This window comes from Salvia splendens, chromosome 1 (assembly GCF_004379255.2).
Source record: "Salvia splendens isolate huo1 chromosome 1, SspV2, whole genome shotgun sequence".
NCBI lineage: Eukaryota > Viridiplantae > Streptophyta > Magnoliopsida > Lamiales > Lamiaceae > Salvia > Salvia splendens.
In genome coordinates, this window is record NC_056032.1 from 32,910,957 (window position 1) to 32,983,045 (window position 72,089).

The 72,089-nt window shown below is 37.7% G+C and overlaps 2 protein-coding genes across 3 annotated transcripts; both read right to left on the reverse strand.

Annotated features, from left to right (window-relative positions):
* Nucleotides 1–22,673: 22,673 nt before the first annotated feature.
* On the reverse strand, nucleotides 22,674–24,986 carry LOC121803238 (protein CHROMOSOME TRANSMISSION FIDELITY 7-like). The gene is made up of 6 exons (XM_042202925.1): nucleotides 24,788–24,986; nucleotides 24,296–24,533; nucleotides 24,110–24,199; nucleotides 23,961–24,029; nucleotides 23,403–23,740; nucleotides 22,674–23,082 (listed from the first exon to the last, which is right to left on the reverse strand). Exons 1-6 carry the CDS (start codon nucleotides 24,955–24,957, stop codon nucleotides 22,944–22,946), a joined length of 1,044 nt encoding a protein of 347 aa, XP_042058859.1. The 5' UTR covers nucleotides 24,958–24,986; the 3' UTR covers nucleotides 22,674–22,943.
* Nucleotides 24,987–32,307: 7,321 nt separating this feature from the next.
* Nucleotides 32,308–42,564, reverse strand: LOC121747513. 2 transcript variants are annotated; one of them, XM_042141567.1, is made up of 19 exons: nucleotides 42,418–42,564; nucleotides 42,029–42,108; nucleotides 41,731–41,926; nucleotides 41,301–41,470; nucleotides 40,976–41,125; nucleotides 38,568–38,708; nucleotides 37,845–37,905; nucleotides 37,340–37,656; nucleotides 36,843–36,974; nucleotides 36,505–36,612; nucleotides 36,305–36,391; nucleotides 35,064–35,186; nucleotides 34,824–34,944; nucleotides 34,627–34,749; nucleotides 34,143–34,277; nucleotides 33,855–33,994; nucleotides 33,564–33,704; nucleotides 33,145–33,438; nucleotides 32,308–33,033 (listed from the first exon to the last, which is right to left on the reverse strand). In XM_042141567.1, the coding sequence occupies exons 2-19, from the start codon at nucleotides 42,089–42,091 to the stop codon at nucleotides 32,941–32,943; spliced, it is 2,595 nt and encodes an 864-aa protein (XP_041997501.1). In that variant the 5' UTR covers nucleotides 42,092–42,108; nucleotides 42,418–42,564; the 3' UTR covers nucleotides 32,308–32,940. The 2 variants fall into 2 exon arrangements, with proteins under 2 accessions (XP_041997501.1, XP_041997508.1); XM_042141574.1 differs by having other exon boundaries at nucleotides 42,029–42,115; nucleotides 42,418–42,554.
* Between the last annotated feature and the right edge of the window lie 29,525 nt (nucleotides 42,565–72,089).

The window sequence follows — 72,089 nt, forward strand, 5'->3', positions numbered from 1 at the left end:
TTTCAGAATAATATAGGAACTTGTGATAAACTTTGTTCAACTACTCTTCTACACTATTCCATCCAACTATTATTGTAATCTTTGAATTATAGAGCCGGTTAGGTATCATTGATTCATGACCTTAATTACTTAATTTGTTAAAGCCATCACTAATATTCAATAAATGATCTTGAATAGTATTTACTAAAATGATGTGAACACTGATATTGGAAGTAGACTGCAATATTATATCAGAAGTTTGTTTGGTACAAACCCATCCCACATCGAATGAGTGAGGAAAGTTGGAAGCAGTATATAAGCGTTGTCCAATTCCAATTAGTTTGAGGCCTTTAGGAAGTGATCCAAAAACAAATCCTTGTGGATTTGACTCAAAGTTTACAATATCAAATTAATGTGTAATCGACGATCCTAACAAAGACTGATTCTTGAAGGGGCCGAAGGCTACTGATTATTGAAGGGGCCGAAGGCTGAAGACCGTGGTGTGAATGGAGTTCTATATAGTTTTCATCCACTTGTATATACGCCTCCTTCATTTTAGAGATAAATTTTGATACTATAATTTTGGAAAACCTCATTCGAGAGAGAGTTCCTCCACATTGTTGGATGAACTATATATTATCTTCAGAATTGTATGGCAATAGTTATGATTATATTGTATATCAGTCGCTTTGTAGAAATATGTTCCTAGTTAGTAGTATTAGTTAGGAATCGAGCTTTGTAGATGGTTTTCCATGATAAGAGTTACAAGAGTTGTCATTATCTTTGTAGTAAAGGAATCTTTGGTTCCATTGAAGATTATATATTCAAACATTTCTTATTCTTCCTTGTCTTCTATAATTTCTATACTTGTTTTAATTTTTTATTGGCCTGAATTTCATATTCTTTGTGTTGTTGGGCTAAGTCTTGGGCTATCTATGTCGTACAAGGATTCACTCACATAATTTGGCACATTTTCTCTTCACAAAATACTGTAATCTATGGGCCGTAATTCTCTACAATAAATATCGATACTTTCAATCTACGGCATGGGCATTGGAGTAATGAACTTATTTTCTTTAATCTAATTTAATTAATTCATAATCTAAGTATAATTAATTAATTAAAATACCATATTTCAATGTATTCTATAAACCTTTCATATACTTATTTTTCAGTTTTTTATATCTTTGTAATCTACGTATACTTATTTTTCAATTTTCTGTATAATATCATTTTATCGATTACAGCCTTTCTATATTTTTTTATCGTTTACAACCCAATTATATAGGTGATACAGTTACAATTTGGTGAATATGAAGTTCTGGTCGATGCATACTGTGGCAAGACTTTTAGTGTAATTAGGACTTAGGAGTCACAAAATTCAGGTGGATATTCGTAATTATACCATCTCCATCAATATTCATCAAAACTCAAACCCATTTTCCAGTATATATCTTCCAATAGTTCGACCTATAGTGTCATTGTCATTAAGGGATTGATCATCAAACTTTCGATCTTGTTCTTTGGTTGTTTTGTTGTCCGAGCCGAGTAGAGTAAGTTGCTGCTTTCATGGTGGCGAGTCACTATTACCTGTGGCTTGAGCAGCGGCGGACCCAGGTGGGGTCGCTGTTGGGAAATAAACACAGGCAATCACGAATATGAAAGAGAATGAACACAAGAAATTGTTGACCCAGTTCGATACAATGTGTATCTACGTCTGGGGGCGATGCCAAGCCAGGGATTTCACTATACAATTTCAGAATAAGCATAATTTAACAATGAGAGAGCACCTCTATTTATAAGAAACTAGATAGCCCTAATTCTAGTCAAACTAGGAAACATATATCACAAGGAAAAAATACTTCAAGGAAACAAATCCTAAACATGGTAGGAGATAAATTTGGCTCCATAATTAACAATCTCCCACTTGGAGACTAACAACTCCTAAACAACCATTTCCTCGTGATCTCATCCCTTCATCCGCTTAGCATCGCCTAACCTTCTCTTCAAGTTCCAAGGCCAAGCTATGCATAACTTCAATTTCTCTAAGGTCACCACCTTAGCAAACATGTCTGCAGGATTCTCACTTCCAAGTATCTTCACAAGTTGCAGGATTTTCATCTCCACTAGGTGTCGGAGGTAATGATACTTCAACTCCACATGCTTTGTCCTAGAATGAAACGCTGGATTCTTCGCCAAGAAAATAACACTCTGACTATCACTGTAGAGTATGCTACTCTTGTTCTCCTTCCCAAGTTCATCTAAGAAACTCTGCAACCACACCATCTCCTTGCTTGCCTCTGTCGCAGCTACATATTCAGCCTCCGTAGTAGACAAAGCAACGGTCTTCCGCAACTTAGAAGTCCATGAAATAGCAGTACCACCATAAGTACATACATACCCGGTTGTGCTTCTTCTCCCATCAAGATCATTGGACGCCAAGTCTGCATCCACATAACCTGCCAGCTCGACATTCTTGCCATTGAAACATAAGACACTTTCTGTAGTACCTCTCAAGTATCGAAGGATCCATTTAACTGCTTCCCAATGTTGCTTGCCCGGATCACCCATGAACCGGGTCACTACTCCCACTGCTTGTGCAATATCAGGCCTCGTACACACCATTGCATACATAATACTGCCAATTGCTGAAGCATAAGGAATTTTCTTCATTTCAGCACGTTCTTCTTTTGTACTCGGCGACTCCTTCTTCGACAGCTTAAAGTGACTGCCTAAAGGCACACTTACTGGCTTCAAATTATCCATGTTGAATCTTTCCAAAACCTTACCAATGTAAGCAGCTTGCGAAAGATACAATTTTCCTGCCGCCTTGTCACGCTCGATTCTCATGCCCAAAATTTGATTAGCCTCTCCAAGATCTTTCATGGAGAATCGTTCAGACAATTGCTTTTTCAACTTATCCATCTCCTTTTGATCACCTCCTGCGATCAACATATCATCAACATATAATAACAGGATAAGATAGCTCTTGTCAAACCTCTTGTAGTAACAACAATGGTCAGCGTAGCATCTTTTATAGCCAATCTCCATCATGAATCCATCAAACTTCTTGTACCACTGCTTTGGAGCTTGCTTTAAACCATACAAGCTCTTCTTCAACTTGTACACAAGATTTTCCATTCCTTTTACTACGAATCCTTCAGGCTGTGTCATGTACAACTCATCCTCCAAATCACCATGAAGGAATGCCGTCTTTACATCCATCTGATGTAACAATAGATTTTCTGCAACTCACAACAGGAGTGAACACATCTGTATAATCAATACCGTATCGTTGCTCAAATCCCTTGACAACCAGCCTAGCCTTGTAGCGCTTGCTACCATCAACTTCACATTTGATTCGATAGACCCACTTGCAATGCAATGCCTTTTTCCCTTTAGGAAGTTCCACAAGCTCCCATGTGCCATTCAGGAGAAGAGAGGCAAACTCATCATCCATGGCAATTTTCCACCTTCGTTTATCAGGGCCTTCTCCTGCCTCTGCATAACACTCGGGCTCGCCACCATCAGTAAGTAACAAATAGAAATTAGAGGGCGAGTACCTATCAGGTGCACGTCGCTCTCTAGTCGATTTAGGCAGCGGAATAGTCGGTGGTGGAGTGCTTGGTTCTTCTTCAAGCACCTCTTCAGCATTCTGACTCTCTTTGCTCCCACTCGAGTTTGAGATGTCTAGCTCGACCACTTGTGGCTCAGAACTGCTGGGACTCGACGCCTCCAATCTATCCTTGTACAATACTTGTTCATTGAAAATGACATCTCTACTGCGAATAACCTTACGGTTCTGCTCATCCCAGAGTCTATAACCGAACTCATCGCCTCCATAACCAATGAACGTACACTTAATAGATTTAGCATCCAACTTACTTCTCTCAACGGAACTAACATGAGCATAAGCAACACAACCAAAGATGCGTAGGAAAGATAGATTTACCTCTTTTCCTGTCCAAACCTCCTCGGGTATCCGAAACTCCAAGGGAACTGATGGACCTCTATTAATTAGGAATGCAGCTGTGTTGACTGCATCTGCCCAAAAACTCTTTGGCAATCCACTTTTCAATCTCATGCATCTTGCTCGCTCGTTCAACGTTCTGTTCATGCGCTCTGCAATTCCATTCTGCTGTGGAGTTCCTTTCACAGTTTTCTCCATGCGGATTCCATTCTCGGCGCAGTACTCCTTGAACTTTGCAAGTTCGTATTCTCCTCCATTATCGGATCTTAGACACTTCACCTTCAGCCCGGTTTCAGTTTTAACAAGGGCTTTCCACTTCCTAAAAGCGTCAAACGCATCAGATTTACTCTTCAGAAAATAAACCCATAGCTTTCGAGTAGAGTCGTCGATGAAAGTCATATAATATTCAGAGCCTCCTAGGGACTTCACAGGTGCTGGTCCCCATAGATCCGTGTGGACCATCTCCAACTTCCGTGTCTTCAATTTTCTGCCTCCTCTTGAGAAACTCACCCTTTTCTGTTTCCCAAACACGCAATCCTCGCACAGGCCAACTTCAATAGTTTTCATGCCAGACAGTAAACCTCTTGAGCACATTATCTTCATCCCTTTCTCGCTCATGTGGCCAAGACGACAGTGCCACAAATTTGCATTATTTGTCTCACTTGCAATATCAATGCAATCTTTGGAGTTAGTTGTGGTATACAACGTACCCTCCTTCTTACCTCGAGCTACTATCATAGCTCCATTGGTAATCTTCCAATTGTTGCAGCCAAACGTCACGGTGTACCCTTCTGCATCAAGCTGCCCAATCGAAATCAAACTTCTCTGCAATCCAGGAATGTGTCTGACTCCATTCAGTTTTATCACGGATCCATTGGACGTCACTACCTTCACGTTTCCCTTTCCCACGATATCTAAGGGCTCGTCATCAGCCAGATGTACCTTCCCAAAATCGGCAGAAACGTAATCTTCCATTATCTCCACATTGCTACAAGAGTGGAACGACGCTCCAGAATCCAATACCCACGATTCCATCGGACTACTGACACTCAAGACCAACGCCTCGCCATCGTCATCAGACATGGTAGCGTTTGTTGTCTTCTTGTTCTTCTGATCCTTATTCTTATACTTCTTCGGTGCCTCACACTAATTTCTAAAATGCCCAAACTCATCACAATTCCAGCATTTAACTTTATCCAAATCCTTCTTGGATTGGCTCCTTCCTCTGGAATATGATCTTCCACGATTTTGCTTTCCCTTCGATCTTCTTCTCTGTTCTGTATTCAGTGTTGATCCCGAAGTAGAAGATCCTGATTCTCTCCGGCAAACTTCCTCACCAATCATCAGATTTCTTACTCTGTCAACTGTTAGGTTTGTCTCTGCAGCAGTAACTGCTGTCATTGTGCCAGCCCAACTCTCAGGCAGAGACGATAGCAAAATCAGGGCACGAATTTCATTATCGAATTTTATATCAACCGAGTTCAGTTGCCAAGTAATAATGTTGAACTCGTTGAGATGTTGTTGCACCAGCTTTCCCTCTTGCATTCTAAAATCAAACAATCGTCTAATCAGATGTACCTTGTTTGCCGTTGATGGTTTATGATACATGTCCTCCAAGATCTTCATCATCTCCTTTGTCGACTTTGCTGCAGTCGTGTGATAAGCCACATCCTTGGACAACGATAGCCTAATCGCGCTAATCGCTTTTCTATCCAGTAGCTCCCACTCCTCCTGTTCCAACTTTTCGGGTTTGGTTTTTAAAGGCTTCCAGAGATCTTTACCGTACAGGTAATCCTCAATCTGCATCATCCAAAATCCGAAATCAGATCCGTCGAACTTCTCTACAGCAATTTTCTCGTCGATCCTCATTGTGATTTCTGCCTCTTAAACCCTAGGCTCTGATACCAGTTGTTGGGAAATAAACACAGGCAATCACGAATATGAAAGAGAATGAACACAAGAAATTGTTGACCCAGTTCGATACAATGTGTATCTACGTCTGGGGGCGATGCCAAGCCAGGGATTTCACTATATAATTTCAGAATAAGCATAATTTAACAATGAGGGAGCACCTCTATTTATAAGCAACTAGAGAGCCCTAATTCTAGTCAAACTAGGAAACATATATCAAAAGGAAAAAATACTTCAAGGAAACAAATCCTAAACATGGTAGGAGATAAATTGGGCTCCATAATTAACAGTCGCGTGGGGTCGACCGACCCCACCGGCGGTCCACTGAGTGCTGCCGGAATACTTCATTTTCGACCTTTGACCCAGCCCAGCTCCGTCTCCGACCCCACGGCAGCTTCAAATCCACCCGAAACCTTCTGCCTATTTTCTAAAAATAAGAGGAGAGATGAGAGGTATAGAGAGGGGTTGCAGAAAACTGATGTTGGAAGGATGACAGAGACGATCTAAAATGTTAAATGATTGAAATAATTTGGGCCTATTTTGTGCAAATAAGTTGGGCCAACTAAAATGCTAGTGGGCAACTAATTAAATAGACTGGCTCATTGTGGATTTATTAAGTATTAACTATTTTTATTATTTTCGTTAAAGTTTCATTATATTTATATTTTATTTTTAATATTTTAAAACTATTACTATTAAAATGTTTGGTGCTAACAATTTTAAAATCGCTGTTTTACACTTTTACATACGGATATTCTGAAAAATTAACTATCCCTCACAGAAAAAGGACTATTTAAAATATATTCCCTCCGTCCGTGAAATGTTGTCCAGTTTTGCCATTTTGGTCCGTCCGTGAAAAATTGTCGACTTTGCTTTTATTCTACTTTTGGTAAATGGACTCCACTTTCCACTAAACTTTTACGTTCGCATTCTATTATGGAGTAAAACTTATATATAAATGTGGGATTCTCATTCCACTAATTTTTTCAACTCATTTTTCTTCACATTTCTTAAAACTGGTGCCGAGTCAAACTTGAACAATATTTCATGGACGGAGGGAGTAATATTTTTAAATAATTATTTAAATATTATATTTATTATTAAATATTTAACAATATCCGACCCCACTAGCTTCATTTTCTAGATCCGCCATTGGGCTTGAGCCGGGTTTGGTGTTCAGTCCGCAGGTTTTTTCCTGGCCTTCTCGCAACAGGAGAAGCGAAGCCTATTTTATTTACGAAATGTGAATCAGGCTGCACAGAAGAGAGTAAACTTGGACAACAAAACAACCAAAGAACAAGATCGAAAGTTTGACGATCAATCCCTTAATGACAATGACACGATAGGTCGAACTATTGGAGGAAAAATGAAGAATCAGTCTACTACTGAAGGTCAAAAGACAACTACTCTTCAACTCTACACAAGCTCTGAAGGCTAATAAAAAGCTCTGAAGGCTAATAAAGAGCATGACAATAGCTCACCAGATGAGAAAATCAAAGTGAGAAGGGCCCCGCCTTTGGCAGCTGCGGAATCTGCTATTGGGTTAGCCATTTTCGTTATTACTTTCCGAGTCCGAGGGACTATTGCTGTAGAATCTATTAATAGCATTCAAGGTTAAACATGACTCCTAGAGAGTTACCAAAATACGAATTTCTCCTTTCATTTTCTTCTTTCTTTTTCTTGATTGGAACAATAATTTTATTCCAATCATTTACACCAAACTCAAACCAAAAGAATATTTTATATGCACTTAATTACTTTTCATACTTTTTCAATCTTAATTTAACATATTAAGTATTAACCCCAAAACACTTTTTCAGTAATTTATAGTATAAATTGATAATTTAATAATATTTATATATTAACACATACTTTAAATTACCCCAGTTAGAGCATCTCCAAGGGGAGAGGTAAATGGAGGGGTAAAGTCATATAACTACCATATTTACCTTTTCTCCATGAAAAATCATTTTCCAAGGGGAGAGGTATTTGAGAAGGTATTATACATTTTCCTATTTTGAAGAGGTATCTTTACCTCTCCATCAATGAAGAGGTAAAATTTTATAACTACCACATTTACCTTTTTTCATGAAAAACCATTCTCCAAAGGAGAAGGTATTTGAGAAGGTATAACACTTTATGTTTTTTTAATGTATTTTGTACTATTATTTTATATTTAAAAAATCATTTACCTTTCTATATACCTTTTTACTTTGGAGTATGTTTATTTTTGAAATGGTATATTTTACTTTTTGAGGAGGTATATAGATTATATACCTCTTTTATTTACCCTTCCTTATTGAAGATGCTCTTACTAAATGTTTAATAATTTAATTATTAAACTATCAAACGTTTAAATAGTCCATCTTATAATAGGATTAAAACCAATTATACTAGCTCAATTTTAAAGGCCCACTTTAATCAATTCAATAAACAAGACAAATTTTAAAGGCCCAATCGACGATGTAGGCAAGCTATTTATTTTAATTCTCTCATGCCATTTTAAAAATACAACGCAGAGTTGGGTTGGAACTTGGAAAGCAATTTTTCAAAGAGGGAACATCATTTTAGGTACACGAACTTTGTCAAAGTATCATTTTAGGTCCGTGAACTTTGAAAATATCATTTTAGGTACACGAACTTTGAGTTAGTACCATTTGAGGTTCTTTTTACTATTTCCATGTTTTTTTGGACGAAAATACCCTCAATACAATTCATTTATTCCTAATACAATTCATTTATACTCATTTTTCCTACTAAATGTTATTTTTTTGGCACCATTATTTTTTTCTTTTCGCTCTTCTCACAATATATTTATAAATGTTATTCATTCATGAAGTATACTCAGTTATTTAATTGATCTCTATTTGTCAAATTTATATATTACAGTAAAAATTAATTAAGAACATCAATCATGCAATTAATATACAAAATGTTTTACAGAAAGGTATGCATAATTACGTTATGTGAGGTAGTAATTATGAAAATATAAGTACAATATTATACAGCAGTTTATTGCGTGGGAATTACAGAAAAAGGAGTTTGTGACAAGTATGGAGTTTATGGATTAATATTACAGCAATTTATTGCGTGGAATTGCAGCAATTTATTTATATAAGCAGAAGATTCGTACACCGAAATATGTAGAAATTACACCATGAATTGACATATAGATTAATTTTGGTATTATCGAATTGTGATGAAGAAAATATACGGATTGTGAGGAAAAATGAGTATAAATGAATTGTATTAGGAATAAATGAATTGTATTAGGAATAAATGAATTGTATTAGGAATAAATGAATTGTATTGAGGGTATTTACGTCCAAAAAAAATGGAAATAGTAAAAAGAACCTCAAATGATACTAACTCAAAGTTCGTGTACCTAAAATGATATTTTCAAAGTTCACGGACCTAAAATGATACTTTGGCAAAGTTCGTGTACCTAAAATGATGTTCCCTCTTTTTCAAAAAGGTTATGCATTTGTGAATGGTGTATACCAAATATGGGTCTGCATTGTTAAAAAATGCAAAAAAAATTGCATTTTGTGTTGCGATTTGTGGGAACGATTAGAGATGATTCTCTACCCAAAAATGAGTTCTGGTTAGAGATACTCTTAGATTTTCCTTAACCATTTACGTCAAATTCAAACTCTTTTTTTGTATATGTCATACCAATTTTTTTTTACTCAAATCATTTACACCAAATTTAAATTTAACACCATCTTTTAGTACTACATGTCTCACAAAATTTTGGCATTAGAGTGATGTTCCGTAGAAAAATGTAAAATGGATTTGGATTTGGATTATGATTGAAAAAGTTTTTAACAAAAAATGAGATTTGATGTATGAGTGAAGATAGCCCTACGAGTTAGTATATAATCTGGAGGTAGGTACTATACTGAGGTGGAATTTAGATTAATACAACTAAATAGATTTTTTCCACCATTCTATAATATGTATTCCTTCCCGTCAAAACCTGACACGTTTTGACATTTCGAATGGTCCACCATTGAAATACATTTTCCATTTTTAGTAATCGAACCACATATTACTTCACTAACTAATTAGACTCACATTCTATTATTAAATTAATATATAAAAATGAAATTTATACTCCACTAACTTTTTTACTCATTCTCTTTATAAAGTTAAATAATTTATTAAAATTTATGCCAAGTCACAATTTATCAAAGATAACCGTGGTTACATTTAAATTTTAATCTAAGGACCTGTTTGGTTATTATGATTGGGTCGGTTTATAATTTTTATGTGGACTAAACATATTGTTTGGTTACTGTTGATTATTATATGGTGGCCCGTTTTTATTAGCAAAGCCCGCACTATTCATCTTGTTCTCAGCAGATAAGTATCACCATTTGTTGGGCCGTTTATTATCTTGCATTGAAGATTGTGTCACATAAACTCATTTTTGGAACAAAATACCCTTCCTCATCTCGTCATTTTGGATTCCAGCCATCGAAGTCAAAACCTTCTACTCACAGCACATTGCAAGCTGGTTGCAGAAGATAAATCTGCTTAGTGCCAATCGACTGCATTTCTCCAACGAGCACCGATTCGTGTATAACAAAGTAAGTTCGCATATTTTAATCTCCTTTCAGCAAATATGCGAACGTATTTATGGATCTTGGAGGAGTAATTTTTAGATCTATTTTCTAAAAATTATTTCTTCTGTAGGTCTTTTAATTTACAATTTGACAACTATATAGGATTTCGACTCAGGCTAACCTGATTTCATATGTTTTTTTGGATAGATCCCCAATTTTATTTTGGTTAGGCTAACCTGATTTCATATGTTTTTTGGATAGATCCCCAATTTTATTTTGGTTAATGGGTACAAGAACAAACTTGTAGAGTTGCTTACCGTGGTGACAGTGGAAAACGGCGCGAGAATGATGTAAAAAGATGGGGGAGTCGCGGTAGAGATGCCCACCGGTTCCGATTCCGGCGGTTAACCGCCGAACCGAAACCGGCAATTCCGGTTCCGAACCGGAACCGTCGCAATTCGGGTCGCGGTCCGGCTCAGGTTCAAGATATTTCGAACCGGAACCGTCACCAAACAGGCGGTTAACCGGCGGAACCGCCGGTTCAGGCGCGTATATCAAGGCATCGGGGATGGGGCCGACGGCGGTAGCTTTTCAGCTGCAAAACCGACCGGTTTCGGTGGTTTTTTGGCGGTTAACCGTGAAAACCGGCTGTTAACCGCCGGTTCAGTGGTTTCCGGTGGCGGCGCAAGACACGAGGGGACAAGGCGCAGCTTTTGCAGACGGTTTTGTCCCGGAAACCGGCGGTTTTGTCCCGGGAACTGGCGGTTTCGGCGGTTTTCCGCCAAAACCGCCGGTTTTCCAAAAATTCAATTTTTTTTTTTCAAATTTCAAATTCGAATTCTTCCATTTCCCCCCCCCCCTTTATTTATAAATACCCCCCTCTATCCTCATTTACATTCACCTCACTCTTGTGTTAATAAGAGTTTCTCTCTTCAATCTCCCAATTCTCTCTCTTTGTCTCCATTTTCTCATTTGTGCTATTGTGCTTCCATTTAATTACGCAAGTGCTACTCTTATTACGCATTGTTATACACTTATACTTGTTCCCGTAGTTCTATAAGTTGTCTTTCTTTCTCAATTGCTAAAACAAAAAAAATATATATTATTCCATATTTCTACATTTCTACATAGCAATATGTCTTCATCCAGAGAAGGTCGTGTTGATAAGGGAAAGGGAAAGTCCAAGAGGCCATCTCGGAGATCCGTTATTGATGAAATTTCTCAAATGAACATGGATGCGTGGCAGGTTAATATTTATTATCTACTAATTTAATTAATTTTGAATTACATTACATTATTGTTTATTTGAAATTTACAATACAAATATTATTTTGTAGACTCGAGAAGAGCAAGATGTGGCACATGCTATTGCTCTCTCTCGCTCTCAATCCCAAGGCGATGCTTATGTCGGTACCGGTAGTGGTGCTCCCGGTTGCGGTGCCTATTCTCAACAAATTCCAACCCCTGTGAATGTTGATGAAGACGACGATGATGATGATGACGATGACGAGGGGGAGGAGGTAGAAGAGGTTCAAGAAATGCCACCCCCACCACCACCAAGGAGTCGCCGTGGACGTAGTCGTGGTCGTGGACACCCTCCTCAACCTCCTAGACCAGCTGAAAGGTCTTTAACCTCAAACATCATGGTGAAACATTTCAAGAAGGTACAAGATAGTAACGATCCTGACACTTATAATGTGTATTGCAATTATTGCGAAAACGTATACACATTCCGAAGGGGTGGAGGATACGGTACATTTACCCGTCACATGGAGAAAGCGCATCCGGTCGAGTTTGGTATCGCTCCAACCCAAACTCAACTCAACTTTCAACATGGAGTCGGGACCGGGAGTGGGACGGGTTCATCCCAAACATCAGGTATGTGTAGCAATACTCTTTTGAAATATGATCACAAAAATGCTCTTAATGTGATGTCTAGATTTGCCGTTATGAAACATTTTCCATTCAATGCTTTTGATAACGATGCTTTTGAGTCGAGTATGCGGCAAGTTTATAATGCCGCTGCAAGAAAATTGAGTCGAACTTCAGTGACTCGAGCCGTTGTTCGACAATGCATGGAAAAGAAGGGGCAATTAGGTACGTTTATTATTAACTTAGGGCATAAAGTTTCTATTTGTTCTGATGTGTGGACTGATTGTTTTTGCAAAAATTCGTATATGGGCATCACTGTGCATTTCGTTGATCACAGTTGGACTTTAAACAAACGTTTGATTGCATGTCGGGAATTTCCCGCACCACACACTGCACAAGCAATTGCTCAATTGATCATTCAAGTTTTGAATGAATTTCAATTGATCAATAAAATTTTTTCCATTGGTTTTGACAATGCTAGCGCTAACACTGCTAGCATAGATGAACTAATCAGTGCATGTTCTCCTGTTATTGATGGCAAATATTTTCATGTGCGATGTATTGCCCATATTTTGAATTTGTGTGTTCAAGATGCGATCGATTTGTGGCAAAAGTATGTTGATCCTATTAGAACTGCTGTGAAGTTGATTCATAACAAAGCTCCTATTGGTAGAGCTTGGAAGAGATATTGTCATAGTAAGCAATGCAGGTACACCAACTTTCGTTTGGATGTTTCAACTCGTTGGAACTCGACGTATGATATGTTGGAGTCGACTTTGAACCACATTGAGTATTTATGTGATTTTTTTAGAAGTTGTCCTCATGTTCCTTCTGATTTGGTTTTGATACCCGCTTGTTGGGACCACAGCATGGATTTGTTTCGATTATTCCGCGCTTTCAAAAATGCCACTGTTGAGTTATCCGGTGTTTATTATCCTATTTCTGTGCGCGTTTTGGAGCATTGCATGTATGTGGCAATTGGTTTTAAAACATGTGTGAAAAATACTCAATTCATTGAGTTGAGGGCAATTTTGTTTTATATGGTTGAAAAGTGGTTAAAATATTTTGTCCGTATTCCAAATGTGTTTTTGATTGCAAAATGCTTGGATCCAAAGTGGAAGTTGCATGGTGTTTATAAAATTTTAGACATGTACTATGGTTGTTTGCACAATTTGGATTTTTCTCAACTCCGCGAAATGGGCTTGACAAGAGGAGAATGCTTCGAACTAAGTATTCCGGATGTTGATGAAATCAAACTAAGGTTAGATAGTGCACTCCGTGCTCTCTATGCGGAATATGAAATGCGCTATAACACCGCTCACCAGGTACGTGCTCCTCCTAGTCCTTCCACATTTGATTTTGGTGGTGGGGAGTTTAGCAATGTCATGATTGACCCAGACGTAGTATCACAATTGCAAGATCTATACGGTACTACAACCAATAGGACTAGAGCGACTAGTGAGTTAGATATATATTTGGAATCGCGCTCTATTTTTCAAGATGCATGTCCTCCTACTCAACAAATTGACGTCCTTAATTGGTGGGGAACACATGACAAAGAGTTTCCGATACTATCCATCATGTCTAAGGAGATTTTCGCCGTTCCCGCTTCCACCGTCGCCGTTGAGCAAGCTTTTAGTGTCGGCGGTTATGTCCTAGACGACAAAAGGAGCAATCTCTCCGCCAAGAAGATGGAAGCCACTATGCTACTTGATGATTGGGCAAAGGCGGACATGAGAGCACAAGAGCCGGATTTCGACTTCCGTGTAGAGAGGGATGGTGAAGAATTTTCCTCCGATGGCAATGACGAGGTCAGAAGCGAGAGCACTCAACAATAGCAATGACGGGGGGCGGTGAACGGCGAGCACGGCCAACCAAATAGGTAAGCAAGGTAAGAGAACTACGTGGGCTTTGATTCCTCAATAAAATTGTGGATACGTAGGCAACTCAACTTAAATTTGAAAAGTTTAACTTTGAAAGTTTAAGTTGAGCTCAAGCCCCTTTTTAATTTCCCCCCCCCCCCATTTCATGTTTTTTTTATTTACGTTCACGAGTCCGACGACACTTGTAAATTATATTACATTGTTGTATGTTGTATACTTGTAGTTGTAGTTGTAGATGTATATGTATTGTAAATTGTAATGTATCGTTGTCCGTTACAACTCAAACTCAATAAAATTGATATCATTTTCTCCTTATTCGTCGTATTTCTATTTGAATTATACATTGTCTTGTACTCTTGTTCCAAATTGTTGTATAAATCCAAATTTCAAATTAAAAAAAAAAATCGAACCGCGAAACCGCCGGTTCCGAACCGGAACCGCCTAAACCGCCGGAAAAACCGGCGGTTCCGAACCGGAACCGGAACCGCCGGTTTTCGAACCGGAACCGTGAAATAGCCTCACGGTCCGGTTCCTGTTCCGTCTTCGACCAAATCGGAACCGGCGGTTCCGAACCGGAACCGTCCGGTTCCGAACCGTGGGCAACACTAAGTCGCGGTATTAATGTTTCTGCAATTTTGAAATAAGAAGAAAACCCCTAGGGGCATATGAGTCATCACAGCTTAAGTATCTATTGAACTAAAAGAAACCAAACATCTGAATAAGCATGGATTAAATATGTACTATATTTTACAACCAAACAACTGTAAATGGTAAGAATCATGCTTCTCCAAATTATAAACCAAATTGAAGCCCGAACCTATTAAAAACCCATCATAATAACCAAACGACTCCTAAATATACGTTACATGTAGCTCTTATATACAATGTGTTTTCAATGGGACCAAAAAATAATTCCACTTATATTTGAATATAAAAGCAAAGAAATTTTTCGAAATGTTAAGTCTTAATTTCACGATTCAAGAATTAAAAAACGAGTAAATCTTTAGAGCATCCACAACCGTGCTCTTGCCAGCGGCACGGTTGTGGGCCCGGGCGGTACTATTCATGCCTACTCTCTGGCAAGAACACAACACCCACAGCTGTGCTCTTCCGCAAGGACGAGCACAATTAATTTAAAATTCAATTAAACAAAAACATTTCCATAATACTAAAATTCATTAAAAAACCTAAATAATATTACAAATGACAAATAAAATAAAAACGACATAATTAAAATCCTAAAAATTAAAAATTACATAATTAAACTCCTAAAAATTAAAAATTACATAATTAAAATCCTAAAAATTGAGATTGAGAGAGTTGTTTAGTATAGTGTCATTTTTTGTGTTTGAAATGAGAGTATTTATAGATGAAAGTATGAATTTTGGGGTAAAAATAATGAAAAAAATGAATTAAAAGTGTGGAAAAAATGGATATATTTTATTAGGAAGTGAGACAATATTTTTTTTTATTAATTTTGAATTTTTCAGATTTTTTCGATTTTTTTAAAAAAATAATAATAAATGATAAATCAACGGGCCAATCAGAAGCTGCCACGTCACGCCTCGTGCTCTTGCCGTTGGCACGGACGTGCTCTATGCATAGAGCAGCGCCCTGCCAGCGGCAAGAGCGCAATGGTGGCGGAGCTGCTGGCAAGGACGGACGGTGAGCTGCTGCTCACTGTTGGGAATGCTCTTAGACTCAAAACGAATTTCATTTATACATGGAAATTCGTGGTAAAGATCCCACAATCGAGTAGAACTACTATGTTGGATAGAATTGTCAAAGAAAAATATCCATCATATTGACATGACTCGTGGGGCCATTTATTAAAACATTTCCCAGAAAGCGCAAATCAATATAGAATTTCCAACTTTCTAGTAACTCACTCACTCACTCCGGCTCAATAATCAATATTAGTATTTTAATTATTTTTTAAAATTCGAAAAAGTGAAAATAATTGGGGGAAAACGATTCAAAAAACAAAAGGAATAAGAGTTGAACAGCAATTTCTACCAACATCCGCCAAAAGTATGGCACCAAAACGAGGGCAATGTACAGAATCCTCCTCCCTACACTACTACTTCCTCTGTTTTCTAGTAGTAATACTTTCTACAAACTCAAAACATGAGAATTAAAACCCTAATTAATCCGAGACTAAATTCCAATTCTCGGCAAAAACATCCAACCTCTCGTGAAGTTGACGAAACAATCAACAAACTCTGGCACAATTCCTTCAAACATTTCTTGAATATAAACCACTCCGTATTATGCCCAATTGAACCACAAAAATTCTTAATTCCATTTAAACCACTTCACCCAATTCCATCAGACCCGTCTCTGAATCTGATCCTAAAACGTAAATAAAAAGAAAAACTAAATCGTGTAGTATCAGAGAACATGCCTCAAGGAGCCGGATTATTCGGCCGACAAATCGGCCCCAACGGCGCGGGTAGCCAGGTTATTACGGCGTCGTTTGCGCAGGGATGAAACGAAGGCGTTTTCCCATTCTTCTCCGCGTTCACACACTCCTCACAATACACTTTTCCAGTTTCAGTTTTCGTCATCATCATTGCCGAAGGATGATGGAAAGCATACCAATCATCATAATTAGGGCCGAGATCCATACCCGTCCCCGGGGGAGAGTTCTGACCCGAACTCCGGAAATAAGCAGCGTCCAAATTCCCCCTCGCCATTGCCATTTCATAATTCACTCTCTCAGACTGCAACCGGTCGTGAAACGGAACCTGCTGATTTCTCCGGAGCAATATCAGATTTTCCGGCGCCAAATGCATCGCCGGCCGGGGAAACTCGCTCCCCGGCAGTAAGTCGGCGAGATCGAGCCCGGTCATCGCCTTCTCCCTCCGATTCCTCGACTTCCTAGACCTCTTCAGCACGACCAGGAAGCAGCACTCCTTCTGACGGCAGATTAGAGCGAAGTTGACTTTCCCCGTGATCGGAATCCGGCGGCGGTCCTCCGAGAACGGCGACTTAGGGTTCTTCCTCCGGTCGACGAGGTAGATGGAGATTTGGTTGGGGGAAATCCCGATCTTCTGGCTTAGCATGAGTTGAAACGGCTTGTACTCGAGCGTCGGATCGACTCTGACCTCTCCGATGTTCATCTCCCGCTCGCCATCGAAAAACACCACCGGAAACGCCGGCCCACCGCCGCCTTCCACCATATCGTCAACCTAAATTTAAAAAAAAAGGAGAAGAATTTTGATCGAGAAATGTGGATATGGAGGTTATATATAAAGGGGGTGGGACGCCAAGGGTATTAAAATATGGCGGTGGGGGTATTTTGGGAATAGAGAAAGGAGAAACGCAGAGTTCGTGCAGTAGCTTCGAAAGAACGAGTACCGGAAATTCCTTGGCCTCCAAGCAATAAGTCTATTCAAATTTCTCATTTTAAAACTTTTTTTTATTTTTGTTATACTCTGTTTTATCGCAACTCTGTTGTAAGCATATGTTGATGGACGATTATGCCCCCAGCCTTCTTAATTTTTCAGACGAAAGTGGATTGGTAGTTTGGTACCCTTACCATGTCTCATAAGCCATCCACAACGCTGTCTCTTATCCGTCTCATCTCTTAACTATTCATGGCCCCACTGTACTTTTCACTCCATCTTTTAACTTAGAGACATAACATGCAACCTCCATCTATTATCCGTCTCTTAACCATCTCATCACTTAACAATTCATTCAATTTTATTTTTTATTTTTATTTCCAACAAATTCAATTAATAAAAACATACTTCATTAAATAAAATAAAATTATAACTTAAAATTCTTAAAAAATTTAAAAAAACATAATTAAAAATCCTAAAAAATGAAAAATACATAATTTAATTTCTTCCGCTCACTCTCTCTAAATTCAAAATCTCAAAGCTCAAAGAAGCAGACGAAAGATCATGTGCGTCTACCGGTTGCCAAATTTTGCCTAAATGTGCTCCATTAAATCATCTTAGAGTTGGGCGTGGGCGGTAGAATCACGTGTCCTTGCCCGAATAGACAACCGATCTTGTATAGACGGATGCACTCCACTGCGAGGCGGACTACTTGCGGTAGAGCTTCCCGGGGTTTCTGGGTCGAACCAATTTCCCGACTCAGGTCCTTCGTCGGCGACAATCATGTTGTGCAAGATTATGCACGTATACATGATGTCGACCATACTCTCCATAAACCACGTACGAGTCAGGGCTTTGATAATATTGAAGCGTGCTTGGAGAACCCCGAACCCCCTCTCCACATCCTTTCGAGCATCGTCCTGCTTCTGCGCAAAAAGAGCCTGTTTTTCGTTCACCGGCCTGTTGAACGTCTTCACGAAGGTTGGCCACTTCGGGTAGATGCCGTCGGCAAGATAGTACCCCATTTTATACCGCCGGTTGTTAGCGATGAAGTTGATGGCCGGCGCTTTACCATCCAAAACTTCGGCGAAGAGGTTGGATTGGGTGAGCACGTTGACATCGTTGTTCGACCCGGGGACCCCGAAGTACGCATGCCAAATCCATAGTCAGTAGTCGGCAACGGCCTCGAGTATAACGGTGGGGTGGGTGCCTTTGTGGCCGCTCGTGTATGACCCCCTCCTTGCCACATGGCAATTCTTCCATTGCCAATGCATGCAATCGACGCTGTCAAGCATCCCGGGGAATCCGTGCACTTCTTCATGAAGGTGGAGCAGAAACTGACAATCTGTCGTGCTTGGCTTCCGGAGAAATTCGTCGGTGAAGGCTACCCGGACACCTTTGCAGAATTGCATCAAGCACATTCTCCCAGTGCTTTCTCCAATGTGGAGGTATTCGTCGAACAAATCCGTCGTTTGTCCAGTCGCAAGCTGACGGATTATTGCCGTACATTTCTGCAACGTCGTGTGGCTGGGACGGCCAACGGCGTCGAACCCTTCTTGGAAGAACTCTTCCCGGGCTGCCAATGTATTTGCGATGTGGAGAAATAGCGGTTTCCGCATGCGGAAACGGCAACGGAAGTAGGTGTCTCCCCATACCGGGTTATCACAGAAGTAGTCGCGTACTAACCTTGCGGCGGCTTCCTCCCGGTTACGATGGATGTAAGTCCGGGATCGTCTTTGGGGCGGCGCGACTTCCTTCGCCTCCCTACGTCGATCTTCTTCATGTGATTCTTCCATTATTCGATGCATTTGCTCAAATGGATCCATGAATGAATTAACTTTGGTAGAAGAATAAAAGAGATTAATTGAGATGAAAATTGGAGAGGAAATGGAGATGATTTGAGAAGAATAGATGTGTGTTTGTGTGTGCAATGAGGATGAAATAGGAGTATTTATAGAGTAAAAAAATAAAAAAAAGGAAAATGACCGTTTTTAATTTTTATATAAAATTCAATTTTTTTTTAAAAAATGATTTATTGCGTCAGCGTGACGAAGCACACTCGCGGGCCGGCGAATGGGTGTCAAGCATGGCGCCGGAGCGCGCCACCTCCAGCGAGGGACGGGCGTCTCGACGGGCTAGGGACGAGACGGGGACGAGACGGGACGCTGCAACGCATCCCGCGCCCGTCTCGTCTCGGAGGGATGAGATAAGGGACGCCGCGAGACGCGTTGCGGGTGCACTAAAGTTGTCTTTGGTGTTCCATATTTCCAAATCCACACTATAGTTTCATTTTGTTTGCTATAGTTTCATTAAAATTATTTCATTGTTGGTTTATGGATTCGGTAGTTTTGGATATGATGTCTCCAGACTATAATTTTTACGTCATGAATAATGAAATTTAAAGAGAAAATGTATTTCTCTATTATTTAGTTTTGATTTTGTATAAAATAGTGTATATTCAAGAATATTTAGGCAGATAAACCATTTTATTTCAATAAAGAAATCAAAGATTCAGTCCTCTAATTCAGAAAAATTAAATGATAACTTAATAGCAAAATGAAAGTGAATTCATCTATAATGATAGTATAACAGAAAGAATCAAATAAATTCTCATTTTGAGACTCATATCTAAATATAAAAAAATTTGTTCTTCCTATAGTATTCTCAATTTCTCATTTTCACACGAGAACCAGTAGCCATAAAAAACATTTTTGATTGGGGTAGAAGATCATAGGGTAACTAAACAAAGGGTAACTTTACTCTAATTTTATATAGCTCCACAAACAGTAAAATGAAAAACCAATTGAAAAAATATTGCACAGGCGATAAGGCCCATTCTTTAGTAATAATGCAGAGATATATTTAGTTCCGATACTTCAAATAAAAGGAGCCTCGGAAAGTTTTTTTAAAAACTTAAATGCTCACTTAGTATTAAAGAAAAAAAAATATCACCTGTTTCAACAGACAACATATTTGACTGGGGTAAAAGTAAAATCGATGCACATTTGGGTAAGGCCTTTTAGTACAAACCATCCATTATCCATACATGGAATTGCATCCAAAATGAAGCTCAATTTCATCTTAGCTTAGCCTAAGAGCACCCGCAACGCGGGCCGTGGGCGTTCCGCGTTTCGTTCCTCCGGAACGAAACCGTAGCGGAACGCGTTGCGGCGCTACGTTTCGTCACGGTTCCGTGCCCATGCCGTCCCGGGTGCCGTTGGCACGAGACGCGGCACGGTCTGTGCCGCCACGCGCTTCGGCGACGTGGCTCTCCCCGCGACGTGCGCGACGCCCACTCGCTGCCCCGCGAGTGGGCGTCGTCACGGTGACGCAATAATTCGATTTTTTTTTAAAAATAATCAAATTTAAAAAAAAATACTTTTATTTATAAAAATTGTTTTTATAATTAAAAACAATTTTTACAAATAAATGAATACAAAAAATTCGTAATATCCCATATAAATTTGATGGACTTGCGAATTTATGAAACCATTCTTGGTTGTTTCTCTTTTATAGAGACAACCTTGAATGTTTTATGTTCCACTTTCGATGTGGGACAAACTCATTCTTGGTTGTTTCTCTTTTATAGATACAACCTTGAATGTTTTATGTTCCACTTTCGATGTGGGACAAACTCATTATTGGTTGTTTCTCTTTTATAGAGACATCCTTGAATGTTTTATGTTTCACTTTCGATGTGAGATAAAATCATTCTTGGTGGTTTCTCTTTTATAGAGACATTCTTGAATGTTTTATGTTTCACTTTCGATGTGGGACAAACTCATTCTTGGTTGTTTCTCTTTTATAGATACAACCTTGAATGTTTTTATGTTTCACTTTCGATGTGGGACAAACTCATTCTTGGTTGTTTCTCTTTTATAGATACAACCTTGAATGTTTTATGTTCCACTTTCGATGTGGGATAAAATCATTCTTGGTTGTTTCTCTTTTATAGAGACATCCTTGAATGTTTTATGTTTCACTTTCGATGTGGGACAAACTCATTCTTGGTTGTTTCTCTTTTATAGATACAACCTTGAATGTTTTATGTTCCACTTTCGATGTGGGATAAAAACATTCTTGGTGGTTTCTCTTTTATAGATACAACCTTGAATGTTTTTATGTTTCACTTTCGCTGTGGGACAAACTCATTCTTGGTTGTTTCTCTTTTATAGATACAACCTTGAATGTTTTATGTTCCACTTTCGATGTGGGATAAAATCATCCTTGGTTGTTTCTCTTTTATAGAGACATCCTTGAATGATTTTGTCCCACATCGAAAGTGAAACATAAAACATTTAAGGATGTCTCTATAAAATTGTATTTTAAATTATGTCATTTTTTTAGGATTTTAATTATGTCTTTTTTTATTTTTTTGAATTTTAAGTTGTATTTATATTTTATGTTGTAATGTTATTTTAATTTTAATGAAGTGTGTTTGTTTTAATTGAATTGGATTGGAAATAAAAATAAAAAATGAAATTGAATGAATAGTAATTTAAGGAACGGTTAAGGAACGGATAAGAAACGGAGGGTTGCAGATTCCGTTCCTTAGTTAAGGAATGGAGTAAAAAAGTACAGTGGGACCCTCAAATAGTGGTTTAAGGAACGAGATAGGAACGGTATAGGAACAGCGTTGTGGATGGCCTAATGGTCATAACTGGAGAATGAATTTTCACTGTATAATTAATCCTGATATTTCAAATAAACGGAGAGCTCGAAAAGATTTTATTAAAATTAAATGCCCATTTATGAAAGAAAAAAAATTATCACTCGTGATACATTATAAATATACCACTACATACATTATGAATATTAGGTGCATGAAATTAGCAACATTGAAACTACAATGTAGACACAATCATAAACAAAACAAAACACTCTGCCTACAAGCTTATTGGATATTGATTTTAATTCAGATCTTAAACCCTCACATATTTGTTAATTGTAATATTCTATAGGCTTTAAATTTGCTCATTAATTTCTTTGGAAATTACTTTAGCTACAAAAAACAGGATATTAACATGGAATCTTCCTTGACTGCATTAAACATCCAAATAGTGTTCAATTCGAGAATAAATCAGTTAAAGAATTAGTGATCAACACAGGGCAAAGTAACAAGTCAGAGGTCAAAGGAATTTATTTCTTCATTTCATTATGAAATTATCAAGCCATTACCTGATCAAACACGACAAACTATTTCAAACAGATTTTATCTAACTATCATAAAGTTGAAACTAAGATATTTCTACATTCAAAGAATGAAGAATCTATATACCTTGTTCAGTAAAAACTGAAAAATAGGACCATATAACAAAAATTGGGAAGGAAAACTTAAAAGGAAAGTAGCAAGACTAGATTTGGAAGAAGCATTTAATTGGATCATAACTTAAAAAGAAAATTTAAATAACCTTTAGTCCATATTAGCGGTCGTGTAGACCAAAAAAGAATTTGTTCTTGTGTAGCTGGACATCAAAGCTTTCCCAAGTGTGGTTGGTTGAGAAAATGCTAAATCTGTATGGTTGAGAACCATGCTTGTGCAGAAACTATTCCTGTAACAAAAGAAAATTCTATATCAAATTATGGTTCTTGAGAATCAAGAGCAAAGGTTCGGCTGATGCAGTACAAGTGAAAGTGAACTGGTTTAATTTAAATGTGAACTCATTTCCAAGACTTTAAAAAATTAGATGGCTAGGTGCCTAAAGGATATTTGATCCAACACCTTGAAGATCTGGTGTAAAAAGCAGAACATCACCCTTACATTTGATTATATAACTTGTTTTCATCGATACAAACCTGATAATAATGTTATTTTTCTAATTAACTAATCTAATGAACAAAAGCAAGAGAACTGAATGAACAACAAATTTACCTTGCTGCATCAAGCAAACTTCTAGCTATGTTCTTCCTTCTGTTAGAAGGAGAGACCCAAATGGCTCTAATACCGCAAAGAGCTGGTACAGCCTCGTTCTTGCACAAAACCATTCCATCATGAGTTCCTTCGTCTGGATGTTTGAAACGTTCCTTTTTTATGACTTCCCTCTGTAGACTAACAACACCAAATTGAAGGGTGGAAGAGGTCCTCTTTTTTTCCTTGACAGGAAAGTGACTTTTTTCACCCAGTGAGCTTGAGAGTAACTTGTAGGCCTTAACTATTGGCTCGGCAACTAGACATCCACATACTCTTTGCAATGAAATAAATAGATATACCTGTTATCATACAAAATGCATATATTTCATGCTACTTGCAAACTAGATGCCAAGAAGTTATCTTGCATTACATATGATGCTTGAGATTCTAGTTTTCAAGGAGAAGAAAATTGATAAACAAATTAACAAAAGATCCATCACTGTTCTTGATGCTTACGCAATTACTAATTCTTAATATCATGAAGAATTAAGCATTGGAGAGTATAGTATACTTGAATACCTTACTCTGCTTATTTAGTATCCACCCCTCTCCAAGCTCTGTTTCCATCATCCTCACAACATCTTCAACCTGCATTCATACCAAATCAACCACTAGAGCTCCAAAAAATGAGGAGTAAATCAAACATAAGCTCTTTATCCATCCAGTACCTTTTTGAACTGAGACGGAGGATCACCATCTTGCACCAAGATTATGCGCCCCTTGTCAAGTTCATCTATAACTCTTTCATTGCGCCAACCCTTTATTTATAAACCACAATCACAGAAGACTAAAATATACTAGCATTCATTTAACTACCAAGCAGCATATGAAAAGAAAACACAAATTACAACTACCTTAAAAGGTAACCCATGGGTGTAGTTCTTGTGAAATGTTCTGTGGACCTTTTCATCTTCTTCATCACCAGCAGCATACTGGAAACTACACACTTTACATGTATGCAATAGAAAATCTGACTGTCCAACTTTTAAGAACATCTGTGCATAATTCCTCTTCTTATTTAGAACTTGGCTACTCTTGCCTTGCTTCAATTTGGTATGCTTGTCCTCAAGTTCTTGTCCTTTTGATGTTTCTCTGCAGATAAATCGTTTTAAATCATAGTGGTCATTTGCTAACATCTTCTATCTAAGAGTTGAAAGAAAATTTCCTTCCCCAAAAAAAACCTAAAACAGAGAACAGATATGCTAGAACTGCAAGAGTGCAAAAGCTCATTGAAACCCCCAATTCCCTCAATTTAAACCCTTAAAAGGTTAACACCCACATAGATTAATCGAATGTATCTAAACGAGATAAATTCAAGTGATATGCACACAAACGACGAGAATTACCCTTCTAGACGACCAGAATGCGAGCGTTTACAGGAGATATCGGATTCTGTTTCGGCGGTTGATTTTCCGGCAACGGCGTCACATAAATCAACGGAAAATGGAGATGACTCCGGAGATTCCGGTGGGTAAGAAGGCGACGGCCTGAAGAAAGCGTTGATCTTTGGCTGCATCTCCGTCGATTTAGTTTAGCTTCTTCAATTTGTTTCGATGTTAGTGTTGCAGAGCCGGTGACTATAAAGCATTAAACACAGAATTTCGTTTCGCGCCAAAATCTTTTTATACTTTTTCGCTTTATTAATATTAGAGTATAGTACTATTTTGATACTAAATATATGACCGATTTATGATTTTGATCAAAAACATTTATTTTTCAAAAATCGAATCCAAAACATATGAAAATGATGTCGAATAGGTCCTTTTTGACGGTATCCACCAACGGTGACGGTCAACCGTCATTTAGGCCAATTTTGACCCGATTAGACTTAATATGAGGTTATTAGTAGCTTAATATTATGTTAATTATTTTGCTTAGGGTCTGTTTGATAGCATAGAATAGCCCTAAAAACACCCATTTTCTGGTCAAACTCCAGTGTTTGATGACAATTGAAGATTTTCGCATAGGCCCATGAAGAGGCGCGTGGCCCGCCCAAGCGCATGAAACTATTCTTGTGTACATCAGTTAATTTATCGGGGCTTTCTCACCCGATTAGTTTCTTACTTTGAAAGCTGTGTCTAGAAAATAAAAATCTACCACTACTGCACCTCCATCAATTTACTCATTTGCAAATCATTTTTCAAAGTTTCTTCACCAGATAGTTTGAAATCGAGGTGGGAGATGTTGTTGGTCGTTGGATAAGGTCCTCGAATGTATTTCTGATTCCTTCTAGAAGACAGCCTCCCGTCGAAGCAGCATATGATGTATTGGGGTGTTGATATCGTTCAAGTTCACTGATTTATAAGCCATTGAATTGGGATATTTCTTATAAAAAAATTGATAGATATCATAAAGGGAGCCCATGGCAAAAGAAATCACAAGCCCTCAATAGAAGCTTTGTCTCCTTGCACCTTTGATGATAATTGCTTCTCGGTGAGAGGTGAAAAAAGGAATGGCGGCTGATGCAAAAAATTGAAAAGTCTGGTTGTTAGGTCTTGGTGGGGGCAAAAATAGAAAATCACCATTGATTTTAGGGGTAGAAATGTTAATTAACTTTTAATACAATATCAATAAACACGTGTCAAGCATTGGGAAATGTCCAGCAATTCTGAGGTTTATCAGACTTAAAAGTATAAATTCATTTTCTCTTGTTTTCTTGGTCAAAATCTTATTTTATTTCTTAACATAGTTTGACCGACATTTTCCTCACGAGAGTATCAAACACGTCCTAAATAATTTAATTTTTAATATTTTGAATATGAAAAGAAACTCTTTAACTCTCTCTCTCTCTCTTGCTAAAATGAATCGTCACTCTCTCTCTTCTATCTTCTCTCTTGTCACTCTCGTCACTCTCCTAAGAAGAACAAGAACCCTAGTTTAGGATTTCGACCAAGAACAGCCCGATTCCGACCGATTATTGTTGGTTTCCATGAGTTGGAAGTCGCCCTACCCTAGCTCCCGTTCCATCGAAGGTCTCGGCGACGTTAAAAAAGCATATGCGAGGAAGAGGAAGTTCAAACATGGACACCCGCCTGACACCGAAGATGGTCCGTCGGCTGATTCGTCGAAGCAAAACAAACAAGGGTCTTCGTCGGCATCGGGATTTGTGGGTTCTAACCCTAGCTCTCACGACGAAGAAGAAACAAGGCAGACATTGAACCCTAGTTCTTCAGACGGTGACCATCGAGCTTCCCCAGAAAGCGACCCTGATTTTGAGAGGAGGAAGAAGTCTCGATATCCCCCTCCCCGTCTGTGTCCGTCGAAGCCGCCGCACCATCTACTTCATCCTACTGAATCGAGACGGCCTCCGCATCCGCCTCCTCCACCTGAAGATCGAGTTCCTGAATTTCATTCAGAAGGTAAAGTTGTTTGAAATTTGTTTGACTTTGTTGGGGTAAAGTTTAAAATATGTAACGGATTTCATGTTTGTTTACTAGGGTTTGCATTTATTGGTTGTGGTGTATTGAATGTGGTGTTGTATTTATTAAGTTGTCCCATTGAATAGGATTTGGGTATATGCCAATGATTTAGAGAATTTTTAGGGTTTGGTGTTATGCGAAAAGGGTTTATTTGTCTGGATTCAATTGTGACTTGTAAAGGGTGTTAAAGGGTGTTATGTGGACTGGGTGTTGGGGAACTAGACGACATGAGACCATTTTTGTTGTCTGTAAATGTTTAGGACTAAGCTGATATGTTTAGCATATATATGGGACCAATATGTTATCTTATATTGTTTAGCTATGATGACTGATATCATTATACACGTATTCATTCAGATGGGACCTTCGTTACAAGATTGCATTACAATGGTGTCCTTGAGGAAGGGTTTGGGAAGAATTATGTCAATGGTGAGCTTCAGTATGTTCACAGTTGCGATCCAGACAGATGATCCAAACTCGAGGTTTATGATGTCTTAGAAAAGCTGGGGCTTGATGTGACTGGGTTAGAGTACTATTATCGGATTCCAAGGATGAGCTTCAAGGATGGAATTGTGCGGCTTTTTGACAACAAGTCTGCAATCGAGATGATAGAGCTAGGGGTCAGTGTTGGGGTGATAGATGTGTATGTAATTCACCCAGGGGGTGTGGTGATTGATAGTGTTAAGGAGCCTGTTACCGAGGTGTTAACAACGGAAAAAATTTCAAGTCCAGTTTGAGAGTGTAGAGGTGGTTTAACCGCACATGAAAATGATGAAAGTGAAGAGGATGGTAATGCTAAGGGGTCTGGTGATGTTGATGCTGGTGGGTCTGGTGATGGTGGTGATGGGGGATCTGATGATGGTGATGATGAGGGATTTGATGAAGGTGAGGGTCAGGGATCTGATGAAGGGGAGGGTCAGGGAGCTTGTGAAGGTAAGGGTGAGGGTGAGGGAGTTGGTAGAGATGATTGGTTAGTACAGAGTTCAGCCAGTGATTACGAGATGGATATAGACAGTGAGAAGGAGTCAAAAGAAGAGAGAGTTGTGGCTGTGAAATGTAAGGGGAATGGGAAGGGGAAGGGAAAGGGGAGGGGAACTGGAAAGGGGAAGGGAAAGGCTAAGGGTGTTGGAAAGGGAAAAGGGAAAGCTGATGCGAAGGGAAAAACAAAGGGAAAGGCTAAGGGAAAAGGGAAGGCTGATGTTGATGTTGATGGTGACAACACGGGGCAGCCTACATTTGTAGACAGTGACTACGATCTATGTGATAAGGAAGAGGACAACATCATGACGGCTCAAGTTGAGGGATGGAAGAATGTGATGAATTCCATGAGAGTCCTTAGTGATTTAGATGATGGTGGGTAAAGTAACAATTTTCGCAGTGACTCACCTAGCTCGGGTGCAAGTGAGGATGACTTGGCGGGTGCAAGCCTGGTACGGATATAAATGATCCAAGGTTGGAAGTAGGGTTGCGGTTCAATTCCAAGGAAGATTTTGCAGAACTAATTCGTCATCAAGGTGTCAAGTTGGGTAAGAAGTTGAGGCTCAAGAAGAATGACAAAATTCATTGTTTTGCTTGTTGCAATTCCCTAGGATGGCGGTTGCTCAGTTTGTGGAGAAGGTGCAATTTGAGTTGAAGATAACCATTTCTGTGGGAAAGGCGAAGCGTGCAATGGCACGTGCGAGGAGGCTGATCGAGGATGATACAATCAAGTAGTACAAGAGGCTGCATGATTATAGGGCAGAGATTTTGAGGGAAAATCCAGGGAGCACCGTTGTCCTAGCAACTAGGCTCATGTCGGATGGGAACGACAAGTTCAATGGAATCTACATAGCTTATGAAACTTGTAAGACTTCCTTCAAGCAGCACTGCATGCGCATCATATGGTTGCCACCTCAAAGGACAAGGGAAGGGCATACTACTCACTGCCATTGGATTAGACCCGAACGATCAGATCTTTCCCATCGCATATAGTGTTGTAGCCATTGAGAACACTGATACTTGGAGCTAGTTTTTGAATTTCTTGGTAAAGGATTTGGACATCAAGGATTCGAGCAAGTGGACATTCATCTCCGATAGACAGAAGGTACAGAATTAAATTGTAAAGTAATCAGTTAACTATTAGCTAATGTTATTTCTTCGTCATGGGCAGGGCCTGATCAATGCCGTCCGAAGCTGCTGCTATAATGCCGAACACCGCTTTTGTGTGTGGCATATGCACAACAACTTCAAAAAGGTTTTCCCGTCCCCGACGCTAAAAGATAAGATATGGGAAGCAGCTCGTGCAACAAACGTATATGCCTTCAACAAGGTCATGGATTAGTTGAAAGAGCTGAACACGGTTGCGCACACGTGGCTGACCTCGCACACAACCAAGGAGAGTTGGAGCCGAGCTTTCTTTGGTTTTGAGGCCAATTGTGACATTCTAGTCAACAACATTTCAGAATGTTACAACAGAGTCCTCTTGTTTGCACGGGAGAAGCCTTTGTATGGCATGCTAGAATGCATTCGCATGTATTTGATGGACATGTTCACCTTCCAACGGAAGATGGCTGCAAAGTTGGAGGATTGTGTCGGGCCCAAGATACGGAAGAAGCTTGAGAAGATAAAATAAAAGATTGGAGATTGTATGGTGAGAGAGGCTGGTGAATGGGTGTATCAGGTGAACACCAAATTCAATGAGCAGTTCGTGGTCGATATACGGGATCGGACTTGCAGCTATAGGCATTGGATGTTGACCGGGTTACCAAGCCAACACGCTATTGCTGCTATTGAGATGACAGGCGAGGATGTGGACTCATTTGTAGCTAAATGGTACTCAACGGAGACGTTGCAATTGGTGTATGCGCCCGTCATCTACCCGGTACATGGACCAGATATGTGGCCGAGGACTCCCCATCCCGATATCGTTCCACCAGACCTTACACGATTGCTCGGACGTCCGAAGGGAGCAAGGCAAAAAACGGCTGAAGAACTAGCTGGAAGAAGTAAAGTCAAAGCAAAGGCAGCAAAGACAGCCCGTCGACTTGTCACAGCCCGGGATGAGGAGGATGGACGCCAGAGAATGTCGAGGAAGGGGCTGATGTTGGAGTACAAGTATCGGCTTTTGTGGTGAAAAAGGACACAACAAAAGGAGATGTCCTCAAGGCATTCAATTGGGCAAACTGAAAGGTATAACTTCTTTTTTGAACTATTTTCATTCAATTGTAAACCATAATCATTGACACTTCTTTTCTAAACTATTTGTAGGGCCAACGGTTAGGAAGGAGCGTAATCGTGATGAAGAACAACCGACTTGTACGTTGTGCCGCCAACCCGGCCACAATAGGGAAAGTTGTTCAAGTGTGTTTGATGTTGGCATGCTGCTTTAAAAATCGTTTGTCATGTTGTGTAACAAATACAATGAATACTTGGTGATTTTTGGGGTTGTATAGTTTTTTGGCATTGATGGTGTTAATATTGATGCAGTGCCTTATGACAATATTTTTTTGTGGATGTAATTCGACACCGGCTGTGGTTGTGTTTGAGTTTTGTTGGTGGTAAGATAGATGCAGTACCTTATAACAATGTCTTTTTGATCGTGTAAATGTTCATGACCAATTCGAAGTAGAAAATGAATATGAAAGACCACTTTGTATTGTATTTTGTTGTCCATTTATTGGTTCAATTTGATGTCAGTTTATTGACATTGACATAGTCAACGAAGAAATATTCTCATACGAAGAAGCAATCACATAATGTATGAAACCAACATCAACTCCAATTTTTTTTGCTTGTAAGTCTGCATTGGGTGTGGTTAAATGTTCAAGACCAAGTGGAAGTAAATAATTTATATGGACTACTTTGCCTTGCATTTTAGGGTTCTCCAATTACTTGAATCAGTTTGATTTCTGCTGATTTTCTAGGAAGAATAAGAAGGATTCCCTTCAAAATTCAAATAGGAACAAAAAATTAGGGTTTTCAAACACTCCATCATCAAATTACTTGAACATACACAAAAGTGTTACAACAACAACAAAACAAAAAACAAAGCTCAAAGCATTCACTAATTTCTGAAAAGGGGGAAGAAATTTGAATGAAATTAAGTGTTGGAAAGAGAAATTATATTACCCAAATTTCCTCATTTTCATTTAACATTTTCAGGATTTTAATTTAACAATCTGAAAATTTTAAAAAAAATTAATTAACTACAGTAATTAAAATCAGCTAATCGGGTCAAAATTGGCCTAAATGACGGTTGACTGTCACAGTTGACGGAAACCGTCAAAAAGGACCTATTCGGCATTTTCATATGTTTTGGATTCGATTTTAAAAAATTGAATGTTTTGGACCAAAATCATAAATCGGCCATATGTTTAGGACCAAAATAGTACTTTACTCTTAATACTAGTGCTAGGATAAAATAAGAATAAATTCTTTTGTACTTTTTCTGTTTTTCACTCAACTCGATCGAAACCGAATTCACCGATGAATCGAAAACTGAACTAAACCGAAATGGTATGAAATTTCAAAAAACCAAAAAATCTAAACAGTATAAACATCAAAGTAATTAAGTTTTCAAGTTTATGGAAATATTATTCAATAGTTTTTGGGAGGTTGCATTTACTTCTTTTAGTAAATCTCAATGAGTGAAAACGAGAGGGAGGGCGACGGCGGGCTGAAGTTGGAGACGATTCAGATTTCAGAGATATAGAGAATGGAGAGGGGAGGGAGCTAGGCCGTCTGAAATATTATTCTTTTAGAGTTGGATCGATTTGAATTTTCAGTTTTTGAATTTTTTTCACTCACTCCTATTGCAACTGCCCATGTCATAGGGTTGCTCACTTTTCCATTTTAGTGAGGGGAGTTCTTTGAATTTACTCCCTCCATAGTCCATGCCTCACTAAGTATGACAATACTTTTCGGCACGGATTTTAAGAATTTAAAGAAAATGAAATTTCATTAGTCAAGTGGAGAAAATAAAGTAATAAAGAGAAAAAAAAAGTGAAAGAGAAAGCGCCAAGATTGGAAATGACCCATTTAACTTGGAGCATCCTAAAAAATAATATGAATCACTTAACAAGAGACAAAAATAGTACACTGATGCTCACTTTCCCATTTTAGTAGATTTTTTTATTTATTATCCTATTTTATTTTTATTATTACTATTTTTGTTAGTATATTTATTAAGTTAGTTCACTCATTTTATTATAAAATTATAAAAATATACCCAAAAACATGACTCATATTCTACTAACTTTTTTCACTTATATTTCTTTGCAATTCTTAATAAGCACAATCATATGATTATATTAACCTTATTTGTATATTAAAGAAACTTTTAAAGATTTTTTGGGATAAATTTGTAATATGTATTTAAACATGAGTAAAATATCATATTCAATACTTGTCAAAATAAACACTAAAATCGCCATCTTTAACACCAGTTGACTAATATAAACAAAACATCATAAGTTTAATTATAGTGTATTACCACCTTCAAATAATCGATTCGGTACTTTGATCGTAATGCCTGCTCTTTAAACTGGGTAATCTACGAATAAAAAATGGTTACAAATGACAAAAGTGTAACCATCACTTAATAGCAGCCGAGCAAAATTTTCCTAAGCTTAAACTATAAGTTGAGACACTCTGTTGTCACACTGTGACACAAACTAGTTCGGGTTAAGAAAAAAAAATTAATGGCTCTATCTAAATCAAGATATGCACATTACTGGCTAATACATAATAGAGGAGAAGGTGATCTGCTAAACAATGAAAAGTATCCGAGACGTCAACTATGCGATTTGCATTCAACGATGCCTCAGTCCTTGAAGTATGGATGCTTGGTTGCACATGTAGTTGGGCGGCCTGCAGGCTGAGGGCTTTTATCGGGCATATCTTCCCCTTGTTGATTGAGAATTCAGGGAGAGAACAACAAGAAAAATTTAACCGAGAAACATTCACGGCAGAAACCAGCTCCTCCTTCACGACATTCATTCTACTGTAAATAAACAACAATTGGAGGAACGAGGCTTGGATAATTTAGTCGAAAGATAGGAAAGATGGTACTTTCTCACTTCTCCAGAGTTACAGCTATACTGCTACTCACTGTTGGTGATTGCTCTCAACTGATTGTATGCCCTCTCAATGTTATACCTTTCCTCCAAAGTCATGTTTGGCCCTTCACCACAAGTCTATTCACAAGTAAATAGAGACTTTATTGTGGTGTCATAAATAATTTAGGGCTTTGGATTGGAAAAGAAAGTATATTAAAATTGAACTGTAAATTGAAGCAACATTCGTACCAGTAAGTTGAGCATATTCTGTATCACACTTGCCATCTCAGTCTTGCACGATGGAAGAATCTGACGGACCTTGACATCTTCATACATGAGAAGGAGTACTGAGGCAATGCTACATATTGTATTCGAACGATCAACTGAGGAACTAGCCTCAGATACCCAAGATCCCATCACATTTAACACAAGACTTAATAACCTTTTGCTCCCATAAATTAGATAATAGCAAGGTAGTAAGTAATATTGTCTTCTTTTTACACTGATCACAGACATTGAATCTTCATCATTGTACCGAACATTCTGCACCGAAGAGACATAATTGAACTTATACATGAGAGAAGTAACTAAATAAATTGATGATGTTGAAACTAGCTGGAAAAATATACTAACTTTAAAACAAATTTTTTTTTAAGAAAAATGCTTACAGATAACACAGAAGTCATGTATTGTGGAAGAACATGGCTCATGCTCACAACACTCAGATCCGAAAGTCTTGACGGCTTTGAGTCAAGTGCGAGAAGCAATCTGACAAAGGCGCACTTATTGTCCAAAGGTATATCCGAACACTGATAAATAATAATCGAATATAAAAAGTTATTTTCACCACTTAGTTCAAGAGATAAAAGAGATAATCTAAGAACTAAGTTAATATGATCCAAGGAGGGAGTTCGAAGAAAACAATCAATATGGGAAGTAACCAAAAAGGATTAACATACAATCTGATCGACAATTATCTTCTCCAGCATCTGCAAGACAAGATTATCATCACCAATCTGTGACAAAGATGAACAGACAACACTAGTAACATTCTTAAATGTCTTCCAGTGTGATTTCCCATCACTCACAGCGACTGGATCTGTAATAATGACATATAAGTAACATAAGAAGCATATACAACAATTTAGACAAAGAAAAATAATTTATACTTTTCCCTGCAATATACTCCCAGAATATTTCAACAGAATTTCACATCCCGAAATGCTACTCCCAGAAAAATTAGTTACCTGGATAAACTTGAAACCGTGAGAGTAAAGTGACATGGATACTTATATAGTCTGCTACCAGGATATGCCCAGCTCTAAAGGAAGATTGCAGAACTTCAAAGATACGGGAAATGAATAACGGCTCAAGAACATTGCCTGAGTATGAGACAAAGCAAATCTACACATTAATTATACTCTTCAACAGTCACAGTCCCAACTTCTATAGATATATTCTTCTTTTCTAAAATTCAGAGACAGCGTCAATATCACTTCGATGTCCTTAAGATAAATAAAGCAACAAAAAATTTTCCTTCATTTTTAACAGGATCAGCAAACAAATCTACTCCTATTAACTTGCTGTGAGATGGTTATCGGCATTGTTCCACCTCAACCACTTTATTCAACTTATCCTCCTTAAAAGAGGAGGACTAGAGGAGAACAAGCGGGAGAGTATTAACAGCATAAAATGTGAAACAGTTACAGAATGAAGTTCAAAAATACTTACATAAGCAACATGAAACAAGTGACTGCAGAAGCAGAGAGTCCATGTAAGAGAAGTAATAAAGGCAACAAATGGCAAGCTCCTTAATATCCCCTGCATGCCTTATGAAGGGACCAAAGCATTTGTCTACAAAACAGAGCATTACAGTCAGCACATGGAGAAGGATAAAGAAAGTATGAAGAATGGGTAGATGTATATACCATTTTCAACTAGTTTGCAAAAGAAATCTTTAAATCTAAACTGCAAAGTATCAAACTCTCGTGAGAATGGAGAGTCAAGTGGAGCACATTGCCCTACATACAAAAGAAGTCGTAACACAGCCTGCGGAAAGAACAATTACTGATAAAGGATTCTGGTACTGATAATAATTATATAGCTCATCAGTAGAAGTATTCAGGAGAAAAATATTAAAGCATTACATTTACATGCCAGGAAACTACCTTTGTACATGCAGGACTTTTGTCATCTAACAAAATCAGCACTGACGGAAGATCCTGTATCCAACTGATCTGATAGGATAACAAAGAAGGATCACTCTCATCAAGGTTAAGTGAGCTCCTTCCCTGTAGCACCAATGCATTTAGGCTCATATTTTTCTAGAATATATTATACTTTGTTAATAATACTTCACAGTGAAAGTATATAATAACAAAACAAAATAGCAGTATTAAAATTAGTATACCATTTTGACACACAAGAGTACTATTAGAATATAAGAGTATTATACTTTGTTAATAATACTTCATCACAAAGTGAAAGTACTGTATAATAACAAAACAAAATATACTAGTATTAAAATTAGTGTACCATTTTTGACACACATCAAGGTAAAGTGAGCTCCTCCCTGTTGCACCAATACATTTTAGCTCATATTTTTCTAGGATATATTATACTCCAGTACTTTGTTAATAATAATTCATCACAAAGTGAAAGTATATAATAACAAAACAAAACAAAATAGTATTAAAATTAGTATACCATTTTGACACACATGAGTATCATTTATTTACACTTCATAGCAATCTAACATCAAGGTCTTCAAAATTAGACAGGTGAACTTTGGCTGTTTTATTATACTCTCTCCGTAGCGAATAGGAGTCCCGTTTTTCCATTTTCGTCCGTCCGCGAATAGGAGTCTCGGTTCACTTTTACATTAAATGGCAATAGGGTCCCACATTCCACTAACTCATTCCACTAACATTTCATTTAAAACTAATATATACAAGTGGGACCCATATTCCAATAACTTTTTTCCACCCACTTTTCTTAACCCTTCTTAAAACCCCTGCCACCAAGAAATGGGACTCCTAATCGCGGACGGAGGGAGTACTATATATCTATTTGCTTTAGGTGCAGAGTGTTGATTGTCACTGGATATTAGGACTTAGAAATCTTCATAGCAATTTAACATCAGGAGTTAACAGATATGCAAACAAACAAATTATATCAGATATACAAACAAACAAGTATATATATTTCTGGATAGGATATGATGCTCGAAAATTATATCAGATTAGAAATCTTAATAACATGCAATCACAATATTGTTAACAGATATACAAAGAAACAAATAAATTAAATTAATTCTAGATGAATGTACATTCTTAAAAACCTCAGCAAAAGCATGTGATGATAAATGAGCAAGCATTTAACAGATAAATAGATAGAATTAACATCTTACAAGAGCAAGCATTTCTTCAATTGCAATAATGCAGGCTAATTTCATGGGAGACTCTGGACTGGAGTTCTTGAAAACCTCAGTAAAAGCCTGTGATGATAAATGAGGTTCAAAACTCGAGAATAGGTAATATAAAATTATAAAATAATAAAACCTCTGCCTTAACATAAAATAGCATATATGAATATCTAACCATAACAAACCTGAAGGATACGAGGCCTCCAGCTACCAGAGATTTGCATTACTAATTTTGGTATGTATGGTATAAGTGGAACCAAGTCTTTCTCATGGACAATCTTACCCAATTGCATCTGCACAAATATTTTAATTATCGGGTAGGAAATAAAGCTAGAAACCGTTTAAAAAATCAAACACAGACAATAGTTTATACAAACAGCCGTTCTGCAAGTTGTCAGAAACTAACATTAAAGAAACAAAAGTGATGATCAAATAAACCAGATTCTAACATTACTTGGTTTTCAGGATTACCAGGTAGAGTTTAATTTATATGCAAGAGCAAATAATAGGAGTCAAAGCAAACCTTTGTAGCCATTGAGCTTTCAATGAATTCCAAAAACTTATCCAACAAAACCGAGGGAGACTGGTCCCAGTTTTTCAACTGCAAAAATATTTGGGTAATTGTTGTATTCAGCATTGATATTCGTCGATAATCCTGCATGGCACCAAATAAAACAAAATGAAAGGCTTATCTCGTTAGAGATTGAGAAACATCATTTATTGGTAATTCAACCACTAAAAGGAAAGTAGGTGATCATATTCAATTCAATTATCAGATAGATGTAGGAATAAACAATAAACTGATGAAACAAAGTAATGCAGCAAAAGAGTAAAGATTTGGCAGACAATTGGTATTGAGTTGCCACACCAACTTGGGCCAACATGTTGAATTATTGCGAGCCAGCCTAAAAAGCTTTCATCTTCAAACACATCTTGCATGAACAATTTTATCCTGAAGAAAACCACATCTGACTCGGGGAAAATCTGAAACCACTAGTTTACTACAAGGAATAAGGTTACCTTTCTCGTAAGATGAACTAGGTTGAGAGGATAGGCATCCCATAACTTCTTTAATATCATCGGTGGTAGTAACTTATTGCATGCAGTCAAACCAGGCTTCCCGCAAAATGGAATAATCTTTGTATCCGATTCACTTTCACAAATCCCACCAACCAAAACTTTGACTATGATTTCTATACTCTGAAGTAAAAACTGCATACACTCACATGATTGCTGATCTAGTTGGGAGGTGCTATGCATCAAGGGTATGAAATCATGGAAACAAGCCACTAAAATAGGCAAAATATCCTTTAATTGCCTGGTAAAATCCACAAGGCCTGCCAAATATGGAAATAAATTAAGTACTGAATAGCTTTTTCTTCAAACTAAGATCTAATGTATATTGCCAATATAAGAGACCTTAAGTTAGATTAACACCTATACTTCTTTTAGCAGATGTATCAAACTAATAAGCTTAAAAGATAAAAAGTGAACCTGCTGGAAGCAAAATGTTTCTGAAACTCACCAATAGGTTCTATTGCACTCTCAGGCTCAAAAGCATGAAGAATTACAGGATCTGCAATATCCTGCAAGGATTGATCAAGATTAGCTATATAAAATACAACCGAGAAAGAAAAAAAATCCACACCGGCTAGCAGACAAAAATAATGAATATAGTTAATAGTTCAAAATATAGCCAAAAATGCTCTAAGGTGGTGGACTTTATAAATAGAGGCTACAATGATATACTATATAATACTCCTATAATATTCAGCCTCACTTTTAGCAGATCACAGACTCACACACAGAACATTTTATTTTCGGAGAAACAGCGTGCTCATTACGCAAAGTTGCTCAAAAAATAAGCACAAGAAACAATGCATCAGGAAGGGCTCTAAAGATCACGCTTGTGACTTTGCACACACCATTGGTCAGAATTAATTAAAATTAGATAACCCCTCTCACCAACTAAGCACAGTTTAAGATGTGGTAGAAGGAAACAAGGACATTCTATGGCATTAGAATCTGGACTTGTGTAACTTACTTTAACAGGGAAAACTGGTAAATTCTTACTAGAGATGATTTAGAACTTTAACAGCTAAAGGAATAGAGGATTGGATGAAATGCCTCTCACATGGTATAGAATAAGGCAATGGGATCATGATATAACTTTACTTGAAAATAATAATAAAATTAAGAAATTAGGAATTCCAACATTTGCTAGTAACATCTATCCACCAGAAATTACATTTTTAGCTGCTGCGTGTTCTCTGTCTTCACATGGCAATAGTGATAAGCAACGAACCAATCCAGCTAGAATGCTCTTTAATTTGCTCTTATCCTCTAAAAACTGGTTCTTCCGTAGGAAATTTTCATAGTTTTGGAGAACCTGTAGAGATTATCAAAGATTTTATATTAGATGATCATAGGGAGTGTAAAAAAAATCAATGACAACAATGGGAAAAAAATTGTAAGTTGGCTTGAAATTCCATCAGAGTTTAATTGGTAATGGTGGAGCATAAAGAGACAGTTAGGTGACAAAATGACTCCACCAATATCCATTAGAACTATCTAGAATGAAGCCGATGTGGCATGTTAGTTATGCTGTTAGATAGTTAAGTTGTTGCTCTCATTTTCTGTTATGCTGTTTTAACTTACCCATGCACAGTTATATGCATGGATCACTTTATACACGGCTCTATCTACAGAGCACAATGATGATATGTAGGACTAGCTTTCATTCCCTAAAACCATCTCTTCTACTATGCTTAGCTCATAGTTAACATGGTATCGATAAGTTTTTTCCGATCCTCCCCACTTTCTGCCTTGCTTGTATTCGCACTCGAGTCTATAGATCTGTGATCGCCTTTTTGAGTTATCTCATGGCTACTACTCAGCCAATTCTTCCTTCAATCAATCCCGTATGCGTCAAGCTTGATCAAACAAACTATAGCTCTTGGAAAACTCAAGGTTTCACCACCCCTCGCGCCTACAGATTAGAGGATGGTATCCTACAAAATTATGCCCTGCCGCAATTCACAGAAGGCGATAGTCAGAATTTCGACTATTTGATCTGGCACCACCGTCATAAATTTATTATTGGCTGGATCCTTACTGCGATCTCGCCTTCAATGATTGGTAATTCCGGTCAATGCACAACTTTCCCACAGATCTGGAACACCTCTGAAACTCATTCCACTCTCAATCAAGAGCTCAGTATGCAAGCTTTGGTTTCAACTCCAGATGCTGAAGAAGGGGGGAATCCCTCTATTGATGATTATGTTTTGAAATTCAAGGTATTTCTGATCAGCTCTTCAGTTTTGGTCAGGTCAACAAATCAAAACTGATCTTGTTAACTTTGTACTTGGTGGACTAGGTCCTGAGTTCAAAAGCATCAGTGTCATTATCCAATCCAAATGTGAGGATTTGTCTCTGGAAGAGGTACATTTTGCTCTGGAAACTAATGAGATTCAACTGCTAAACCAGGCCTCAGCTGCTGCTGCTGGCAGTTTATCTATTCACTCAGCAATCAAATCCTCAAGCTTATGCTGCCTACAGTCAGAATCCTGGTAATCGAGGTAAAGGTCAAAGATACATCCAAAAACCAAACTCACAACTAGTAAACCCAACCCACCTTATGACAGTTTTCTTTTGTACAGTCTTACCTAATTTCGTAGCACCGTGAGTGCTCTTCGGTATCTCACACACTCCTGACCAGACATCTCATTCATGGTCAATAAGCTAAGCCTATTTTTTCACAACGCCTGTTGCATTATCTCAGAAGCACTCTGAACTAATTTTGCTTTTCATCCCTCATCCTATCTTCACCTTAAAGCATTCAGTAATGCTAATTAGGAGGCTTCTGTATTTTTCTTGGTCCCAATCTTATCTCTTGTAACTCTAAGAAGTAAAATGTAATTACTCGCAGTTCAACAGAGTCAGAGTATCGCCGTATCTTGGCAGATTCTGCAATTGAGGTAATCAGTATTAAATCCCTGCTTCATGAAATTGGGATGAATCTTCACCATGATCCAGTTATCTGGTGTGGTAACAAGAGTGCGGCTACTATTGTGTCAAATCCGGTTCATTTTGCAAGAACTAAACATATGAGATTGATAAACATTTTGTAAGAGACAAAGTGGTCAATAAGGAGTTAGATATTTACTTTTTTTCAACAACGGAGCAGGTGGCTGATGTATTCACCAAACCAGTTACGGGTTCGGTTTCAGGAACTACTTGCCAATATTCCAATAGGAAATGGTTACTTCAGTTTGTATAGGGGTTGAATTAGAACTACATAGAATCAACCCTACATGGTGCAGTTAGATAGTAAAGCTGTTGCTCTCATTTTCTGTGGTGCTGTTGTAAACTTAACAATGCATGGTTATATCTTATATGCATGGATCCCTTTGTACACAACTCTATATATAGGGCAATGATGATCCGTATAATTAGTTTGCACTCCCTAAACTCACCTCTTATACTATGCTTAGCTCATAGTTTAACAATATCTACTCTAGCACTAGAGATGAGATGATATTTTAGAAAGTACGTAAGGAATTAGTATGTAGAGAAATAATTTTGAAGATGCAAACACATAACAAATTTACTGCAACAAGCATCCAACTGGCACTGAAAAGAAAACAATAAGCTTACTTTTTCAGCATAAAAGGGAAAAGAAGAGGGGTAGAACTGGACAACAAGGTCGGAAAATTTGAAAGCCATCAAACGAACATCAAGTACTAAATGGGCGATAGCATTAAAAACATATGCCATCATCAAAGAAACAACTGGTCCTTGGTTGTCCTGCAAGAGTCAAAGCATAAAATCAACTAAAGCAACAGCTCAGCCTTAAACTTGAAAACATGGGGAGAATGTCAGTCTTACAAATAACAATCTAACGGTTATTCCATACAAATTTGACGCCACAAAGTAAGTTATGAACTTCATAGATTACATATTATGCAACGACCAGAAATACCTTTGTACCACCAGGGAAAATCACTGACTTAAAAAGTTGATAAAGCGTTTCACGGACAAACTCATCATCATCACCAATTCGTTCACGAAGTTTTTCCACAACAGAAAGTTTATGTAACTTCAGCTCATCAGGGTTGTTAAGGAGTATATCTTTGATACCATGCAACGCATCTGTAAAAAAGGCAACACACGTTAACTATAAGGCACAAAGTGAAAACAGGGGCATCAAACAGCAAGGGAAAATTTATCAACCGAACACAATGCAATAGATGTCACTTGGTAATCTTACTCATCTAGGCATCATAGGAAGACATTATTATTGAAATATATTTTCGTATGGAAGGAACCATCAGCAGAATTGATATATATATAAATCAAATATGTCCAAGTACTACACTAAAAGAAATATTACAAAGTGAGAGTGAACATACCTTTACGGGATTTAGCATTATGATGACTTGTCTGCTGAAGAAGCTCCTTCAACGTCAACCCCCTTTTGCTAGTTGCTAAACCCACCCTTTCAGAAGCTATACTTTGCTCTGGAAGTACTATCGCTTTAGATTTTATTTCGGTGTTGGTAGTGTTCTTCGGAGGAGGCAGTTTGCGGCCGATTTTCCGCTTAAATTTCTACAGAAAAATGAAATTTAAAAACTTGAGAATTTATTCACTATCGATCCTTTTTTACTGAGTAACATAACTTGCACAGGGTAAAGAATTTCAGTTAATTACTTTGAAATCCACGCCGCCTCTTTTGGACTTCTTCGATTGGGATTTCGTTTTCACCTTCACCATGGTCGACCTTCCTCAGCCTGATTTCTAACGAAGTTCAGAAGCGAATTGAACGTTTTGTAACTAAGTTGGTGAACCGAAATTCTAAATTTAATAATTCATGAATCTATACTATATATAAAAGCAGAATGTTGAGAAAAATGAGGTATTTTCCAACTAAACTTAAGTAACCAGTATTTCTGAATAAAAATGAGGTAACGCCAATTCTATTAAAAAACTAATACGAACATAGATACTACACCAAACAGCCCGTCAGAATTTGAAAGCCGAATTACAAAAACTTTGAGAAACGGCCCAAAAATCATAATTTTGCAAGAAAAATATAGCACCTGAGGAGGCCGGGCGGAGCGGGAATGGAGACGAAGAGCTAGGCAGCGAGGGCTCAACGGAAAACTCGAGGCGGCAGGTCTGTTCGTCCGGTATGAGCAGACAGCAGAGAGAAGAACAGAAAATTAATGGTGGGGTTTAAGGTTTAAGCAATAGGGGTTGGGAAGCAGGCCTTCTTGGCCCATTAAGACTAGCCCAACAAATGATCCAGTTAAATAGCTCAGAATTTTTATGAGAATGAAGAATTTATTTGCATAAGAAGCAATAAACTGTTTTTAATATGCTTTTCGGAGGGGTTTGATTTAGGTGATGAAGGTGTGATTTGATAATATAAAATAATTTAATTTAATATAAATGTGATAGAAAACTGTAATTATGCAATTTTAATAATTATTTATAAACTAAAAAAATTAGATTATTTATTTACTCATCTATTTTCTTATTAATTTTATCAATCGAAGTCTATAATTTTATTTTTACAATTCCCTATCACTTTTAGTATTGTAAATTGGTCCCTATATTTTATTTTATAAAATGGAGATATTGCACTTATGTTTGCATTAAAATCTGGTGAAGGCACTTCATATGATGAAAACAATAAACATTATATAATCTGTAGGAATTGTTATAAATTGTGGGGTGGAGTAAGTTTGAAGAGGAAACATATAGAAAGTGCAATAAGTGAGGCCGACACGCTGCACTAAGACAAGTAATTGTGGGCGGGGGCGGGTTCACACTCTTGGTGCTCCACACACAATCACTTTAAATACACCACACACCATTCCCATTCCCATTCCCATTCCCATTCCCATTCTGCCTGGAAACTTCCACCACAAATGCGTGTTTAACATCATCATTTCTTTCTTCTATCACATTCTGCAATTTCAACCAAATTTTCAAGCTCATCTCATTTTCAATCATCATTTAAAAAAAAAAAAAGAAAAATGACTTCATATTACATAAAAATAGATAATTACTCCCTCGTCCCATTCAAGATGGTCACATTCTCAAATGGCACGAGATTTTAGAAAGTGTTGTTAGACTATGTTTATCAGTAACCACCAAACTCAACTCAACCATCCACTTTTTCAATATTTAATTCATTTATATCTCATCCACTTCATCAATATTCAACCAACCCAACTAGGGCTGGGGAAAAATATCGAAAAAATGATATATCGCTCGTATCGTATTGAAAAATATCGAAAAATTATCGGATTTTCGATATATCGCAATTTTCGATACGAAACGATACCGTATCGTAAGTTTTCGATACGATAACGATATGAATTTCCTTATATCGCGATATATCGTTTTATATCGAATATACGATATATATCGATATTTTCGATATATCGTTTTATATCGAATATACGATATATATCGATATTTTCGATATATCGAATTTCGGTACGATATATCGTTTATATCGAATATACGATATATATCGAATATACGATATATATCGATATTTTCGATATATCGAATTTCGGTACGAAATATCGATACGATAACGATATAGATATCCTTCATATCGAAACTTTCGATACGATAACGATATGAAATTCTTTCATATCGATATTTTCGATACGATATACGATACAACGTTTTCGATACGATATATCGTATCGACCCACCCCTTTACCCAACCACACCTTTTGTCATGGTTTATCAATGACCATCCAACTACACCATTATAATATTTATTTTTATATTATTTTTAAATAATAATATTATTACATGAAATATTTATCATTGCAGAATAAAATTTATTAATAAAAACACAATAAATAAAAAACTAAACATTATAAAAATAAACAAATAAAAAATATAAATTATAAAAATTGTAATACCTAATTGGTGAACCAACAAAGAGGAAAATTAGACATTGAAATCAAAATAATTATACAAGGAGAAAAGATGAAATTTCTTTTAATGAAAAACTATTTTTTTTGTGGTCTCTATTTATAGAGAATTAAAAATTATGAATTTTAATATAATTTTTTTAATATAATATATTAAAGATATACAAATTTTAAAAAATATATTCAGCAACAAATGAGATTGTATCAAATGGCACAATCTCATTGGCTGAATTGTGAAATGAGATGGAGCGGGTATGTGGTTGCTTGGAATGCAACCATGGCCAAGGAGAGAGAGAGAGACTTTTTTATATAATTTTCTTTTTTTTTAATTGTTTGGTGACATGGAGGTCGACCATAAATGACCGATAAATATGGTCTTAGGTGAAATAAAGTAGAGAGGAAAAAGGTAGTTGAATATTTTAATGAAAAGAGATGAGAGATTAGGTTATTTCCAAAATTGGAAAGTGATCATCTTGATTGGGACAAATAAAAAAGGAAAGGTGGTCATCTTGAATGGGACGGAGGGAGTATATTATTTTAAATTTAAAAATAAATAAATAAAACTACTATTTAAATTTATTAAAAAAGTACTGAAATCTAAAAACCATTTAGTATGCATATGTCATGAACGCTGCTTGAAAACTTGAATCAATTTCCAACAAATATTAAAATAGATGAAAAATTGGAAGTGTGAAAAAAGAAAGTGAATGGTGTGAAAAATGAGAAGGAAAGGTGGGTATTTATACAGAAATAATATATATTAAATTAAAAAAATAAAAAATAATTAAATCGTGCAGCATCCGCGAGCACCGCCAGGCGGCTTTGTGGGGAAGAGGAGATGCAATGCAGCTCCGCTTTACACTCACATAGTCACATACTAATATAATGAAACTTATATTCCATTAATTTTTTCATCAATTTCCTATGTAATGTTAAACATTTTCTTAAAATTTGTGTTGAGTTAAAATGTACTATACTATCTTTAAATGGCTAACGAAGTTAGTAGTTCAAGTTGAAAAGGACAAGGTACGATATTCGTATAAAGGAGTTGTTGGGGTTTGGTGCCCCTTTCACAGCGGAAGTCATGCACAAACAAATAAATCAGGCATACAGATCTATTTGACTAATTATGGGATCAATTACTCACATGTTAAACTATCAATTGCATACAAGAACGCGCATGAATCATGTTTAAGGAATTAAAACCCTAATTCATGATATTCTACGGTTTAGGATTACCGAACAGATTCTCCGAAGACTCCACGATTGCTTGCGCCTTCTCCACATGAAGATCTTTGTACTCAACCATGAATCTTCTATTCTCGAACTCAGATAATGACCTTTGGGTGGGCAAAGCTTGTCAGAATCAAAAGAACTTGTCTAGACAGAAGATTGAACTTCAGTTCCGTGAAACTGAAAATTTCGTCCACTCCCTGGAAGAGAGGGCACGAATTTTGATACTAAAAATCAAATTAAATTAGTCTTCTTTATATAGAGTTATGATGGGCCAGATTAGAGAACCATGAAAGTTGGACTTAGGCTGTTGGACTTTTACTAATTAAATTGAGCCTCAATTTAATTCAAATCCAAACAAAATATTATTATCATCCACTAAAGTATAATAATATTGACTGCCCGTCCAATCCCAAATTACGAGTAATCCGGGCTTTACCTCTTTAATTTATTATTTCCCGTGTTTAAGATATAAATATCTATTAATTAATTTAAGTATGCTATTTGACTTTAATTAATTAATATCTTTTTCCAAGAGTTGTCTAGTTCAAAATCTTTATTCATTATTCTGGAATAAATTCCAACCGGTCGAGTTTCTGAATAATAAAACCGTTCAAACACCTCTTGAGGATATTATCAAACTGGACTCACCCAGCACACGATTCATTGCAATAACAATACTAGCACCTCTGAACATTAATCACCACTACCCAAGATATCAGGATTCTTGGATTGCGAAAAATTCTCACCATTTGATAAATCAAAGTAGTGCATAATCAATTTCGTATGCTCAGTGCTATATCAACGATGATTAAGAAATAACAATCATCGAGACCTCGTCTTTCAGTAAATAGCAAGAAAGACTTATCTCAACTGTTAAATCCTTCAGTACTATACCACACCCGTGTCGTTTATTTCCTACGGTAAGGAAACATGCAGACTGGCGCTGCAACCTTTCACGATAGGTAGTCAAAGTCAACTAGGTTGTGAAATTCTATTTCTCTTCTACAAAGGACCGACTATGTCACCTTCTGTGAACGTCGTTCACGACCAGTCTACTATGTAAATGAATTAGACTTGTTTGCTTCTTATACATTTAAACATCAATGCGATAAAATTACTTATTCTCGCCTTGGGTTAAAAGTGGATTGTAGAGTTTATTGTATACAAGCAATTCTGTCCGTGCAACATGCTCGAAATATGCTTTTTCAGTATATCAATCCTAACAGGAGTATCACATATGCTTTGTGTGCACAATTTTAACTATCTGAAACTCATGACTTAACCTAAACGACAATTTATTCCATTTATGTGTTATACAATTATATATATTTTTAATCTATTTCCAACTTTTTGTGTGCGGTGAACAAACTATCCTACAACTGTCTTCACATGTTGTTGGAGTATTCTTTTTCAAGATCTCCCAATTAAGTTGAGTCATTTTCTTTTTGACACAAAAAACATTCAATCGCTCTTACTTTATTCCATCACATACTTTACTTTTTTCTTTATATTTCCTATTTTATTTCTCTCTCCTATTTTTCAACATAATTTATTGCTTTTCGTCCCCAAAAATTTGGACTAAACTTAATTGGGACAGATGGAATATTAAATTAACGTGGAGAAAAACATTTTTCAAGGTAACACCGATCTTCAAGAGTAACAATTATTAAACTTCCATACTCTTATTGATGGGTACTGGGTGGTGAAGTATGTCCAACTTACATAGGCTTGATATTAACTGGTCAAAGTTCAACATCGAATTTAAAAGTAGAGTTTATAAAAACGTGGTTCGACTCTCAAAAAGTACTGGACTATATGTATTTTTTATTTTTTGAAGACCAACAACATTTTTGAATAATTGAACTTTGGTTTTCACCAAATGGGATAAGAGTTGGCAGGATCGTACCTATTCAAATTGGAAAGTTTTAAAATTATATCGAGATAGATTTTGTCTTCGGACTTAGATTTCCAAGGGTTATCAACAAAGTGATCAATGACAATAATTACACAACAGAGATTGATAACATCGAAAATCCTAAGCTTTTGACTTGTTGAATTAGATTTACTTTGTAAAAGGTACTGGGACAAATGATCATCTTTGTAGTATAATACTTTGGTATTGTAAGCACGTCTTAATCATACGATTTGTGCATTAATATGTTCCAAGAATTACACTGCTTTCATATACTTTACATACATACAGATCTTAATACCTTTTCTTTTCTTCACGTCAAACAAAAAAATAATTTTTGAAGTTACGTGTCCAGGAGTCAAACTTGGGAAGTATAATGTATATATACTCTATATTTTTACTAGTCTCATAATTCAAATAGTCGGTTAGTTGAATAAAAAATAATCAAGCTTATCCAAAACATTATTGTTTATTAAAATATCGCCAATATAATGGCATATTTTTAACTTTTACCCAAAAATTACTAGCGATGATGATTTCTGTTTTCCGATAAACGAAAATTTTTCCATCCGAGTTGATGTAAATCTAGGTTCGGATTTACTAATATATATTTTATTTATTTTATCTTTTATGGCATATTCGTTTCCTAAGTTAGTAATGCCTAGATATAGATATTTATCTATTCATTTCTAAATGTTTGGTATTACAATTAAACTACTATACAAGCCCGTGTTTAGCCCTATGGCCCATCTTGGCCCGCAGATTTAGCCTCAAAATATAGTGATATGTATCTTACAAAATTCATCGGATAGTATTACTGCCTCAATTTTATGTACACAGAAAAAAAAAATTATCTCCATGATACCCTTCGCTTCAGTCTTCCAATTCCAATTCCAATTCCAATATACGATCTTCATTCTTCAACATAGATGCTCTTCAAGAATATGACTTTATCATCTGCAAAACTTCATCTGATGAGTACATCTGTAATCTGCAAAATCTTCTAATATCTCTATTTCTCTCTAATCTTCATGATGAAATTTTTTGTGAATTATCAATTTGCTGCCTATTGTGGGTTTCCAGTTTACTCTGACATAGACGAAGGTAAATACTTTTTTTCGATCGGCATAGCAAATCCCATTTTCGGCGCAAACAAGCGCCTCTCTTGTGATTGGATTATTGTTATTTTCTGCTCCCAATTCAATATTATCGGTGGGTTTTGTTGGCTATGGTTGATTGAGAATAAATATTTTTCTTAGTTTTTTTAAATCTTTGTTTGTGCTTAAATCTTGCAAAGTGACTTAGTACTCTTCTTCTATGAGAAATGTATGAGGATTAACACATTTTGGGCAGGTCTCTCAGAGTCACAATTGAGGTAAAAAAATTATCGGCACTCTCGCAATTATTCATTGTTCTAGATCTCTATGCAACATTAGAACATTATTTAAAGCAAAAGAAAGAAACGTTGCAGTGTGGACTATGTGCACTGTTATCATCACCTTGAGAAGGTTTCTGATCTTGTATTGTCTTCCTCAGCAAAGGCAGGTGCTAGGGAAATAGTCGAGGGAAAACATAGAGGGAATTGTGATGAAACTTTTTTTTTCCATTTGAGTATTTTTATATAACAATGTAAGGACATTTTAGGAAATAAATAGATTTAATAAGGTCAAATACGTCATTGTATATTTATTTCTAATTTCATAACTTCCCTATCAAACAAAGTGGACTTATAAGAAATAGTTTAACTGAAGTATCAAACGAGTGTTATTAAAATCAAATCTTTCTCTAACTTAGCCCTAAATCTTGATCACTAATTAATCTAGGCATATCCCAAATCACTTATCAAATAGATAGAGTTGAATAAAACAACACTAGTACTATAAACTTTCGCTTATTATTATTATTATTTTTACAAAGCTTTAGTATTGATTAATAAATCATGCATTTTTTGTTTATAAGGTTATTACTTTCTGTTAGTATATAAGTTATGCGATTATAATTAATGGAGTTTTTCCAACGGGAATCTGAATTAATCCCTATTCCTAATAGAATAAATAATAACAGTAGTACTAGTTTTTTGGAGACGAATACTCATTATAAATATGAGTTTTTGTTATCTTTTGAAGGAATCATGAAAGAAATATAATTATCTTTATCGTTCCGTCTTTTATTTTTCTGCAATTTACTTTTCCGTCTTTGTTCATCGGTTGCTCGATGGAGACTCCTCCGCGAACGGACCTTCAATATCCGGCGAATTCTCGCCAATTATCATTGATACGGGTTTCTCCGTATCATAGATTTTGTCTTCGGACTTCAGATTTCCAACGGTTATCAACAAAGTGATCAATGACAATAATTACACAAGGACTTCAGATTTCCAAGGGTTATCAACAAAGTGATCAATGACAATAATTACACAACATAGATTGATAACATCGAAAATCCTAAGCTTTTGACTTGTTGAATTAGATTTACTTTGTAAAAGGTATCGGGACATGTGAAAAATGATAAACTCATATGTGTAGAATGATAAACTCAGAAGTAGAAACAAAGATTGAGATGAAAGGGAGAATTTTATTCACAAACTCCAATCAATGAATACAAGCAATACACGAGCTAGCTATTTATACAAGGAGCAAGATATTTTCGAGAAACAACCAACTAACTTCCTAACTAACTCCATGCTGACCGGATGCTCGGTCATTGACAGCTGGATGCTAAGTCAGCCGACTTCACGCCTCATGCAATTCTCTTTTATTCCATGCACACGCATCCTTCTCTTCTTTGCTTCATGCACGATTCACTCTATATCTTTCACATGCCCCTTCAAGATGGATCGTAGAGGCTTTCAAAATTCATCTTGCTAAGTATAGAATGAAAAGCCATATGCCCTAATGGCTTGGTAAATATATCAGCCACCTACAGATTATTTCTGATATGCAAAGGCTTAATAACTCCTTCCAAAAACCTTTCTCTCACGGTGTGGCAATCTATCTCAATATGTTTTGTTCTTTCATGAAACACTTGGTTAGAAAAATGTATATGGCTGATTGGTTGTCACAATATAGAGGCAAGACTTTATCAACCTTCACTCCAAAATCAGCAAGGAGAGCCACTGCCCATACCACTTCACAAGTAGCTTGAGCCATGGCTCTATACTCAGCCTCTGCTGAAGATCTTGAAATGGTATTCTACTTTTTGGACTTCCAAGATATCAAGGAGCTTCCTAGATACAAACAATAGCCTGTCATCGATTTCCTTGTGTCTTGGCATGATGCCCAATATGCATCAGAAAAGATGCTCAGATTCATCTTGCAGCTGCTGGAGTAAAACAAGCCGTGGCCTGGAGATCCTTTCAAGTATTTTAGGATCTTCTCTGCAGCTTCCCAGTGTTCATCAGTAGGATTTGCTACATATTGACTTAGCTTGTGCACAGCAAAAGTCACATCAGGTCTAGTGATGCACAAATATAATAATCTGCCAATCAACCTTCTATATTTTGATGCATCTTCCATAGGCTTTCCTGAATCTACTCTCAATTTCTTCAAAGGATCCATAGGCACTGCAGAAGGTTTGCATCCCATCATTCCCGTGTCTCTCAACAAGTCCATTATGTATTTTCTTTGAGATATTAGAATGCCTTTCTTGTTTCTGGCGATTTCAACTCCAAGGAAATATTTAGGGACTCCTAGATCCTTAAACTTGAAGTGTTGGGAGAGAAAATTCTTGAAGCTTTCTGTCATCTCAGGATCAGTGGTGGCCACCAATATATCATCAACATACACCACAATGCCAAAGAAACCATTGTTGTCATGTTTGAAGAAGAAAGAGTGGTCTGATGCAGACTGTTGCAGACCAAAACCCTTCAAGACTTCGGAGAATTTCAAGTACCAATGCCTAGATGCTTGTTTCAAGCCATATAGAGACTTCTTTAGCTTGCAAACTAGTGTGGATTGAGATGTTGCCCCTTCAACAGTCTGCCAGTCCACAACATACCCCGGTGGAAAAGTCATATCCTCTTCTAAGTCTCCATAGAGAAAGGCATTATTTATATCTAGATGTGTCAATGACCATCCTTTGCTTGCTGCCAAAGACAATAGAAGCTTCACTGTTGTCAACTTTGCAACAGGAGAGAAAGTGTCTAAGAAGTCCACACCCTCCAATTGAGTGAAGCCTTTGGCTACGAGTCTTGCTTTAAACCTTTCTACAGATGCATCAGGGTTATACTTCACTTTGTAGACCCATTTACAGTCAATGGGTATCTTCCCGGATGGCAATACTGTAACAAACCATGTCTCAGTTCTCAAGAAAGCAGCCAATTCCTCTTGCATTGCTTGCTGCCACTCAGGATATTGGGAGGCTTGGCTATATGTGGTAGGTTCATAGACAGCAGATATGAGGATTATATACTTGAGATATTCTGGAGAAAGTTTAGATAGGCTGAAGTATGAAGAGATGGGATAAGGAGTGTTTGAACTGACAGAATTGCAGATGAAGTCAGTTAAGTGGGATGGAGGTTTTATGTTTCTTCCAGTTCTGGAGGTAGTTGGAACTGAAACATTAGTGTTTGGGCAAGGTATAGGTGGAGTAGAATGATCTGAGGTTGAAGGAGAGTCAGTAGAGTTTGTTGGGATATCAGCAGATGTAGGTGAGGGATCTGCTGCATCAGATGAGATAGAAATTGGAAAGATGGCTGAAGGTAAGTGAGACAGAGGAAAAATATCCTCATGGAAAATAACATCCCTTGTGATGAAGTCTTGCATATTTATCAAATCTAAAACCTTATATCCTCTGAAATCTGAGGGATATCCCAGAAGAATGCACTTGATTGCTCTAGGTGAAAACTTATCTCTGCCCCTTTGTAAAGTGGAGGCATAACATTAGCATCCAATCACTTTAAGATGGGAATATGAGGGTGGTTTCTGGAAAAGAATTTGGAAATGAGTCAGATTGTGTGGTAGAACTTTGGATGGAATTCTGTTTATTAGATAGGAGGCACTAAGAATACAGTCCCCCCAGAAATGGATAGGCAAGTGAGATTGGAATAGGAGACTCCTAGCAACATTAAGAAGATACTAGTGTTTTCTTTCTACCCGGGCGTTTTGTTGAGGAGTCTCAACACATGAATGCTGCACTACAGTCCCAAAGGAAGAGTAGAGAGAGGGGATGTTGAATTCAGGCGCATTATCACAACGAATGGCCTTGATTTTCTTTCCAAATTGGGTGGACACAGTGTTAAAAAACTAAGGCAAAATGGCTGTAGCATCTGACTTGTTTTGCATCAGAAAAGTCCAAACGAATCTAGAGCAATCATCAACCAATGTGAGGAAATATTTGAAACCTTGGTTGGTAGGGGGATTGAAGGGACCCCAAGTATCACAATGGATCAAGTCAAAACAATTTTCTGCTATGTTATATGACCTTATGAAAGAGAGGTGCTTCTGTTTTGCAAGGGGACAGATTTCACATAAAGAGGGAGCAGTTTTATTGATGAAAGGAAGTACATCAGACATAGATTTTAGTTTGCTATATGATAAATGCCCCAATCTCTTGTGCCATGTATCAATACTGTCACGCCCGCCCACCCCAGGGGTGTTACAATCGAGGCGATCGTGACCAAGGGACAAACATTAAGAATAGCATTTAAGGATAACAGTTCATAAGAAAGGCACAATTAGCTTAAAAGAATAATATATTTTAGTTAAAAAATATAGCAGCGGAAATAAGGTTTCAAAGAGAGTCAAGGATGACGCCTATGTATGAAGACATAACGCATCCATATTCCCTATGCCGACTCAACATCCACAGCAACATCCCGCTCAACCTGCACATAGGGAAAACACATGCAGGGCTGAGTACTTGTTGTACTCAATGGGCTCACGCCGAAAACATTTTAATAAAAACAGTTATGTCATCCATACTAGTGATCTCGAGTTTTATGTGTAATTAAGAAATATCACGAGAACACAAAAATATTTCAAAGTCTGGCCAGACAATCAATCTCCCCACTTTCTCATCAATCATTCAATCACATTCTCTTTCCATAGTGCGACGAAAGTGTGGCCACACTATTCGCCCACGAGACCGGCCGACTAGCAAGGACGGCTCACGATCCCACTTGTGTACACAGCCTGATAGGGTTTGCGGCCCTACTCAGACCCGAATTCGTTTCATTCATTCATTACAGCCATATAGCCTAACGGAGCAAGCTCAGACGAACTAGGCATCAGGCAAAAATCTCATAAACAAAACATCATGGCATGACATAACACTTTAAACCACCCTTATTTCTTCATGATCATACTTTTGAAAGCGTAAAAGTGTTTAGTAAAAGAAAGCCCACCTCGTTTGCTTAAACCATTCAACATCCATTTAAGGCAACCCTCGTTCCTCGAGCTCACGTATACTCAATCACCCATGCCAACGACAACACAAATCAGCCTTTCGTAAACTTATATTATCATGCATGTCCTATTGTTTCTCTCTCATCGTTATTCTCAATTTACCCAACCCAACATTCATCACAAAGGCGGAAAAATACACCATAATATATATTTCAATGTATCACACGTGATCACATTGTTAAACACGTTCCTTGGACATACATGCATCATATAATACTTTTAAACTTGGAAATAAGTGTCATTTTATCAAGGCAGAAAACTGCCAGAACTGCGCGACCGTGTTGTAAAAATCACTAAACATTCACCCGACCTCATATGAAGCTAAATTTTGGTCACAACACAGTAGACACATTCAAGTTCATCCAGTTAAAATTTCACACTGAAATCATATCATTTGGTAAGTCAAAACATTTATGCAACTCTCTGATCGGAACATAAAAATTCTGGCAGCACTGCGCAGTTCATTTAAAAAATTCACCATAAATTCATACGATGTCCAATAAGGCTGAAAATTTTACAAGACTCAGAAGACACACTCCAAATTCATCTAGTTCAAGAATCACATCAAACGGAGATCAGTTGGTCGGTCAAAATGATTTCGAAACCTTCTGGTCGAGAACACACGTTACTGGCAGAATTGCGCAGTCGACTTCAAACATTTTTCTAAAGTTCATTTTTCGACAAAAAGGGCTAAAATTTATACGAGACACAGAAATCACCTTGAAATTTACTCAGTAAAATATTTATATCAAAATTCGACCGTTCGATAGGTCAATCACTCATCAGGAAATACTGTTCGAACGTCACAAATTTCAGACTCAAAATTTCGAAATTAGAGTTTCTTTCCCAATCATCCAACCACAAATTCTCATCCTTATAACACACAATCATGCTTGATAAAACTCTCTTAAACATGTTTGCACATAAACTTAGATCATTCACCAAGGATTCAAATCATACTTCACACAACTTAATCAAAAATCGCATAACTATCTAAGTTATTAGTTCTTCAATGCTAAAAGAACTACATGATACTTACTTTAAACATAACACTCGATCACAACGCGAGGTAAAAGAGATTAGATACGAAAAACAACACTAACGAGTCGATCTTCCCCACATTAAATAAAATAAAAGTATCAAATACTTCATTCCATATCACCAACGAGAATTATTTCACATAATTCACTTAATCACATAGAAACAATAAATTTCATATTTGAAATTTCAATTCAACTTATTAATTAAAAGTCACAAAAATCTGGGATGTTACATTCTTCCCTTCTTAACAGAAATTTCGTCCCGAAATTTGATCGTCTCACAAAATAACTCGGGTTACTTTTCTTTAATTCAATCTTCTAACTCCCACGTGGCTTCCTCGGGACCATGGTGTTTCCACAACACTTTCACGAATGCTATCGACTTGTTTCGCAACTCTTGCACCTTCCGATCTAGGATTGCCTTTGGCCTTTCCTCGTGGCTCATGTCGGGGTTTAGGATCACTTCCTCTTAATGAATCACATGCTTGGGGTCAAACACGTACTTGCGCAACTGCGACACCTGGAACACGTTGTGCACATTCCCAAAACTGGGAGGTAACGCCAAACGATACGCTACAGGACCTACTTCATTGATAATCTCGTACGGTCCTACAAAGCGCTGTTTCAGCTTGCCCTTCACTCCAAACCTCACAACTCCTTTCGTCCGGGATACTTTCAAGAACACTTTGTCACCAACGTCGAATTTTGATTTCCGTTCGACGCACGTCAGCATACAACTTCTGCCTCTCTTGAGCTTCCTTGATCCTTGCGCGGATTTGATGCACAATTTCGGTCATTTCCTTTATAACGTCGGGTCTTAACATCTTCCTCTCGCCAACTTCATCCCAATAAAGTGGGGATTGACACTTCCTGCCATACAAGGCTTCATACGGAGCCGTATCGATCATCGCTTGGTAGCTATTGTTGTAGGCGAATTCAACCAACGGTAGAACAGTTTCCCAACTTTCCCATCGATCTAAGACAACGACTCGCAACATATCCTCAAGCGTTTGAATAGTCCTCTCTGACTGTCAGTCCGATTGCGGGTGATAAGCAGTGCTAAAGTTCAGTTGTGTGCCCAATTCCCGTTGAAAACTCATCCAAAACTTTGATGTGAACTTCGTATTACGGTCGGACACAATGGTCTTTGGCACCCCATGCAAACGCACAATCTCATTCACGTAGAGCTTTGATAACTTGTCCGCGCCATAAATAATTCGAATTGGTAAAAAGTGCACGCTTTTAGTTAGTCGATCGATGATCACCCAAATCGCAGTGTTTCTCTTTTGTGACTTTGGCAAACTCATCACGAAGTCCATGGCTATATGCTCCTACTTCCATTCGGGAATCTCAAGCAGTTGCAATTTCCCATATGGCCTTTGGTGTAAGGCTTTCACTTGTTGACAAGCTAGACATCGTTCCACGAACGATACCACGCCTCCTTTCATTGCGTTCCACAAAAAATGTTGCTTCAAATCTCGGTACATTTTCGTGCTTCCAGGGTGAGCAGTGTAAGGTGTGTCATGTGCTTCACTCAAAATCTCAATTTTTTTTTCAGTGCCTCGTCGTTCGGCACACATAATCGTCCATCGAACGTCAAAGCATTGTCCGCCTCTTCACGATAATGATCGAGCTTCTCGGCTCTCACCTTCACACGAAATTCTTCCAACTTCTCATCACGTCATTGGGCTTCTATGAGCTTGGTTCTCAAATCTGGCTCAATCACTAGCGTCGCTATTCTTCCTCCTACTGTCTCGGGCGCTTTTACTATTTCCAATCTCATTCTATCGAATTCGCGAATCAACGCTTCCTCTTGCGTTAAGAAATAAACCAATTGCGGTTGGTTCTTCCTACTCAAAGCATCGGCTACTACGTTCGCCTTGCCCTGATGATAGTGAATACCACAGTCATAGTCTTTCACGACTTCTAACCAACGTCGTTGTCGCATGTTTAGCTCCTTCTGCTCGAAGTACTTGAGACTCTTATGATCCGTATAAATCTCACATCACACTCCATAGAGATGGTATCTCCAGATTTTCAGTGCGTGCAATACTGCTGCTAGTTCCAAATCATGAGTCGGAAAATTCAGCTCATTCGATCTCAACTGTCGGGAAACATATGCTATCACTTTCCCATCTTGTATCAACACGCATCCAAGTCCTAGTTTTTGATGTATCAGAAGAGACGACGAAGTCCTTGTCGGCTGCCGGCACCGCTAGAACAAGTGTTGTGGTCAACTTTTCTTTCAACAGTTGGAAACTCGCCTCGCATTCCGGCGTCCAAACCACTTTGATTCCTCTCTTCGACAATTGTGTCATTGGTCTCGCGATTTTAGAGAATCCCTCGATGAAGCGTCGGTAGTATCCCTTCAATCCCAAGAAACTGCGGATTTCACTCGGCATTTTCGGCGATTTCAAATTTTCCACAACCTCGACCTTTGCGGAATCTACTTGAATCCCATTTGTCGTCACGATATGACCAAGAAAGTTCACTCGAGTCAACCAAAATTCACACTTACTAAACTTGGCATAAAGCTTCTCCCTTCGTAACGTTTCCAACACAGTTCGCAGATGTCCTCCATGTTCCTCCTCGTTCTTCGAGTATACTAAAACATCGTCGATGAAGACTAACACGAACTTGTCAAGATACTCATGGAAAACTCGGTTCATCAAGTCCATGAAGACGGCCGGGGCGTTGGTCAGCCCAAATGGTATCACGACGAATTCATAATGGCCATAACGAATGCGAAAAGCAGTCTTAGGTACATCCTCTCGTCGGACCTTTAGTTGATGATATCCCGACCTCAAGTCCATTTTTGAAAATATGCCCGCTCCTCTAAGTTGGTCAAACAAATCATCAATCCTCGGCAGTGGGTACTTATTCTTCAAGGTCATCTTGTTGAGCTCACGATAGTCGATGCACATCCTCATCGTTCCATCTTTTTTCTTTACGAACAACACCGGCGCTCCCCACAGTGTCACACTAGGTCGGATAAAACCCAAGCCTAACAATTCTTGCAGCTGAATCTTCAACTCTGCCAACTCTTTAGGGGCCATTCGGTATGGCGCCTTCGATACTGGCGCAGATCCTGGTTCCAAATCAATAGTGAACTCTAATTGTCTGTCGAGTGGCGGTCCAGGCAAAGCTTCGGGAAAACACATCGAGAAAATCTCGTACTACTGCCACATCTTCCACTCTCAAATCCTTCTTTTTCTCTCCGTTCAAGTACACAAGATACGGCGAACGCCCTTTCCTTATCATCATGGTTGCTTGCAATGCGGAGATTATAGAGGTTTGTCGATTTAAAGAAATCCCACACAAAATAGTCGGCTCGTCGCCAGGAATTTGAAAAGAAATTTGCCTCTAGCTGGTGTATCACTTTTACGCATGTCTGAGTATAGAAACTTATTCCCCCGTGTGCATTCGAAAAGCTCAACCCCACCATTTTCTCCAAGTCTAGTATCAAGAACCCGAAAATTGATCAAGCAGTCTTACTTGGATATGAACTGAATTCAAAATTGTAGCAACACTGCTGAAGGTGTCTTAATCAGAAAGGTTGTAGAATTAATTAAGAAAACGAGAACAACACTTCTAGTTCGATTCTTTTAGATCTCATTACCAACTTGCAGAAATTGGTTTGAAAAAAAATAAGGCAGGGTCTAAGTTTCATTGATCTTGATCATGTTCATTCTGGAAGTTAAGGTTTCAATTAAACTCATAAAGGTTGAGACTTTACTTCTGACGAGAGCTCGAAAGAATATGAGATAGGCCTTGAAAACAGGATGAAACTGAATCAGGCCTCAATTCCATAGTAGGCTGCCAAATAAGATATTTCAATTGTCAAATCAAATTTGCAAAATTTTGGTATCAATGAATGATGGTTCAAACATGTCATGACATGAGATGGTCAATCGTGGAAGGATTTAGAAGCATAGACAAATGTCATGAGGTAGCACTGATCATGGTTTGACGACATCATGTTATTGAATAATGATGTCACATCAATGGATTCACAGGGTTGCAACCAACGTGAAGTGAACTTTTTAGGAAGATCGGCTTGATCAACCACGTTAAGGAAAAAGAGACACAATAGCCTAACTTGGTGTTGCAGAAAGAAAATCATTGAGCATGAAACAATATCTGTAGTGAAACTGAGCTAAAAATTTCACTTCTGCAAGGAAGAACTTGCCGCATGCATAGTTACGAAATAAAAAGGTGTACAAAAGTTCCAAGAAGAATATTCCATCCTTTGAAGAAACATGTTTGGGAATAGGATCGTACTAAAGGTCATAACTGCAAACAACTTTAGAAATGAAGTTCAAAGGCGGAAGTTCATAAAGTCAAAATATTGCCCTTACAAAATGATGAATCAAAGAAGACTACTAATCAAGATGTCCAAAAATGACGAAGGCAAACACAAATTTTCAAGAACGGAAAGTGAGTCATGACTCGATATAGGAAAAGAAATGACGTGCAATAATTGCGAATTGTGAGTCAAACAAAGTCGTAAATAGACAAGGGCTCACCGTTAATTGAAAGATTCCAAAAAGAATTTCTTATAATCCAAGTAAGTACTGTTGATTAAAATCATTCACTCTAGCTACGAGGGGCACGCTCTCACGTTCATCTTTCTGAGGCTGAACATGGTAACATCGTTCTAAGAAACTGCGGATTCCACGCTGAGATTCTTCGTGTAAATGTCTCTGATAGTCGGAGTCCATATCTTCATAAAGTTCTCTGCATGTCATAATGATTATCCTCGTAGGATATTGTTGTCATCCTCGTGCTCCTTAGCATGGTATGAAGATCATCTCCATCGTTTTGCCACTTACGCAAGATTACCCTATACCAATTTAAATCGCGAGTATGACCGCTCGTCGTTGCATGAAAATATCACTTAGCTTCAGCTCTTCTTGTCTCGCATCTTGACTTAAGAGTTTGCCTCAACTTTCATGTTATCGTACGTTTCATTGCTCAAAGAAGCAATAGTTAAGTTTTCAACTTAGAACTACTATTCGCGCGGTCAACTAGGCTTATTTTTTAGGCACTCTAAGTTCACAACACAATTCGTCATCTCAATCATCATCATTTACCACAATTTACGTCATTCAGACCTCAAGATAAACACACAACATTTTCACACCCATAGCAAAACACTTTCGAACTTCACAATTATATTCAAAACTTTTGAAACAAAATTTCTTTACACTTTCACACCTTCCAAAATTTTTTTTTCCACATCTTATTTTTAAAGTAAAAGTTTTGACTCAAACTAAAACGTACTTTTACATCAACTTTCATCACTCGTATAAAACACTCCATAGAATAATTCTTCATACTTCGCACCTCAAAACATATATAACATCACACTTCCATGGCTAAATTTTCCAATCGAAAAGGTTAAATTTTTTTTTTCAAAAAAAATTTCCAACAACTTTCCACAACATAAACATTTTTCCTCAATCAAACTCCACTAGAACAACGAGTCATTAATATTACAAAACATCAACCACAAAATCTTTTTTCCATTTTTTTCTACATATCAAACCATGCAAATCTTTCAAAACTCATAACACATTTGTATTCCAAACAAAACACTCATGCATTTAACATATATGTTTGAAACAACATTCTTAGATTACTCATTTATTTTCTAAAAATTTTAACATTCTCAAAACAACTCATCAACTTTCGTCCTTCATGTGAAACACTCCCTCATCCTATGTTCACATGCTCACGTCGTAGTACTTTCACACATATAAAACATACTTAGTCATCATACTAGTCTTGCTCATGCTCCATATAATCACATCATAACAATATCATGATCAACATACCACACGTGCTTAGATCATCTTGTCAATCATGCGCATACTTCACATAATCATACTATCACAACATTGTGTTACATATATAACACGTGCTTAAATTATCATGTCAATCGTACTCATATTCCACATAATCATATCATCACAATTCATCTTCACGTATAACATTCATTCACATGCGTACACTTACCAAAACATCCTCATCATATCATCATCAATTTCATACATCGATCCCACATTCTTTCAACAACTTAAAACATACCTCACTTTCTTTGGTTGAGCGTGATGCTTTGGATGTTGAGCCTTCGTGACACTTCCAGTCTAAGGTTCACTAATCTAGACTTAGGGTAAAAGAAGACTCTCGGACCAGAGCGAAAGAACGAAGCCTTGATACCATTCTGTCACGCCCGCCCACCCCAGGGGTGTTACAATCGAGGCGATCGTGACCAAGGGACAAACATTAAGAATAGCATTTAAGGATAACAGTTCATAAGAAAGGCACAATTAGCTTAAAAGAATAATATATTTTAGTTCAAAATTATAGCAGCGGAAATAAGGTTTCAAAGAGAGTCAAGGATGACGCCTATGTATGAAGACATAACGCATCCATATTCCCTATGCCGACTCAACATCCACAGCAACATCCCGCTCAACCTGCACATAGGGAAAACACATGCAGGGCTGAGTACTTGTTGTACTCAATGGGCTCATGCCGAAAACATTTTAATAAAAACAGTTATGTCATCCATACTAGTGATCTCGAGTTTTATGTGTAATTAAGAAATATCACGAGAACACAAAAATATTTCAAAGTCTGGCCAGACAATCAATCTCCCCACTTTCTCATCAATCATTCAATCACATTCTCTTTCCATAGTGCGACGAAAGTGTGGCCACGCTATTCACCCACGAGACCGGCCGACTAGCAAGGACGGCTCACGATCCCACTTGTGTACACAGCCTGATAGGGTTTGCGGCCCTACTTAGACCCGAATTCGTTTCATTCATTCATTACAGCCATATAGCCTAACGGAGCAAGCTCAGACGAACTAGGCATCAGGCAACAATCTCATAAACAAAACATCATGGCATGACATAACACTTTAAACCACCCTTATTTCTTCATGATCATACTTTTGAAAGTGTAAAAGTGTTTAGTAAAAGAAAGCCCACCTCGTTTGCTTAAACCATTCAACATCCATTTAAGGCAACCCTCGTTCCTCGAGCTCACGTATACTCAATCACCCTTGCCAACGACAACACAAATCAGCCTTTCGTAAACTTATATTATCATGCATGTCCTATTGTTTCTCTCTCATCGTTATTCTCAATTTACCCAACCCAACGTTCGTCACAAAGGCGGAAAAATACACCATAATATATATTTCAATGTATCACACGTGATCACATTGTTAAACATGTTCCTTGGACATACATGCATCATATAATACTTTTATACTTGGAAATAAGTGTCATTTTATCAAGGCAGAAAACTGGCAGAACTGCGCGACCGTGTTGTAAAAATCACTAAACATTCACCCGACCTCATATGAAGCTAAATTTTGGTCACAACACAGTAGACACATTCAAGTTCATCCAGTTAAAATTTCACACCGAAATCATATCATTTGGTCAGTCAAAACATTTATGCAACTCCCTGATCGGAACATAAAAATTCTGGCAGCACTGCGCAGTTCATTTAAAAAATTCACCATAAATTCATACGACGTCCAATAAGGCTGAAAATTTTACAAGACTCAGAAGACACACTTCAAATTCATCTAGTTCAAGAATCACATCAAACGGAGATCATTTGGTCGGTCAAAAAGATTTCGAAACCTTCTGGTCGAGAACACACGTTACTGGCAGAATTGCGCAGTCGATTTCAAACATTTTTCAAAAATTCATTTTTCGACAAAAAGGGCTAAATTTAATACGAGACACAGAAATCACCTTGAAATTTACCCAGTAAAATTTTCATATCAAAATTCGACCGTTCGATAGTTCAATCACTCATCAGGAAATACTATTCGAACGTCACAAATTTCAGACTCAAAATTTCGAAATTAGAGTTTCTTTCCCAATCATCAAACCACAAATTCGCATCCTTAGGGCATTAGCAATGGGGCGCCCTAAGGCGCGCCCTAAGGCGCGCCCTATGGCGCGCCACGTCAGCAGTTTTATTTATTTGTTTAATTGATTTAAATGTTTTCAACTAACAATTAATAACGAGTAAATAAAAAGGTCGAAATAACAAACGGGGACACATTAATAAAAAAAGAAGTTACACCGTTCAACTTACAAAAAAAAAAACTAAGTCGGTGCAATTCCCAACTTCCGACGCAGTTCATCTATCAATGCCCGGAGGTATTCGGCTTCGTCGGGGTCGGTACACTTCTTGAGGGCCTTGTGCGTCTCCAACAACGTCCTCGCCATCGACGCTGTCGCCAACGACGAATACACTTCGGCTGCCTGGGGCGGGAGCATTTCCGGGAGCGGAGGTGGGGTTGCAGCGGTCGAGGATGAGGTCGCGGCCGCCTTCCCTTTGGCCTTCGCAGCCTTGACGCCGGGAGGACGTCGGGAGGACATCGGTGTGCCGGAACCGCTGTCGTCCACGTACAACCGGTTGAGGTCAACCGGTTGATTGCCGCTGCCGCTGCTCGTGTAACCACCAACTTCTGTGGTCTTCATCCTCTTTGGCGCACTAGTGTGCAGAATTCCACCTTGGAATTTCTGCTTGTCCCTCAAAAGCGTCCAGATGGCCTCGTGCTTGAACTCGCCGAACATCGACCGGTACGACAATATCGCTTTAGCACGCACGTCTTCCCAGCTCTCGCCGCTCCCCTGTGCCCGCGCGCACTTCTCGAACTCCGCCGCGTACAAGTTCACTTGCTTCTTCACTTGATCCCAGTGCTTGCGGAGTTGCTCACGCTTGCGCTTGTACGCGTTCGGCGGCTTGGCCGCATTGTAGAGGTCGGCGATGCGCTCCCAGTACGCGAACTGCCTCTGGTTGTTCGCGAATATCGGATCTTCCGATATATCTACCCAACACCGGGCCAAAATGAGAGTTTCCTCGTCGGTGTAGTTTGTACGACCGGGGGCGTACTCATCGCAATCACCGGGAGGCGGCAACTTCTGCGCCCGCTGCCGGTTCCGCTTCTTTTTGGCTGGGGCGGAAGCGGTCGCGGCGGGGTCGGGATCGGCCGCTGCGGCGTCACGTCGGGAGGGGGCGACTGGTCGGGTTGGAGACGGCTCCATGTCCGACAACCCATACGAGTCCGTACTGAAATCGGGATCGTATTGGGCGTTGGTGTCGAACGAACGATATTGGCCGGGTTCTGTACCCGGCCAACGCGCATCTCCACTAAACATAGGACTATTTGGACTTGAAGCCATTTCGTAGTAATTATGTAAATGTAAGTTTCGAAAGTGAAATTGTGAAATGAAATGTAAAACGAATGAACTCTATTTATAAAACAACCAAACCGCGTGCCATCGTCCGCGACCTATCGTCCGTGTACGCCACAATGGGGAGGACGATGGCGCGCCCGATGCCTATCGTCCGCAGCCATCGTCCGTGTACGCCACAATGGGGCGGACGATGGCGCGGACGATAGGCATCGGGCGCGCCATCCTCCGCGCCCTTAGTATCGGCCGCGACGATCGTCCGCGACCTATCGTCCGTATCCGCAATGGGCGCGGACGATCGATGGCGCGGACGATGCGCGCCATCGGGCGTGCCATCGTCCGCCCATTGCGGATGGCCTTATAACACACAATCATGCTTGATAAGACTCTCTTAAACATGTTTGCACATAAACTTAGATCATTCACCAAGGATTCAAATCATACTTCACGCAACTTAATCAAAAATCGCATAACTATCAAAGTTCTCAAGCAAACTCACTTTCCCACCGATTAACTTTGCGATCTATGCTTCCTACACCCACTACATGCATGTAGGATTCAAGAACATGGTTCAAACGAAAGGAATAAGGAAAAGTGAGCAAATATACCTTCTTTGACAAAAAATGAATCGGTAGAAACAATGAACGTTGTAATTCGTCGGAGACTCTTGAAAATAAACTTCAATGGTTGCAAGAACAAGAATTGGAAGGAAATTTTGAAGAGGATGAAGAGGGGTCGGAAATCTTGATAGTAGCTCGTTGTTGTGAAATAAAAGAATTTGAAATGGATGAAAGGTTATATTTATAGAAATTTTTTTTCATAAAAGACAAAAATTCACGTCTTTTCGTTTCGACACGACGAGTAATTAATGCAGTCGTTGGAAAACGTGCCTGATGCGACGTGGTTCTTATCCTAACTTTTCGTCTTGATGTGACGCGGTTCTTATCCAACTTTTCGTCTCGATTTGTTGTCGAAAGTGTATTTGATACGTGGTCTATTCTTTCGTGTAGGTATCGGGAGTGCAAAAAGTGGTGATCGAGCAAGACCCGGAGGACAGAAGACGGGCTGTCCCGGGGCTGCTGATGCACTTTTTTTTAGCACTAAAAATACCTGCAAGCATACAGGGTAGAACTAGTATAGCTAAAGGTCAGTACCGGAATATCGAACGCAGGGAATAAGATTGCAACTGGCTATCATATACTAAGCGTCATATACTATCTAGAGACATGGAGTTTTGGGTTTTAGTAAGATTAAACTAGAGAAAAAATATATAAAAAACGTATAGAAACAAAATAATACAAAGCAGACTAAAGAAAGTAGAGTTTTAGGATCCAACTACTACGACCTAGTGATGATTAATCTCACAGAACCTTTACCTTTATGTGTCTCCGGGATTATTAGGAAAGTCGCGATTTTCAGATAAGCCCTCTCTCGAGTGCACTTATCTAGTAGATTAGACTCTAACTATCAAAGTCTCCTTCCAATAGATTAGATTCTACCTCCTTAAGTTCCTAAGACTCAAGCCCTCACAAAGGGTCCCCTCTCTCGAGTGCAGATAAACCTATGTGTTGTACTCGTTCCTTTTACCACGTAAAATTAGCTATCTCTCGATTAATATAGTTAGACGGACATAGTTCTAAAGTTGGCCAGACAAAAGAACAATAAAAGCACAAGAACAAGCAAAATAATCACAAGAGCTAAAAAAAAGTTCAATTCAATAAATCAAAACATATTCATAATAGTTTTCACCAAAAAAACTACAAATGATGTTTAACTACTCATAGACAAGTAGTAAAAACAAAAATTAAAGTATAAGACATGAAAGAAATTGATAAAACCCAAGGTTGAATCTTCAATCTTCAGTCTTTTCTTGCCTGTATCTGCAGAGCTCCGCTCCAATGGAAGATGGATGAATTTAAGGGTGGAATATGGAATGGAAGAAGTGTAGAGAGTGAGAAGGATTGGAGGCTCTGAGATGAAGATTATAATTTAGGTTATGGGTATTTATAAGCTAGAAAAAGATTTAGAATGGTAAAAAGTATCCTCCAATTAATTGAAAATATAATATTTTCGAATCTGTAATTAAAAGGAGGGATTTGGGCAATAATTTCTTCATTCCTTGAATTTTCGCCTAATTTTCGCTAGCTTTGACTGCACTGCGCAATGTTCATAGAATTATAATAACTTTCTCTACAGAACTCCGATTGAGACGTTTAAGGTATCCACGCGAAGCTCTTTCGAAGACGGAGAGAATGACATGTAGTAAGCACTGATTGAACTTCAAACTTGCTGGCAGAATGAGCTCGAGCAGAGGCTGCTACACCTTGGCCTTTTTGCACCTTTTTCTATCTTTTTCTATCATTTATCAACAAACACATTCAAAATACCAAATGTATAATATATGCAATTTAAGAACATAATTTGCATGATTGACATTTAAAACTAGTCAAATCTAGCTCTTAAAAATATGCAAAATCCGTGTTTGTCAGCTGCCCGGCACTCGGCACGGCTGTCCGGCGCGAGTCCATCCCGGCACGACTCTTGTGATGTCCGAAATCGTGTTCTTATTCTATTCTAGCATCGAACTCGTTGTAAAAACGCTTTTGGACTTTTATGTGTAAAAAGAACCTCACAAACTAGCTATTAGTTCTTCAATGCTAAAAGAACTACATGATACTTACTTTAAACATAACACTCGATCACAACGCGAGGTAAAAGAGATTAGATACGAAAAACAACACTAACGAGCCGATCTTCCCCACATTAAATAAAATAAAAGTATCAAATACTTCATTCCATATCACCAACGAGAATTATTTCACATAATTCACTTAATCACATAGAAACAATAAATTTCATATTTGAAATTTCAATTCAACTTATTAATTAAAAGTCACAAAAATATGGGATGTTACAAATACTAACAACAAAATTGGCACAAGGAGCAACAAAAGAAGCTGAAAAAGAAGAAGAATCTGAAGCAGTTGGTGGAGAAGAAATGGCAGAGCCTTTGTTTTCTGTAGAGTCAGAAATATCCAAAGTGTAGAGGTTGCCTATTCTGCTACCCCTCCCAATCACAATTGCCGGAGAAACTCCCTGAATTTCAAAGGAATTGTGATTAAAAACAACATTACACTTAAGTGAAGAGGTTAAGGAGCTTATAGAAATGAGATTGAAGGTAAATCTAGCGACACAAAGAACCGAGGCAAGAGTAATGGATGAGCTGAGAGTTATGGAACCAATGTGTGTAACTGGTGCGGTGGCACCATTTGGAAGATGAACAGAAGCATTTTTAATGGCAGTATAGCTATCAAACATGGACAAATCACAACATGCATGATGTGTAGCCCCTGTGTCTAATAGCCACTGTGGATTTTGTGTAATAACTGAAGCAACAAAAGGTATGAAGGAGATAGTACCTGTGAATGAAGTACAATTTCTGGATGGTGAAGGATTGTTTAGTGCGGCTGAAGGAGGAGGTGTTGGTGAGGATAGAGTGGCAGAAGCAAGCTGAGTCTGCAAAAGATGTATCAGCTGCTGACATTGTTCCGAAGATGGTATGGCAGCTCCATTGGATATTTCACACGAATCTTCAAAACTATTCTCCACAAAATTCACTGATTTGGAGAAATTGTTCTCCTTAACAATCGGTTTCCCTCTTCCTTTGTCAAAAGTAGGAGGAAATCCATGAAGCACAAAGCATCTATCAACCATGTGATTGGTCTTCCCACAGTGAGAGCACACCCTGTTGTTTCTATTGAATGATTGAGCAACATTGGCAGAATATAACTGCTCACTCATCGAAGGATTGACAGCAGAAATAGGAGATGAATTTCCATCAATTGTGCGTTGCCTCTCTTCATGCAAAACAAGAGAGAACACCTTGGATAAAGGAGGTGTAGGAATCATAGACAAGATACTTGACCGAATCTGAGAGAAGCTGGGGTTAAGCTCGATCAAAAACTGCATGCTACACTCTTCTTCCTGGTATGTGTGCCACTTTGATACACTATTGCATCGACATGTGCCACAAACACACCAAGCAATAGGCTGTGAATGCCTGTACTCATCCCAAATTATCCTCAAATTTGTGAAATAAGTGTTGACATCATCATTTCCTTGCATAAGAGACATAATCTTCTGCCTCAACTAATATGCACGAGCTGTATCAAGCTGTGAAAACCTATCGCGCAAATCTGACAAGATTTCATGCGCATTATCAATATACATGATGCTCGAACAGATCTGAGGTGAGATGGAGTTGCGAAGCCATGATACAACCATACTATTGCATCGGAGCCATGCCGGGAACAATAGATCATCATCGGCCGGTCGAAGAAGAACTCCATTAACAAATGCAATTTTATTCTTCGCTAACAAAGCCGTGGTGACCGATCTGCTCCAGTTGATGTAGTTTGATCCAGTGAGAACGTGAGGGACCAGCTGGAAGCTAGGATTATCACTCGGATGGAGGTAATAAGGACTTGAAGTATCCTCCATTGGAGAAACTGCAGGTGGATTTCCACCGCGTGGATTGCGAGCCGCCATTGATGAAGAAGAACGAGAGATGTTGAAGGAGAGCGGAAGCAAAGAGAAACGATCAATTATGATCGATTGTCTACTGATACTATGTGAAAAATGATAAACTCATATGTGTAGAATGATAAACTCAGAAGTAGAAACAAAGATTGAGATGAAAGGGAGAATTTTATTCACAAACTCCAATCAATGAATACAAGCAATACACAAACTAGCTATTTATACAAGGAGCAAGATATTTTTGAGAAACAACCAACTAACTTCCTAACTAACTCCATGCTGACTAAATGCTCGGTCATTGACAGCTGGATGCTAAGTCAGCCGACTTCACGCCTCATGCAATTCTCTTTTATTCCATGCACACGCATCCTTCTCTTCTTTGCTTCATGCACGATTCACTCTATATCTTTCACAGGACAAATGATCATCTTTGTAGTATAATACTTTGGTATTGTAAGCACGTCTTAATCATACGATTTGTGCATTAATATGTTCCAAGAATTACACTGATTTCATATACTTTATATACATACAGATCTTAATACCTTTTCTTTTCTTCACGTCAAACAAAAAAATAATTTTTGAAGTTACGATGTCCAGGAGTCAAACTTGGGAAGTATAATGTATATATACTCTATATTTTTACTAGTCTCATAATTCAAATAGTCGGTTAGTTGAATAAAAAATAATCAAGCTTATCCAAAACATTATTGTTTATTAAAATATCGCCAATATAATGGCATATTTTTAACTTTTACCCACAAATTATGATGATGATTTCTGTTTTCCGATAAACGAATGTTTTTCCATCCTGAGTTGATGTAAAACTAGGTTCGGATTTACTAATATATATTTTATTTATTTTATCTTTTATGGCATATTCGTTTGATAAGTTAGTAATGCCTAGATATATATAGATATTTATCTATTCATTTTTAATTGTTTGGTATCATAATTAAACTACTATACAAGCCCGTGTTTAGCCCTATGGCCCATCTTGGCCCGCAGATTTAGCATCAAAATATAGTGATATGTATCTTACAAAATTCATCGGATAGTATTACTGCCTCAATTTTATGTACTCAGAAAAAATAATTATCTCCTTGATACCCTTTGCTTCAGTCTTCCAATTCCAATTCCAATAAACGATCTTCATTCTCCCAACATAGATGCTCTTCAAGAATATGACTTCATCATTTGCAAAACTTCATGTGATGATTAATCTGCAAAATCTTCTAATATCTCTATTTCTCTCTAATCTTCATGATGAAATTTTTTGTGAATTATCAATTTGCTGCCTATCGTGGGTTTCCATTTTACTCTGACATAGACGAAGGTAAATACTTTTTTTTGATCGGTGTAGCAAATCCCATTTTCGGCGCAGACAAGCGCCTCTCTTGTGATTGAATTATTGTTATTTTCTGCTCCCAATTCAATATCATCGGTGGGTTTTGTTGGCTATGGTTGATTGAGAATAAATATTTTTCTTAGTTTTTTAAATCTTTGTTTGTGCTTAAATCTTGCAAAGTGACTTAGTACTCTTCTTCTATGAGAAATGTCTGAGGATTAACACATTTTGGGCAGGTCTCTCAGAGTCACAATTGAGGTAAAAAAATTATCGACACTCTCGCAATTATTCATTGTTCTAGTTCTCTATGCAACATTAGGGCATTATTTAAAGCAAAAGAAAGAAAAGTTGTAGTGTGAACTATGTGCACTGTTATCATTACCTTGAGAAGGTTTCTGATCTTGTATGGTCTTCCTCAGCAAAGGCAGGTGCTAGGGAAATAGTCGAGGGAAAACATAGAGGGAATTGTGATGAAACCTTTTTTTTCCTCAAAGAGTATTTTTATATAACAATGTAAGGACATTTTAGGAAATAAATAGATTTAATAAGATCAAATACGTCATTGTATATTTATTTCTAATTTCATAACTTCCCTACAAACAAAGTGGACTTATAAGAAATAGTTTAACTGAAGTATCAAACGAGTGTTATTAAAATCAAATCTTTCTCTAACTTAGCTCTAAATCTTGATCACTAACTAATCTAGGCATATCCCAAATCACTTATCAAACATATAGAGTTGAATAAAACAAGTATTATTTTTACAAAGCTTTAGTATTGATTAATAAATCATGTATTTTTTGTTTATAAGGTTATTACTTTCTGTTAGTATATAAGTTATGCGATTATAATTAATGGAGTTTCTCTAACGGGAATCTGAATTAATCCCTATTCCTAATAGAATAAATAATAACAGTAGTACTAGTTTTTTGGAGACGAATACTTTTTTTTTTTTAAATTAACTTCATATATTTATATCATATATATGAAAGAGGAAATTACAAATCAACTCCTATAACAAGGAGAAAAGACAAATTACGCCACCCAGGGTTCGAACTCGAGACCTCCAGGATGGACGCGGTATCCAGCACCCTTTACCGCTAGGCCAAGGGGCTTGGATAGACGAATACTCATTCTAAACGCTTGTTTTTTAGACTTTTTTTTGGAAAAATAATACTACAAAATTGTTGGAATTGAGAGAGAGTAAAATAAGGGAGAGAATAATGAGAAGAGTGTTGTTTAATTATTCTCTCTTTCTTTGCTCTTTCTCAACATTAACTATTTCATAGTATTATTTTTCTCAAAATGAGTGCGAAGAAGAAGCGTCTCGCTTATCTTGGGACGGAGGGAGTAGTAATAGATTGAGTATAATTTTACATGCAGTTCACTTGATTAAAACCGTTTTAGGGATGGAGAGAGTACTAATAGATGGAGTATAATTTTACATGCGGTTCACTTGATTAAAACCGTTTTAGGGACGGAGAGAGTACTAATAGATGGAGTATAATTTTACATGCGGTTCACTTGATTAAAACCGTTTTAGGGACGGTGAGAGTACTAACAGATGGAGTATAATTTTACATGCGGTTCACTTGATTAAAACCGTTTTAGGGACGGTGGGAGTACTAATAGATGGAGTATAATTTTACATGCGGTTCACTTGATTAAAACCGTTTTAGGTTACTGGATTATTCTACTCCTATTATCCAAGCAATAAGTATATCCTTCCTTGGTCCTGGATATTCTACAATCTTCATCCGAGCACTAATAAATAGCCCCCATCTGTCACATGTTCCATCTCTTATGTCAGCTGACTCCAATAGCATACAAAAATAAGATACACTCATCTCCGCTATTAATTGACCTAGTATAACCATACTAGGTTAGCCTATCAAGACATGAATGTAATCAAATGCAAACTCTAAATATTATACAAAACTTCAAACTATGATTTGAGTCTTTAAAAAATATAACAGATTATAAAATAATAGCAATCGAAAATATCAACACAGTGTCAATGGTTGACACCGTGTTGACATTGTGTTGATATTGTGTTGACAATGTTTTGACATCAAAATTTTGAAATTTTACATT

Coding starts and splice junctions, on each gene's coding strand:
- LOC121803238 (XM_042202925.1), bottom strand. CDS start 24,957: ATGCAGCCAAAGATCAACGCTTTCTTCAGGCCGTCGCCTTCTTACCCA. Junction 24,534..24,787: donor CATTCTGGTCGTCTAGAAGG/GTAATTCTCGTC, acceptor ATTTATCTGCAG/AGAAACATCAAAAGGACAAG. Junction 23,741..23,960: donor TACTAAATAAGCAGAGTAAG/GTATTCAAGTAT, acceptor GTATGATAACAG/GTATATCTATTTATTTCATT.
- LOC121747513 (XM_042141567.1), bottom strand. CDS start 42,091: ATGGTGAAGGTGAAAACGAAATCCCAATCGAAGAAGTCCAAAAGAGGC. Junction 36,975..37,339: donor TAGTTCATCTTACGAGAAAG/GTAACCTTATTC, acceptor GGTGCCATGCAG/GATTATCGACGAATATCAAT. Junction 34,750..34,823: donor TTGCAAACTAGTTGAAAATG/GTATATACATCT, acceptor TCTGTTTTGTAG/ACAAATGCTTTGGTCCCTTC.